Below are 72089 nucleotides of genomic sequence, written 5' to 3'. Positions count from 1 at the left end.
AAAGAAAATTACAAGTAATGAAATATATTCCCGAGGAAGAAGGAAATAATACTGCAACATTCCTTTCCGGTTTTCGTTCACTTTGTAATGATGCGGAAATTTTATGACTTTTTAGTACATATGTATCACATTTTCCTATAATAATTTTTAGATATATTGCGTGGCAGTTTTAATAAATAAGAAAATATACACGTGATGTTTCACTTTGGAGGACCTTTTCATACTTCCCAAGTTTTCCGCAACATTCCCGACACTCAGCTTTTCTAACATATCATTAGTTCCGGATCTTACAAAGATCTTTTATACTGAAGTTTGTTTCTTTGGCGGTTTTTTCTGGATTTTTAATTTTTATTTTATTATAGTATATGACAACAATTATGTTTATGAATTTTTCATAGATACATTTTCACTATAAAGAAATTTTTATTTGATAATATGCCTGATTATAGTCTATTTTTTACTTCTGAGAATGTTGGAACAAATAGAGGAACAGAATCCAATGCATCAAGATTTTGAAAATTACTTACTGGATTCTATTCAACTGATAGCCTTAAATGAAAATCAATAAAAATTTGACTTATGAATTTACCAACTACAAATGAACAATTTCAACTTGTATTGTATTAATATTGGAAATAATTTAAATACTGTATACGACATCTTTGCATTCAAAGATATCAATACAGGAAAAGTTGTTAGAAATGAGAATTATTTAGGGATATTGGCTTTCTTGTTTGGCAACAATACCAAGTACTTCCCCTTATTAGGAGGTTTATTAATTTTTGAGCATCTTGATATCCCTGTCCGGATTTTTTATACCAATAAATTGCTTGATCTATATCTTTTACAATTCCTTCTCCATTTTCATACATAAGAGCAAGATTATATTGAGCTATACTATAATTTTTTCAATCGCGAATGTTTAAATCGCACAATGTTTTTTAAAAAGGTTCAAAATAATTAAGTTTAATATGAGTCATTTACAATTTACAATTTGAATAAATAAAAGCAATATGCAATTATAACCACTTATTGTAATCTTGGCCTTAATGTGAGTCAAATGCATTTTTAAGTTATAATTTAACCAATAAATCCCTTCCACTGTGAATAAACTTGATTTAATATAATTATTCATTTCATTTAAATGACCGAGTCATTTGTACTTTTGTGTCATAGATTTAAATTTAATTCAGGCCAAATTCATGATGCCGGCAGAATTACAAATTTATAACATCACGTGATCTAATTTTACACGAAACAGTCGAAACCATCAATAAAAAAGCGAGATACTGCGGCTACGCCAACTTGTATAAATTGATTATGGGCTTGTTCTCATTCTTTCATAAGATCATCGAGCCATTCAGCACTTAAACGGCTCTCTAGAATACCACGACGCAATAGCTCTTCACAAATCAACCCCCTTTTATTCTCATAATTCGAAAAAGATAAAGGTTCACAAAACTTCGAGAATTGTGGTTTTCACCTGAGATCTATGATCGAAAATTTCTCAGGAACGATACCATGTTCAACGGCATATTGATAAAGACATTTCATTTTATTTAGATTAGTCCTAGGAATTGGTCGACGGGATGGAGGTGAAACTTTTACACATTACTAACAAGGAGATCACATGATATATTCAAATAATTTTGCAATATGTACACCAATCTGTAAAGCTAATCTGTGTATCTTTTTTTATTAAGAATTAATATTAAGCTAAAAATTTAAGAGATGATTAATTAGGATGTTTAGTAATTAATATATAATACAAATTATAATGCATTAAAGATTTTTTCTATTGATATTTCATTGATAAAATTATATGTGCATAGCTTCTCGCACTAAAACTTGAAGCTCCCAGAGGTCCAAATTATATCCAGCAGCAAACCCTACTGGAAGGTTATTTTGTGGAACTCCGTTATATAATTCTGTTCCTGGAATATTCATTATATATGTCGGGATGTTAGCTGCATTGCAAGGAGGAAAGTTAATGTTATTGTTGTTAGGATCAGGACGCCCTACACCAATAAAGCTACCAGGAGGAACACCCATTTGACCTGTAATATAGTTTTCAGTATTTATATCAGGATTTGCCGTCCCAAAAGAAATGACACTAGTTGGAATAAGCGGGGTTGGACTTGTACGAAGGTACAATGCAGCAATAAGTGCAATAGTGCTAGTGTTTGCAAGAGCATTTGTACGAACTCCAAAAATCTTGATGGCTAACACAATCTGGATCGTGGTTAGTGGATTGAAGTAGCGAGCTGCTGTTCTATGAAGATCAGGAAGGTTCTGAGAAAAACCAACCTCAATCATCATTGTTGGAAACGGGTTTCCATAAATATCTGCAGCTAGTGCACCTTGTGGTGGTGGATTACGATGTTTTGGTCGGACGTAAGCATCTGGTTCTTTATTTCTACCCTGACCCAAATTTGTGTTTGCTTCAGTACCGTATCGAAAATCCTGTCTGTTCCATGCGGCCAACATTCCAATGATCTCTCCTGTTACTTCTGCATGAGGAGTGGAAGGTACTTCATATATTATAATTTTCCCATCCCATAAGTACATGCGAACTGAAGCATGCACATTATTTTCACGATAACGGAGATATTCTTCAAGTGATACGTTTTCTTTTATAGTTATCTCCCTTGATCCTGTATATCCCTCTTCTTCCTCTTCTTCAACTTCTTCCCCTTCTTCTCGGGCTTTTTGGAATGTGAGCAATTTTTCTCTTGCTGATTCAATAGCCGCGGAGGATAAGTGAAGCCTTGTAGGCGGACGTGTAGGTTGGCTAGACTGGGAAGAAAGTTGGCCAGAATCACTAGACTGAGAGGTAAGTTGACTAGACTGTTGATTAGACTGGGAACGCGTGACGCGATAAGGAAAATAACGAACTCCTGAGTCTGAAATTACAGTACTAGTTAATAGACTTTATTTAAATGAGAAAACTGTCATCTTACCATCTGTATTGTTACGGTAATTTGAGGCCATAATTTACATATTTTTAGAGCGATTGTTAAGAGATTTCTTTGAATCAGAGGATATTTATAAGAACGATTGTCGCACAGATTTAGTAATAATCACATGACATCAAACATAATGACTATATACTCGAGTTCCTAGCCATGGCGAAAAAAAAGTGACTTACACGTGACTTTTGGCCCGCATTACGGGTTATGCACTAACACGTGAAATAACCGGTGACGAATAAGAGGTGACGAATAAGATTTTACCTACTCGAAAAAAACGTGTCCTTCAGATAAATATAAAAAGTGGAAACGCGGTGGGGTGTGACGGTTGTAATGAATAAAATGCAGACACGTGTCAGTCACTTTTTTTTCGCCATTGCTAGGGTTGTACAAGTTCAAAAAACTACCCAGAAAATTCTTCGATTACATGACAATTTTTGCTGATCATTTCCTACGGGGTGTTTGAAAACTACCCCACCAAAAAATTTTCGGTAATGGGACTTTGTACTACTAATCTAAAAATAGTAGATATATCAATATTCTTACTTCTCAGTTTTCACCCCAACTGTTTTGTATTTGTGTATTTTTCCAGTAATTCACTTTGAAATATATATTATTTTTTTTTATTATAGTTTATTTTATTCTATTTTCTTAAACTTATTGTATTTTATTTTTTGTGAAATAAAAACACGCTTTTTATATTAAATACAAAATTTATAAAATTTATTTACAACCTTGGAAGTATAAAGGTGAACTATCAAGTTTTGAATAAGAATAAATTTCCATTTAATACATTATAAAAATTATCTTTTTATTAATAACATAAAGATTTATTGTTAAATTTCTAAAATAATAAATAATTTATTCACTTATTTTAATTAAAAAAAAACTAACAATAAATTTTATAAAGTAAAAAGAACTATAACTAATAAGAATATTTAAATAAATGTTTCTTTATATTTTTTTTTTATAAAAACTACAAGTATTTTAAGATAAATGTCTCTTCACTATTTTTTTTTCTTGAAAAAAATTGCAAAAATTTTTCTAAGATAATATTGTATATAATAAATCTGGCCAATAAAACTCATCAAGCCACGTTACCAAAAATTTTTAGTGGTGTTTTTGAGATAGTTGTGTTTAAATACGGATTATGTGAAATATAATGACCACTAGTTGAACAATGTCAAATTAGGGACTAATCAGGTGATTGAATTCCATTCAATTGGTCCCTATTTTTTTTCAATTTTAATAATTAATAAATCTGATTGCTATTAAAAAATGGCGTAAAAGGAGAATACTCAGGTTTTAATCAGAATATTCAATAGAGTATAATCGGGTATTAATAGTTACCAATAGGATACAGTCAGACCTCAATGTACTAATATTCTATATACCAATAATTGCCTGTACCAATAAATTTTTGTTGTCCCATTTCACAATTAATAAAAAAATCTCATTATACTAATATCATATATAATTTCGTAATGTAACATGTATTGATACTCACCCTTTGTTTTTTTATAGTAGTCTAGTAAAATACAGTATATTGATTTTTTTTTTTTTTTTTTTATGTTTGAGGAGACATCAGCATAGCCGGCTCACCAAAGCTACGTGGAGAGAGCATTACAACGTCAGTTGCAGTAACATACTCCTACCGTTGAGCAACAGATAACCAAGCAACCTACTCTAATTATTAGAAATATGGGATGTTCGTCCACTCCTATATATAAAAAGCAGGGAAGACGGCCGCCCAAGTTTAAACCCAACATGGATCGTAGTGTAGCAGGGTTTCTGACATGGTTATACTACCCACTAGCACCCGTCAGAAGTGAGCAACCACCCACGTACGGCAGATATAACTAAGCCAGACATCTAGAAGTCCTTCCGCTTGTGATTAGCAGCAAGTACTGCAATACTAAGACTACTAATGGCCTCACTCAAAGCCCACTACAGGTCGCGATTACCATACCAGCCCACCATAGTTGTAAATCCTTCAGTAGTAATAGTAGTGACTACCAGGACAGTAAGCTCGCTGCAAGCTGGGATCACCCCTTTTATTATAAGTAACCAACCCAGCTTACTCAGAGATCACCCACCAGTACGTCAAATTCACTGGAGAATTGAACCTCACCTTAGAACCTTATATACCTGTAAGCCCACGAACGTCTCCAATCAGCCTAAACCTATTAGAAGGTAAACTACTGCTAAGACATTGCACTTGAGACTTTACCATCTATGAGGACCATCTAGCGTCTTAACCCCCTTCAGTAAAGTTACCTGCTTCCCTTAGTGTATTGTGAAGTGACCGCCAAGACAAGAGCTCACCCAGATGGTATGCAAGCAGTGACCATCCAGACAGGACAATAGGCTTCCCAATGGCCTCATAGGGAACGCTAGGAGGACACCATGACCTTTGCTTAAATTAAATACGCCGCCGACCGGTACATACTAATTCACCTATGATGCAGTCCAGCCTACACTAATCCCTGTACCTTTACACTATTGGTAGTAGTGTCCACAGTAAAATTCTTTAATTTCCGTGATCAGTGGAATCGAACCTGTGACCTCACCATACTCAGGCTTCATAAGGGGACTCACGGACTAACCAATGAGCCAAGGGTGATCAACCCTAAAATACAGTATATTGATATTTTAGATTACACTGATTTAATTCAGATCAGCACTATAAACTTAACCTGAATTAACAAGAGGATTTCTATCATTTTATTCAAGTAATTAAATTTTTTAGCTTTTGTTTCAACACAAAATATAAACAACTTTTGTTTCATGAAATGTATGTTAATAAGAAGCTATAATTTAATCTTTAAATTAACTTAGAGTTTGCATAATGCCGACAAAAATTAGACTTTAGCCTGCATTATGATTTATTATGTAATGATAATTTGATGTAACAATATATTTTACCCAAACCAGTAGTATCAGTATATTGAGGTCTGACTGTACAGTCAAACTTCGATATACTGATGCTTCCGGTTTGGGAAAAAAGTATCGGTACATTGAAATATCGGTACATATATGTAATTAGTGGATTATAATGCAGGCCAAAATCTAACTCTGGCTCGCACTATACTTAATTCCAAGTCCAAAATTTCCAAAATTTCTTGAATATATTATGTATAATGTGAATATGATTATAGAAAAAAATCCAATTCCAGACATAATTAAGAATGATGCTCAAATTTTAAAGTTACAATTTTTTAACTCAGGCCAAACTTATAGCACTGGTCAAAAACCAGGCAAACGTGGCATAGTAGCCTTTATCTTTATTAAATTTATTCGAATTTTACAATATACAAAAAATTAAAAGGAAAAATATAAAAATAAAATTAACTAAAAACAAAGCTATATAGTCTCCTAAGAAAAAATAAAGTAAAAAATTAATCTAAAAAAGAAAAATCGCATTACACTAAATTTCCCCAGATCTTCCCCCTTGATATATTCCAACCAAAGTAGAAGCAACTATGCTAACGAAATAACGAATAGCGCACCCACTATAAAAGTCGACACTCCATCCTGCAAAAGCTGTTATTAAGTAGCACCGTTAGACGACCCATAAAACCCGAAAAGTGATTAAACCAAGGCAATCCATATTTCATCGAGTTCTTCAACCAATCAGTTCCGGAGTCACGTGAATCGTGTAGGGTCGGAGGTGGTAAAGATGAGTAAGGTATGTACACTGACAAAGGCAAATTAGATGGCTTCGGAGTAGTTTTCAACTTATAGGTAATGTTCATCGCGTTTTCCCATTTACTTTTCTCATAAGAACGCGGATTCCAAATTCGTTTTCTGAATTTCTGAACAAAATTGTTATGAATAGCAGCGATAACCTTTATCGCAGAAATTCCTGGAATGGATAAATCGACAAATAAGTCGACGAAGAGTTTGGGTAAACAACCACGGGCAAGGGCATAGGAGGACCAATTTGTAGAAGAAAAGGACCAGCAAGAAAGAGAAGTGAGTTTAGCAATAAATGGAGTAGGATCAATATCAGCCAAATTTCCTGCTTCCAGAATTTTGGAAATCAAATGTTTTTGATAAGATCGGAGAATTTGTTGCATAGGTAGACGTCGTCTTTTGCACATAAAAAGGTGCATCAGGTCTTCCATGCAGTCGATACAAGAACGGCAAGTTAATTCGTCCATGTATAAGTCTGGTCGGGTCTGTTTAAGCTTTTCCAATGTAGGCAAATCATCCAAGAAAAGTTTGAATTTAAAGGTTAGGTGTCTTGAAGCGTGTTCAGAAGTAAAAGATGCATCATGAGAGGGCTTAAAATTTAAAGTAAACCAAGTAAGTTCCCAGTCAACAATATAATCTATATTAGATGACAATAAAGAGGTAAAGTGAAATCGCGTTAAATTTAACAAATCACGCATTAATTGCGTTTGATAATATTGTTTGAGAAGGTGTTGCGGATTAGATTCACAGACGACATCATTGTCATAAATTAAGACAAAATCATGGGCAGAAGCAAGGTCCATGCCAGAAATCAAAATACTGGATGACGCAGTATGAGCAATGTTGGTCAAGGAATCAGCAAAATCATTTAAATAGTTGCCAGAGTGAGCTTTGACTTTAACAGGAAAAACTGTCAAATTTTTGGAAAGGATGGTTCATTCAATAATAGCCTAAAGTTCAAAATTTGTTGTTTTGTAGTAAAGGCGGCTATTTGAGTACACATAGGAAGAACAACTTCGAAGGCCGTCAATGGCAGTCTGCGAGTCAGTATAAATAGTAACATCTGAGTCGCGAGGAGAGATGGTTAAAACTGCGTAAATAGCGGCAGCTTCAGCTCGAGAAGAAGAAGGATTATCTCGAATAAGGCCGTGAGTATAAGTGGCAATGGAGTTAGGAAAACCTGCATCAGGAACAATTTGCATCCAGGACCAGCCCATAGAAACATCAGGAGCGCCTAAATTAATAAGAGATCCATCAGTGAAAAAGATGTAATGCGAGTCCGAAGACATGACCAACGGGGATTTTGCAAAAACAGCAGCAGCTGAGGATTCAATAGTGACAGGAGTAGCAGGAGCTACGACGGTATCAGTAGAAGGGGAATCAGAATCAAAATCCAATCTACTATAATAAAGACGGACACCATCTTCTATATCACCCCAAGTAAAGGGGGAAGTCACTTCAGAAGTAGTACGTCTAATTCGCTCATTAGTAGTGGGCAGAATAAGCGAATGGTGTAGAGAGATCGTGAGCGTACAAAGGGTTAAATCAGCATTCCGTTTTTTGGAAGGAGGCAAAGGAGTATGAGCAGCGCAACCGGGGCAAGGAGAAAGTCTAATAAGATCACCAGGCGAAGATTCACATTCAGGAGAAATCCAGTGAACAATAGAACAAGTACCATGACTTGCTTGGACCAAAAGTTGTTTGCCAAAGATGGGAGAACCATAATCGTCCAACGTGACAATCCAATTTTTTGTAGTGAGAGGAGAGGATAGGCAAGGAGCCAATTCATAAAATGAAGAGTCATTCGTATGCATAATAATAAAATGATCCAGCAGACGATTATTGGAGTCAGGAACAGTGGTAACTTGTTGAATATCTTTGTACCAAAAAGGGATACGGCCAGGGCCACGTCGCCCAACCAAATTGTCATAGTAAGCCTTCCAGGAAATTAAATGAGATCCTTGGGGAGTAACAAGCTGAGATAGATAAAACAATTGTCATTTTCGCAAAATAGGGAAATAGGCTTTAAAGGCCTTAGGTGTCATGCATTCAAATAAAGGAACGCGTCCATCTAACAAGGATAGGTTCGGAAACTTCGAAAGTTGAATATGAAGCAAACGAAAAGAAGTAGAAGTTAAGAGAGCAATAGTGCAAGCGATATAATCTTTCTTAAAAGAAAATAAAGAAGACCATATAGACCAATCCTTAATTAAAAGAGGAGAAATAGGGAACAAAAAATTATATTGAATTAAACACAATCTATAAATAAAAAGATATTGAATAAAAGAAGAAGAAGAATTAGCCATTAAAAATAAATTGGTAATATGACGTTGACATTGATGAGCAAACAAATTAATTAAGCCCAAGGCTTGAGACAAAAATAAAATGGGATTGGGTAAAGAACGAGAAAAATTTGCTTTATGCTTCACAACAGATCGTATACTTTTCGTTATTAGGCGGCAGTCAGATTCAGACAAGTGAGTAACTTGCATCCGGTATTCTAGTTTCGGTATAAGAACAGCATTATGTAAATACACAACTTGTTTGGAAGAGAGCTTTGCGGGGCGGATGGTTGCAGCGAACGAGCAGCATTCGCGTTTGAGTTGCTTTTTGACAAAGTCCCGGGAGCTTTTAATATTAAACCAAACACCTAAAAAATGAAAAGAAGTTGTCATGGAAATTGGGGTAATAGTAATGGAAGGAACACTATTTAAGGAGGATAAATCCAAATTAAAAGTAATAGGAGATAAAGTGGAATTCGAAGTCAAAGGCAATGAATTAGTAATTAACACATATTTGTTATGATTGGCAGAAGTGTTATTGATCTGATAAAATTCTTCAGTAATGGATAGCATAAATTCCATGCCAGCTTTCGACGAGGAGATAAGAGTAGAGTCATCTATAAATACTAAGTTATTAATCATCAAATCAGGAGAAAGATTTGGAGAATCAATTAAAGACAGTGTAGAAAGAACATAAGGGTCCATCATTTCATGCTTCAAAACAGTAAGTAAGGGATCAATATAAATAACCCATAAAAGAGGAGAAATAACTTCGCCTTGGTCAATACCGATGCGAACCCTATAAGCAGGCGTAGATCCATGAGCAGTGAAAACGCGATTAGTGCGTTTCGTGAAAAGTGAAAGGATAAACTTAACAGCGGAAGCTGGAAAACGGATACGTTCTAGAGCAAAACGTAACATAGTCAGATCGACCAAGTCAAAAGCTTTAGAAATATCTTGGGAAAGAATCCAAAGTGGATTTTTGTTGATATCAGCATCATGGATAATAGATTTTAGAGTAATGATAGGGTCGTGGCAAGAACCACCAGGAAGACCAGCGAAGTTACCACCTTTAAGAACATCATGTGAAGCCATAATAGTAGAAAGGCGATTATAAAAAAGTTTGACAAGGGATTTTCTAATCACTTCGAGTAAAGTAATAGGACGAGTATTTTTTAATTGACATTTCCATTCGTGAGGTTTGGGGATGGGAAAAACCATTGCTTGTCTCCATAAATCGGGAATATCAGCTTTGGAAAGGCATGTTTGAATTAAAATAAGTAGCAGAGCCGAGGTGCGGGTACCAAGATGTTTGAGCATTTCATAGGTAATCATGGAAGGACCAGAGGCTTTACCGTTAGGAGTGGAAGAAACGGTGGATAACCATTCGTCAAAGGTAGGGGGATTCATTAAAGAATCGTAGATAGAGGAGGACACATCATCCATAGGTTGATAGGCAGAAGACCATCTATCAGGTAATGTGTTGATAGATACAGGGGAAGTGGATTTTATAGGTACAAAGTTTTGGAAATGGTTAACAACAGCATCATCTACGTCCTTAGGATCAGTTAACAACTGGGGTTGAGTAGGATGGTCGATAAAGACACGGTCCAAGGTGATACAGCGACGGGTGCGTGAGAGCGCTGAATCGATAAAGGAAGAAAGGTCAGTTTCAAAATTATTATTTCTATCGTCCAAGTGAGCACAGATGGAGGAGTCTTGGAATTCTTTTTCTTGAAGCAACTGAAATCCTCGTAAGGATTTTGAAATAGTAGATAAATCATCAAGAAGTAATTTGAAGTTATCTTGTCGACATGATAAAAGAGAAGAGGGCAAAATAGGAATGAAAGTGAATACATTCTTATATAATTGTAATATGTTTTGAAGTCTAATCAAATGAATAGACCACTTATGTTCATGGGCAGCAGAATAAGTTGAAGGATGTTTGCGCAATATACGTATCGAATGCATCAGGCGATTTAAAAACCGATAATGTTGAGTTAAAACTTCCAGATCTTTAGGGACCTTAGGAGTATAATTGTTACCAATTATAGAAGAAGGTAAAGTAGCATTGCCAGCTTTGAGGATTCGTGATTGAAGATATTCGCACATTTGGTTGATATGCCAGGAGGAAAAGGTTGAAGGTGAAACATCACATAAAGCATCAGTTTTGACAGCGAATTCCGTCCATTGAATATCAGTTACAGAATCAAATTTGAAGACGCGACGGGTTTGGCGCTTAAGTTGTCGAGTGCGAGCCAATTTGGTAGAGGCAAAAAGTAAAGACATATCATAGTATGTGATAACAGAGTTATGATCAGATGTGCAAATGTCTTGAGCGTCAAAGATGCAGGCAGTAAGAGCGAATCCTTTGAGAAGAGGGCAGGACCATACATAATCAACGCGAGTAATTTGGTCATTGCGATGAAAAGTACCTAAGAAGTTGGAAAGATTAATAGGAGTATAGTTTTCATATCCATGAGAAAGGAGATGAAAAAATAATCGGTGAATATGTTTTGAAGCAATTTGAGGTTGATTAAAGTAAATAGGATAATATTTATCTAAATGCATATTAAAATCGCCACAAACAGCATGGTAAAAACCAGCTTGTTTAGTAAGGGTAAGTTGTTGAATAAGCAAATCAATAGTGTCAGTGCGCAAAACACTTTCAGCAGGGGGAGGGATATAAATAACGAATATACGCAATTTAACATTGCCTTTAAAATATAAATCAACAGAAAGCAAACGTGAAGAATGGGATTGAAAATCTTGTACATGTGAAGCAAAAGAATTTTCTATAAAAAGAGAAACACCACCAGAAGAAAGAATTTGTTTAGAAGTATCCAAATTAGAAGAGAATACAATATAATTAGAAATGCGCTTGGATAAAAACTTCATTTGTTTAGGGTGAAGATGAGTATCAACGATACCACCAAAAGAAATATGTTTCAAGGAAAAGAAAGTAGAAATTTCATCTAATTTAGTTTGACCATGCATTTTAAGGCCATTAACATTAAAGGAGGAAATATTGAATGAGTTGGGAATAGGAGAAGTGTTACTAGAGGAAGAAAATAACGATTCATGTGAAAAAATTTCCGTAACATTATCGGGGTTGGGAGGGTTTCGTACAAAGGTGTCATAATTAAAATTATTGTCTGACATTAAAACACAGTGATAAAAACGGTCGGGGAGTTAAAATTTAAAGAAGAAAATTAAACAGAAGAAGCTGAATCAGCTTGTTCCAGGGGAGCACCACCAAGGGAGCCAATGAATTGTTTGATATGACCAGTAAGTTGGTCCAATTTACTTTCAATAACGACTCTACTATTTTTGAGATCGTTAATTTCTTCTTGCGTGGAGGAGAGAGGGGTAAAAGGAGGAGCATTTGGAGAAAGGTGAGAAGGAGGGAGCGACGTGTGAGGAACAATAGTGATTGTAGGCGAAGGTCACGTTAAAATACTTTTGGGGGGCAAAGAAGATTTAGCGGAAGACTGAATATTAAGCGGAACATGAGTAACAGGGGCATCTTCTTGCATGAGATCCGGGTCAGGCTCATTAGGCGAAGGAAGTGGATCGAGGCCAAGGTGTAATTCAATACGAGACATCCGTTGGTCAGCAAGTTCAAAAGCGGAGATGCGTTTGTGAAAGTTGGCTACTTCACATTGTAATTCACGCAAAAGGTTTAGAATGTTATTAGCATCATCAGGAGATAATGCAGAGTTAGGAGTTTGTCAGGGCGAAAGACGTGCTGTAGAACGAGAGGAGGAAGAAAAGGAGACCGATCGTTCTTTGCTATTATGGCGGGCACGTTGGGAGATATAGGGAGCGGGTTTGTTATGATTTTTATCATTATTAGTGCGATCATGGGGAATGTTGTTATCACGTCCAGAATTGGAAGCAGATCGATCTTTAGATTTGGAGTGAGATCGGGAGCGAGAACGTGCATTAGCAGTCTTTGAATTGGAGCGGCGAGGTTGATTAACATTAAAACGTTCTTTGAGTTTTGCAACAGGGTCGCGAGTGCGACTTCTACCTTTAGTTTGTTTAAGTGGGCAGAAATTCGGGGCGCAACCTAATTTGTCACATCTGTGACAAAGTTTATTAGTATTATTTGGGGAGGACCAGAAAAGTACATGGCCTTGGAAGCTAATAGTTTGTTCTATAGCAGCATCCATGGTTTCTTGGGAGTTGAAGGTGACGTAAAGCCCATCTTTTGGGTTTGTAAGAGTTTAGAGAAAGTGGCACATTAACAGCTTTGGCGCCAAGATTACGAGTAAGAGGAGCCAAGTTGATATCCTTAACATTAGGGGGAAGCTGAATGAGAGTGGCGACGTATTGATGGCGCGCAGCCTTTTGATCTACAGTATAGAAACATGGAGTGATTCTGAGGCAGGTGGAGAAACAGTATACAGCCACTGGTCAAAAACCAGGCAAACGTGGCATAGTAGCCTTTATCTTTATTAAAATTATTCGAACTTTTACAATTTACAAAAATAAAAAGAAAGATATATAAAAATAAAACTAACTAAAAACAAAGCTATATAGTCTCCCAAGAAAAAATAAAGTAAAAAAAATTAATCTAAAAAAGAAAAATCGCATTACACTAAATTTCCCCAGATCTTCCCCCTTGATATATTCCAACCAAAGTAGAAGCAACTATGCTAACAAAATAACGAATAGCGCGCCCACTATAAAAATTAACACTCCATCCTGCAAAAGCTGTTATTAAGTAGCACCGTTAGACGACCCATAAAACCCGAAAAGTGATTAAACCAAGGCAAACCATATTTCATCGAGTTCTTCAACCAATCGGTTCTGGAGTCACGTGAAACGTGTAGGGTCGGAGGTGGTAAAGATGAGTAAGGTATGTACGTCGACAATGGCAGATTAGATGGCTTCGGAGTAGTTTTCAACTTATAGGTAATGTTCATCGCGTTTTCCCATTTACTTTTCTCATAAGAACGCGGATTCCAGATTCGTCTTCTGAATTTCTGGACAAAATTGTTATGAATAGCAGCGATAACTTTAATCGCAGAAGTTCTTGGAATGGATAGATCAACAAATAAGTCGATGAAGAGTTTGGGTAAGCAACCACGGATAAAGGCGAAGGAGGACCAGTTTGTAGAAGAAAAGGACCAGCATGAAAGAGAAGTAAGTTTAGCTATAAATGGAGTAGGATCAATATCAGCCAAATTACTCGCTTCCAGAAGTTTGGAAATCAAATGATTTTGATAAGATTGGAGAATTTGTTGCATAGGCAGACGTCGTTTTTTGCACATAAAAAGGTGCATCAGGTCTTCCATGCAGTCGATACAAGAACGGCAAGTTAATTCGTCCATGTATAAGTCTGGTCGGGTCCGTTTAAGCTTTTCCAATGTAGGCAAATCATCCAAGAAAAGTTTGAATTTAAAGGTAAGGTGTCTTGAAGCGTGCTCAGGAGCAAAGGACGCGTCATGGGAGGGCTTGAAATTTAGAGTGAACCAAGTAAGTTCCCAGTCAACAATATAATCTATATTAGTTGATAATAAAGAAATAAAGTGAAAGCGCGTTAAGTTTAACAAATCGCGCATTAACTGCGTTTGATAGTATTGTTTTAGAAGGTGTCACGGATTAGATTCACAGACAACATCATTGTCATAAATTAAGACAAAATCATGGGCAGAGGCCAGGTCCATTCCAGAGATCAAAATACTGGATGACGCAGTATGAGCAGTATTGGTCAAGGAATCAGCAAAATCGTTTAAATAATTGCCAGAATGAGCTTTAACTTTGACGGGAAGGACAGTCAAATTTTTAGAGAGGATGGTTCGCTCGATAATAGCCCAAAGTTCAAAATTTGTGGTTTTATAGTACAAATGACTATTTGAGTAGATAGAGGAAAAACAACTTCGAAGGCCATCAATGGCAGTTTGCGAGTCAGTATAAATAGTGACTTCAGAATCACGAGGAAAGATAGTTAAAACAGCGTAAATAGCAGCAGCTTCAGCACGAGAAGAAGAAGGATTATCACGAATAAGACCGTGAGCATAAGTGGCGATGGAGTTGGGAAAGCCTGCATCAGGGACTATTTGCATCCAAGACCAGCCCATAGAAACATCGGGAGTGTCTAAATTAATAAGAGACCCATCAGTGAAAAAGATGTAACACGAGTCTGAAGAAATGACCAACGGGGAGTTAGCAAAAACAGCAGCAGCCGATGATTCAATAGTAACAGGAGTAACGGAAGTTACAACGGTATCTGCTGGAGAAGAATTAAAATCAAATTCCAATCTACTACAATAAAGACGGACACCATCTTCTATATCAGCCCAAGTAAAAGAGGAAGTCACTTCAGAAGTAGTACGTTTAATCCGCTCATTGGTAGTGGGCAGAATAAGCGAATGTTGTAGAGAGACCTTAGGTGTACAAAGGGTTAAATCAGCATTCCGTTTTTTGAAAGGAGGCAGAGGAATGTGAGCAGCGCAACCAGGGCAAGGAGAAAGTCTGATGAGATCACCAGGTGAAGATTCACAATCAGGAGAAATCCAGTGAACAATAGAACAAGTACCACGACTAGCTTGGACTAAAAGTTGTTTGCCAAAAATGGGAGAACCATAATCGTCCAACGTGACAATCCAATTTTTTGTAGTAGGAGGAGAAGATAAACAAGGAGTCAAATCATAAAAGGAAGAGTCAATCGTAGGCGTAAAATTAAACTGATCCAGGAAACGATTATTGGAGTCAGGAATAGTGGTAGCTTGTTGAATATCTTTGTACCAATAAGGGATACGGCCAGGGCCACATCGTCATACCAAATTGTCATAGTAAGCCTTCCAGGAAATTAAATGAGTTCCTTGGGGAGTAACGAAGCTGAGATAAATAAAACAGTTGTTGTTTACGCAGGATGGGAAAATAGGCTTTAAAGGCTTTAGGCGTCATGCATTCAAATAAAGGAACGCGTCCATCTAACAAGGACAAATTCGGAAGCTTCGATAGTTGAGTATGAAGCAAACGAAAAGGAGTAGAAGACAAGAGAGCAATAGTGCATGCGATATAATCTTTCTTGAAAGAAAATAGAGAAGACCATATAGACCAATCTTTAATTAAAAGGGGAGAAATAGGAATCAAAAAATTATATTGAATTAAACTCAATCTATAAATAAAAAGAGATTGAATAAAAACAGAAGAAGAATTAGCCATTAAAAATAAATTAGTAATATGACATTGTCGTTGATGAGCAAACAAATTAATCAAGCCCAAGGCATAAGACAAAAATAAAATGGAATTGGGTAAAGAAAGAGAAAAGTTTGCTTTATGCTTTACAACAAATCGTATACTTCTCGTTATTAGGTGACAGTCAGATTCAGATAAGTGAGTAACTTGCATCCGGTATTCAAGTTTCGGTATAAGGATAGCATTATGTAAATACACAACTTGTTTGGAAGAGAGCTTTGCGGGGCGAATAGTCGCTGCGAATAAGCAGCATTCACGTTTGAGTTGCTTTTTGACAAAATCCCGGGAGCTTTTAATGTTGAACCAGACACCTAAAAAACGAAAAGAAGTTGTCATGGAAATTGGGGTAATAGTAATAGAAGGAACACTATTTAAAGAGGATAAATCCAAGTTAAAAGTAATAGGGAGTAAAGTGGAATTCGAAGTCAAAAGCAACGAATTAGTGATTAACACATATTTGTTATGATTGGCAGAAGTGTTATTGATCTGATAAAATTCTTCAGTAATGGATAACATAAATTCCATGCCAGCTTTTGACGAGGAAATAAGAGTAGAGTCATCCATAAATACTAAATTATTAATCTTCAAATCAAGAGAAGGACTTGAAGAATCAATTAAAGACGGTGTAGAAAGAACATAAGGGTCCATCATTTCATTTTTCAAAACAGTAAGTAAGGGATCAATATAAATAACCCATAAAAGAGGAGAGATAACTTCGCCTTGGTCAATACCAATGCGAACCCTATAAGCAGGCGTAGATCCATGAGCGGTGAAAACGCGATTAGTGCGTTTCATGAAAAGCGATAAGATAAACTTAACAGCGGAAGCTGGAAGACGTATACGCTCTAAAGCAAAACGTAACATTGTCAGATCGACCGAGTCAAAAGCTTTAGAGATATCTTGGGAAAGAATCCAAAGTGGGTTTTTGTTGACATCAGCATCATGGATAATAGATTCCAGAGTAATGATAGGGTCGCGACAAGAACCACCAGGAAGACCAGCGAAGTTACCACCTTTTAGAACATCATGTGAAGCCATAATAGTAGACAGGCGATTATAGAAAAGTTTGACAAGAGATTTCCTAATCACTTCAAGTAAGGTGATAGGGCGAGTATTTTTTAATTGACATTTCCATTCGTGAGGTTTAGGGATGGGAAAAACCATTGCTTGTCGCCATAAGTCAGGAATATCAGCTTTGGAGAGGCATGCTTGAATTAATATCAGGAGCAGAGCCGAGGTACGGGTTCCAAGGTGTTTAAGCATTTCATAGGTAATCATGGAAGGACCAGAGGCTTTACCGTTAGGAGTGGAAGAGACGGTGGATAACCATTCGTCAAGGGTGGGGGGATTCATTAAAGAATCATAGATAGAGGAGGACACATCATCCATAGGTTGGTAGGCAGAAGACCATCTATCAGGTAATGTATCGATGGATACAGGAGGAGTGGACTTTATAGGTACAAAGTTTTGGAAATGGTTAACAACAGCATCATTTACATCTTTGGGATCAGTTAATAACTGAGGTTGAGTAGGATGGTCGAGGAAGACACGATCCAAAGTGATGCGGCGACGAGTACGAGAAAGCGCTGAATCGATAAAAGAGGAAAGGTCAGTCTCAAAATTATTATTTCTATCGTCTAAATGAGCACGAATAGAGGAGTCTTGAAATTCTTTTTCTTGAAGTAAGTGAAATCCCCGTAAGGATTTCGAAATATTGGATAAATCGTCAAGAAGTGACTTGAAATTGTCATGGCGACACAATGAAAGAGAAGAGGGCAAAATAGGGATGAAAGTAAAAACTTTCTTATATAATTGGAAAATATTTTGAATTCTATGCAAATGTATAGACCACTTATGTTCATGAGCAGCAGAATAAGTTGAAGGATATTTGCGCAAAAGACGTATCGAATGCATTAGGCGATTTAAAAACTGATAATGTTGTGTTAAAATTTCCAGATCTTTAGGAACTTTAGGAGTATAGTTGTTGCCAACAATAGAAGAGGGTAAAGTAACGTTGGCAGCTTTGAGGATTCGTGATTGAAGATATTCGCACATTTGGTTGATATGCCAGGAGGAAAAGGTTGAAGATGAAACATCACATAAAGCATCAGCTTTGTCAGCGAATTCCGTCCATTGAGTGTCAGTTACAGAATCAAATTTGAAGACGCGACAGGTTTGGCGCTTAAGTTGACGAGCACGAGCCAATTTGGTAGAGGCAAAAAGTAAAGACATATCATAATATGTGATGACAGGGTTATGATCAGATGTGCAGATGTCTTGAGCATTAAAAATACAAGCAGTAAGAGCAAATCCTTTAAGAAGAGGGCAGGACCATACATAATCAACACAAGTAATGTGGTCATTGCGATGAAAGGTACCTAAAGAGTCGGAAAGATTAATAGGTGTAAAATCTTCATAACCATGAGAAAGGAGATGAAAGAGTAATCGGTGTATATGTTTCGAAGCAATTTGGGGTTGATTAAAATAAATAGAATAATATTTATCTAAATGCATATTAAAATCGCCACAAACAGCATGATAAAAACCAGCTTGTTTAGTAAGGATAAGTTGTTAAATAAGCAAATCAATAGTGTCAGTGCGCAAAACACTTTCAGCAGGGGAAGGGATATAAATAACAAATATACGCAATTTAACATTGCCTTTGAAATATAAATCTACAGAAAGCAGTCGTGAAGAATAGGATTTAAAATCTTGTACATGTGAAGCAAGAGAATTTTCTATAAAAAGGGAAACACCACCAGAAGAAAGAATTTGTTTAGAAGTATCCAAATTCGAGAAAAACACAGTATAATTAGAAAGACGTTTGGATAAAAACTTCATTTGTTTAGGGTGGAGATGAGTATCAATGATACCACCAAAGGAAATATGTTTTAAGAAAAAAAAAGAGGAAATTTCTTCTAATTTAGTCTGACCATACATTTTAAGGCCATTAACATTAAAGGAGGAAATATTAAATGAGTTGGGGATAGGAGAAGTGTTACTAGAAGAAGAAAATAAGGATTCATGTGAAAAAATTTCAGTAACATTATCAGGGTTGGGAGGGTTTCGTACAAAGTTGTCATAATTAAAATTATTGTCCGACATTAAAACACAATGATAAAAACAGTCGGGGAGTTAAAATTTGAAGAAGAAAATTAAACAGAAGAAGCTGAATCAGCTTGTTCCAGGGAAGCACCACCAATGGAGCTAATGAATTGTTTAATATGACCAGTGAGTTGATCCAATTTACTTTCAATAACGACTCTACTATTTTTGAGATCGTTAATTTCTTCTTGCGTGGAGGAGATAGGAGTAAAAGAAGGAGCATTTGGGGAAAGGTGAGAAGGAGGAAGCGACGTGTTAGGAACAAGAATAGTAGGAGGCGGAGGTCGCGTTAAAATACTTCTGGGGGGTAAGGGAGATTTAGCAGAAGGCTGAATATTAAGCGGAACATGGGATACAGGAGCATCTTCTTGCATGAGATCCAAGTCAGGTTCATTAGGTGTAAAAAGCGGATCGAGGCCAAGGTGTGATTCAATACGAGTCATTCTTTGGTCAGCAAGTTCAAGAGTGGAAATGCGTTTGTGAAAATTAGCGACTTCGCATTGCAATTCACGTAAGAGATTTAAAATATTATTAGCATCATCAGAAGATAATGCAGAATTAGGAGTTTGTCGGGGCAAGGGACGTGCGGTAGAACGAGAAAAGGAAGAAAAAGAGACCGATCATTCTTTACTATTATGCCGGGCACGTTGAGAGGTATTGGGATTGTGTATGTTATGATTATTAACATTATTATTGCGGTCGTGGGAACTGTTATTAGCACGACCGGAATCATGAGTAGATCGATCTTTGGATTTTGAGTGAGATCGGGAGCAAGAACGTGTATTAGCAGCATTAGAATTGGAGCGGCGAGGTTGATTGATATTAAATCGTTCTTTGAGTTTTGCTACAGGGTCGCAAGTGTGACTTCTACCTCTGGTTTGTTTTAGTGGGCAAAAATTTGGAGCGCAACCTAATTTGCCACATCTGTTACAAAGTTTATTGGTATTATCTGTGACAAAGTTTATTGGTATTATCTGGGGAGAACCAGAAAAGTACCTTTCCTTGGAAGCTGACAGTTTGTTCCATAGCAGCATCCATGGTTTCTTGGGAATTGAAAGTGACATAAGCCCATCTTTTGGGCTTGTAAGAGTTTAGAGAAAGCGGTACATTGACAGCTTTAGCGCCAAGGCTACGAGTAAGGGGAGCCAAATTGATATCCTTAACATTGGGGGGAAGTTGGGTGAGGGTGGCAACGTATTGACGGCGCGCAGCCTTTTGATCCACAGTATAAGAACATGGAGTAATTCTGAGGCAGGTGGAGAAACAATACACAGCCCATTGGTCGGTAAAACGAGCAATCGAATCGGCGTGATCATACACAATGCGGGCTTGCTGAACTTTGGCATTAGGCCTGGAGAAAAGGCGGCAAGACGTGATATTACCAAATTTTTTAAAATAAGCCATGAGGTTGTCTTTTTTAATGAAGAAAGGGATATCGGTAACTTGGATAGCCTGGAGATCTTCATTGGATCGGAGTTGGTGAGGGTCATGTGCATGAAAGATTAAGTCAGGGAACTCAGGATGAGTGGAACCAATGCACAAATCGCGTGCTTCAGCGGTATGGAAGTGGATAACGAGGCGTTTGGCTTCGCCAGAGCCAGTCATACGTGCTTTTCCAGTAAACGACTCGTAAGTTTCTAAAAAAGGTTATTAACAGCCTCAATAAGGGCTTTGTTGGTAGGGAATTTCTTAAGAGATTCAGGGGCAGCATTCGGCGCAGCCGCAGCCTGAAAATCATCTCTGGTTATGGCGAGGGTCACCACTGGATCAGGAGTTTGATCGTCATCTGGAGCACCGTTGGTATCCAAATTTGGCGACGCGTTAGGGGGTTGTTGTAAGTCTTTGTTTGAAGGTGCATGTATGGACGCATCCACATTTCCAGAAGACGTGACGTGACTGGGCGCAGTTGGCGCAGCAGATTTGTTCGGGAAGGAGGTCAAAGTATTTTCGCCAGAGATATTTTGTTGAGGAGAAGAGGAATGTCCATCTACTCCAACGTCAGCCGTCTGGTCATCGGCAACGTAGTCTTCATCCATAGAATTTTCGGTAATCGTACGATTACGTTTCTGCTGGACAGTGTTATCACTATCGGAGCTTGAGTTATCAGAGTTATTATTATTTTTTCGTTCTTGACGGGAAGCTTTCCTACTGTTAGGGTTATGACTTCCACGGCCTCTCTTGGCATAGTTACCAAACATAGTAGAGGGCTTTGAGTTGGGAATATATAAAATATAAAATTTTATTAGTAGCTTGTATTATTTTTTTTAAAAATAATAAAAATTATTTTCGTCGGAAATTTTCGTTTTTGAAAAATTCAGGAGAGAGTTACTACTGGTCACTACTGGTCAAAAACCAAGGTAAACATAGCTTGAGCTTGAATTTTATTAATTAATGCCGAAGTGACTTTAGAGAAAACAAAGTAATCTAAAAAGCACCGCAACAAGTGCAGAACTAATAGAAAAACAAAGAACAAATAATCTTCCAATAATTACAAATAAGAAAAGCTAAGATTATAAACCCCACCCTCTCTATATTAAATAACTACGGCTACTCCCCCCAAATATATCTCAAAATGAGTAAAGTCGACTATGCTATACGTAACCCATCCAGCGCCGTACCCACTCCTAGAATCGGTAAAGAACCTCCGAGCTACCATTAGCACTATCAGAAATACATAAAATTCAATTTCCCCTATTTGACTACATACTATGGATAACAAACCTATTTCACAAAGACCTCCAGAAACTTTTTAGTGTCGTGCAGTCCAGCCGATGGGGAACTTTTTAGTGTCGTGCAATCCCCGAGGGGACACCCACCTCATTGCGAATGATCCCAAACGGAGGACACCCACCTCATTGCGAACGATCCATCGACCTAAGATCTACCTAGATAAGTCAATCCAATGAAAGTCCAACATGTGACCACCATGATCGGCATACTACAAAAACTGCGGTACCCAACCTGTCACCCCCTTATCACCCCAATGATGATCGATTTTAAAATTGTAACACCAAGCCACCATGACGATCAAATTTTCCAGTATCCCCCCACCCCCAAAGAAAATAAGGTTACACCGAAAAAGCGACCAAGTAAAAACAAAAAGCAAAAAATAAAGACATAAACCTCAGGAAAACTCGAAGTGCAATGAGAAAAACCTGAGTAAAATTCACCAAACATACACCTCAACTCCGTCTCCTTATTTTAGAAGACTAACTCCCCAGTTAACAACATCAACTAACAAGAAATACGTTAGTCAGGAGCTCCTTCCAAGAAATACCGGTCCGGCCTGCGAACCACTCGGCCAGTTAGACTTTAAAGGCGTAGGAACCAAGACGCACTACTTTTCAACCTTTCAGAAAGCCCAGAGGAACGTTCGTATGGAACTGCCATCTTACAGTAATATTGGTAACTCCAAGACTCATGATAACGGTCCTAACTCAATATAAGCTGTAAGGAGTTCGGGCGAAACTAAAGACCTCGGTAATAACTTCATATAACATCGAAAAGTCCTTTTACTATCACTCAAGGCAAAAAATCCTCATATTTTTCATCCATAACTTCATGGGAAAAAATGGGCAGAGCCCAACGGGGGAGAAAGTACGATCATCAGTACTGGTCAAAAACCAATATATCGGGTAGCAGATATGTATCAGATATGTACCCGATATGTGTAGTATTAATGCAGAAAATCGGGTACCCGATATGTGTAAGATATATGTAAATATATATATCATATACATATCGGGTACCGATATGTATATGATATGTATATGATATGTAGACGATATATATATTTACACATATCTTACACATATCGGGTACCCGATTTTCTGCATTAATACTACACATATCGGGTACATATCTGATACATGTCTGCTACCCGATATATTGGTTTTTGACTAGTAATTTTGAGCTTTGGGCCATTATTGAACGAACAATCCTTACCAAGAATTTGACAGTTCTTCCTGTTAAAGTTAAAGCTCATTCTGGCAATTATTTGAACGATTTTGCTGACTCCCTGGCCAATACTGCCCATACCGCATCATCCAGTATTTTGATTTCTGGAATGGACCTTGCTTCTGCCCATGATTTCGTCTTGACTTACGACAATGACGTCGTTTGTGAATCTAATTCACAACACCTTCTTAAACAGTATTATCAAACGCAGTTAATGCGTGATTTGTTAAATTTAACGCGATTTCACTTTATTTCTTTATTATTATCTAATATAGAATATATTGTCGACTGGGAACTTACTTGGTTTACTTTGAATTTCAAGCCTTCTCATGATGCATCTTTTTACTCGAAAAGATGCTTCAAGACACTTAACCTTTAAATTCAAACTTTTCTTGGACGACTTACCCACATTGGAAAAGCTTAAGCGGATCGACCAGACTTATACATGGACGAATTAACTTGCCGTTCTTGTATCGATCGCATGGAAGGACCTGATGCACCTTTTTATGTGCAAAAAACGTCGTCTACCTATGCAACAAATTCTCCAATCTTATCAAAATCATTTGATTTCTAAAATTCAGGAAGCTGGAAAATTGGCTAATATTGATCCTACTCCCTTTATTGCTAAACTCACTTCTCTTTCATGCTGGTCCTTTTCTTCTACAAATTGGTCCTCATACGCCCTTGTCCGTGGTTGTTTACCTACACTTTTTATTGACATCTTAGTCGATTTGTCTATTCCAAGAATCTCTGCGATTAAGGTTATCGCTGCTATTCATAATAATTTTGTCCAAAAATTCAGAAAACGAATTTGGAATCCGCGTTCTTATGAGAAAAATAGATGGGAAAACGCGATGAATATTACTTATAAGTTGAAAACTACTCCGAAGCCTTCTAATTTGCCATTGTCAACGTACATACCTTACTCATCTTTACCACCTCCGACCCTACACGATTCACGTGACTCCGGTACCGATTGGTTGAAGAACTCGATGAAATATGGTTTGCCTTAGTTTAATCACTTTTCGGGTTTTATGGGTCGTCTAACGGTGCTACTTAATAACAGCTTTTGCAGGATGGAGTGTCGATTTCTATAGTGGGCGCACTATTCGTTATTTTGTTAGCATAGTTGCTTCTACTTTGGTTGGAATATATCAAGGGGGAAGATCTGGGGAAATTTAGTGTAATGCGATTTTTCTTTTTTTAGATTAATTTTTTACTTTATTTTTTCTTAGGAGACTATATAGCTTTGTTTTTAGTTAGTTTTATTTTTATATTTTCTTTTTATTTTTTTGTAAATTGTAAAGTTCGAATAAATTTAATAAAGATAAAGGCTACTATGCCACGTTTGCCTGGTTTTTGACTAGTAGTAGTAGTGAACTCTTTCCTGAATTTTTCAAAAACGAAAATTTCCGATGAAAATAATTTTTTTATTATTTTTAAAAAAATAATACAAGTTACTAATAAAATTTTATATTTTATATATTCCCAATTCAAAGCCCTCTACTATGTCTGGTAACTATGCCAAGAGAGGCCGTGAAAGTCATAACCCTAACAGTAGGAAAGCTTCCCGTCAAGAACGAAAAAATAATAATAACTCTGATAACTCAAGCTCCGATGGTGAAAATACTGTCCAGCAGAAACGTAATCGTACGATTACCGAAAATTCTATGGAAGAAGACTATGTTGCCGATGACCAGACGGCTGACGTTGGAGTAGATGGACCTTCCTCTTCTCCTCAACAAAATATCTTTGGCGAAAATACTTTGACCTCCTCCCCGAAAAAATCTGCTGCGCCAACTGCGCCCAGTCACGTCGCGTCTTCTGGAAATGTGGACGCGTCCATGCATGCACCTTCGAATAAAGACTTGCAACAACCCCCTAACGCGTCACCCAATTTGGATACCAATGGTGCTCCAGATAACGATCAAACTCCAGATCCAGTGGTGACCCTCGCCATAACCAGAGATGATTTTCAGGCTGCGGCTGCGCCGAATGCTGCCCCTGAATCTCTTAAGAAATTCCCTACCAACAAAGCCCTTATTGAGGCTGTTAATAACCTTTTTTTAGAAACTTACGAGTCCGTTTACTGGAAAAGCACGTACGACTGGCTCTGGTGAAGCCAAACGCCTCGTTATCCACTTCCATACCGCTGAAGCACGCGATTTGTGCGTTGGTTCCACTCATCCTGAATTCCCTGACTTAATCTTTCATGCACATGACCCTCGCCAACTCCGATCTAATGAAGATCTCCGGGCTATCCAAGTTACCAATATCCCTTTCTTCATTAAAAAAGACAACCTCATGGCTTATTTTAAAAAATTTGGTAATATCACGTCTTGCCGCCTCTTCTCCAGGCCTAATGCCAAAGTCCAGCAAGCCCGCATTGTGTATAATCACGCCGATTCAATTGCTCATTTTACCGACCAATGGGCCGTGTACTGTTTCTCCACCTGCCTCAGAATTACTCTGTGTTTCTATACTGTGGATCAAAAGGCTGCGTGCCGTCAATACGTTGCCACCCTCACTCAACTTCCCCCCAATGTTAAGGATATCAACTTGGCTCCTCTTACCCGTGACCTTGGCGCTAAGGCTGTCAATGTTCCACTTTCTTTAAATTCTTACAAACCCAAAAGATGGGCTTACGTCACCTTCAACTCCCAAGAAACCATGGATGCTGCTATGGAACAGACTGTCAGCTTCCAAGGCAAAGTGCTTTTCTGGTTCTCCCCAGATAATACCAATAAACTTTGTCACAGATGTGGCAAATTAGGTTGCGCTCCTAATTTTTGCCCACTAAAATCAACCAGAGGTAGAAGTCGCACTCGCGACCCTGTAGCAAAACTCAAAGAACGATTTAATGTCAATCAACCTCGCCGCTCCAACTCTAATGCTGCTAATACACGTTCTCGCTCCCGATCTCGCTCAAAATCCAAAGATCGATCTACTCATGATTCCGGACGTGCTAATAACAGTTCTTATGACCGCAATAATAATGTTAATAATCATAACATACACAATCCCAATACCTCCCAACGTGCTCGGCATAATAGTAAAGAATGATCGGTCTCTTTTTCTTCCTCTTCTCGTTCTACCGCACGTCCCTTGCCCCGACAAACTCCTAATTCTGCATTATCTTCTGATGATGCTAATAATATTTTAAATCTCTTACGTGAATTGCAATGCGAAGTCGCTAATTTTCACAAACGCATTTCCGCTCTTGAACTTGCTGACCAAAGGATGACTCGTATTGAATCACACCTTGGCCTTGATCCGCTTTCTACACCTAATGAACCTGACTTGGATCTCATGCAAGAAGATGCTCCTGTATCCCATGTTCCGCTTATTATTCAGCCTTCCGCTAAATCTCCTTTACCCCCAGAAGTATTTTAACGTGACCTCCGCCTCCTACTATTCTTGTTCCTAACACGTCGCCCCTCCTTCTCACCTTTCCCCAAATGCTCCTTCTTTTACCCCTATCTCCTCCACGCAAGAAGAAATTAACGATCTCAAAAATAGTAGAGTCGTTATTGAAAGTAAATTGGACCAACTCACTGGTCATATCAAACAATTCATTAGCTCCATTGGTGGTGCTCCCCTGGAACAAGCTGATTCAGCTTCTTCTGTTTAATTTTCTTCTTCAAATTTTAACTCCCCGACTGTTTTTATCATTGTGTTTTAATGTCGGACAATAATTTTAATTATGATACCTTTGTACGAAACCCTCCCAACCCTGATAATGTTACTGAAATTTTTTCACATGAATCTTTATTTTCTTCTTCTAAGTAACACTTCTCCTATCCCTAACTCATTTAATATTTCCTCCTTCAATGTTAATGGCCTTAAAATGTATGGTCAGACTAAATTGGAAGAAATTTCCTCTTTTTTTTCCTTAAAACATATTTCCTTTGGTGGTATCGTTGATACTCATCTCCACCCCAAACAAATGAAGTTTTTATCCAAACGTCTTTCTAATTATACTGTGTTTTCCTCGAATTTGGATACTTCTAAACAAATTCTTTCTTCTGGTGGTGTTTCCCTTTTTATAGAAAATTCTCTTGCTTCACATGTCCAAGATTTTAAATCCTATTCTTCACGACTGCTTTCTGTTGATTTATACTTCAAAGGCAATGTTAAATTGCGTATATTTGTTATTTATATTCCTCCCCCTGCTGAAAGTGTTTTGCGCACTGACACTATTGATTTGCTTATTCAACAACTTATCCTTACTAAACAGGCTGGTTTTTATCATGCTGTTTGTGGCGATTTTAATATGCATTTAGATAAATATTATCCTATTTATTTTAATCAACCCCAAATTGCTTCAAAACATATACACCGATTACTTTTTCATCTCCTTTCTCACGGTTATGAAGATTTTACACCCATTAATCTTTCCGACTCTTTAGGTACCTTTTCATCGCAATGACCACATTACTCGTGTTGATTATGTATGGTCCTGCCCTCTTCTCAAAGGATTTGCTCTTACTGCTTGTATTTTTAATGCTCAAGACATCTGCACATCTGATCACAACCCTGTCATTACATATTATGATATGTCTTTACTTTTTGCCTCTACCAAATTGGCTCGCGCTCGTCAACTTAAGCGCCAAATGCGTCACGTTTTCAAATTTGATTCTGTAACTGATACTCAATGGACGGAATTTGCTGATAAAGCTGATGCTTTATGTGATGTTTCACCATCAACTTTTTCCTCCTGGCATATCAATCAGATGTGCGAATATCTTCAATCACGAATCCTTAAATCCGCCAACGCTACTCTACCTTCTCCTACTGTTGGCAATAATTATACTCCTAAGGTTCCTAAAGATCTGGAAATTTTAACTCAAAATTATCGGTTTTTAAATCGCCTAATGCATTCAATACGTCTATTGCGCAAATATCCTTTAACTTATTCTGCTGCTCATGAACATAAGTGGTCTATACATTTGCATCGACTTTAAAACATTCTTCAATTATATAAGAAAGTTTTTACTTTCATTCCTATTCTGCCCTCTTCTCTTTCATCATGTCGACAAGATAATTTCAAGTCACTTCTTGATGATTTATCCAATCTTTCAAAATCCTTACGGGGATTTCATTTACTTCAAGAAAAAGAATTTCAAGACTCCTCCATCCGTGCTCACTTGGATGATAGGAATAATAATTTTGAAACTGACCTTTCCTCCTTTATTGATTCAGCGCTTTCTCGCACCCGTCGCCGTATCACTTTGGACCGTGTCTTCATCGACCATCCTACTCAACCTCAGTTGTTAACTGATCCTAAGGACATAGATGATGCTGTTATTAACCATTTCCAAAATTTTGTACCTATAAAGTCCACTCCTCCTGTATCTATTGATACACTACCTGATAGATGGTCTTCTGCCTATCAACCTATGGATGATGTGTCTTCCTCCATCTATGATTCTTTAATGAATCCCCCTACCCTTGATGAATGGTTATCCACCGTTTCTTCCACTCCTAACGGTAAAGCCTCTGGTCCTTCCATGATTACCTATGAAATGCTCAAACATCTCGGATCTTGTACCTCGGCTTTACTCCTCATTTTAATTCAAGCATGCCTTTCCAAAGCTGATATTCCTGACTTATGGTTACAAGCAATGGTTTTTCCCATCCCCAAACCTCACGAATGGAAGTGTCAATTAAAAAATACTCGCCCTATTACCCTACTTGAAATGATTAGGAAATCTCTTGTCAAACTTTTTTATAATCGCCTTTCTACCATTATGGCTTCACATGATGTCCTTAAAGGTGGTAACTTCGCTGGTCTTCCTGGAGGTTCTTGCTGCGACCCTATTATTACTTTAGAATCTATTATCCATGATGCTGATATCAACAAAAACCCACTTTGGATTCTTTCCCAAGATATTTCTAAAGCTTTTGATTCAGTGGATCTAACGATGTTACGTTTCGCCTTAGAACGTATACGTCTTCCAGCCTCTGCTGTTAAGTTTATCCTTTCACTTTTTATGAAACGCACTAATCGCATTTTCACTGCTCATGGATCTACGCCTGCCTATAGGGTTCGCATTGGTATTGACCAAGGCGAAGTTATTTCTCCTCTTTTATGGGTCATTTATATTGATCCCTTACTTACTATTCTGAAGAATGAGATGATGGACCCTTATGTTCTTTCTACACCGTCTTTAATTGATTCTTCAAGTCCTTCTCTTGATTTGAAGATTAATAATTTAGTATTTATGGATGACTCTACTCTTATTTCCTCGTCAAAAGCTGGCATGGAATTTATGTTATCCATTACTGAAGAATTTTATCAGATCAATAACACTTCTGCCAATCATAACAAATATGTGTTAATCACTAATTCGTTGCCTTTGACTCCGAATTCCACTTTATCCCCTATCACTTTTAATTTGGATTTATCCTCTTTAAATAGTGTTCCTTCCATTACTATTACCCCAATTTCCATGACAACTTCTTTTCGTTTTTTAGGTGTTTGGTTTAACATTAAGAGCTCCCGTGATTTTGTCAAGAAGCAACTCAAACGTGAATGCTGCTCCTTTGCTGCGACCATCCGACCCGCAAAGCTCTCTTCTAAACAAGTCATGTATTTATATAATGCTGTTCTTGTACCAAAACTTGAATATCGGATGCAAGTTACCCACTTGTCTGAACCTGAATGCCACCTAATAACGAGAAGTATACGATCTGTTGTAAAGCACAAAGCGAACTTTTCTCGTTCTTTACCCAACCCCATTCTATTTTTGTCCCAAGCTTTGGGCTTGATTAATTTGTTCGCTCATCAACGACAATGTCATATTACTAATTTATTTTTAATGGCTAATTCTTCTTCTTCTATTATTCAATCTCTTTTTATTTACAGATTGTGTTTAATTCAATATAATTTTTTGATTCCTATTTCTTCTTTATTAATTAAGGACTGGTCTATATGGTCTTCTTTATTTTCTTTTAAGAAAGATTATATCGCATGCACTATTGCTCTTCTAACTTCTACTCCCTTTCGTTTGCTTCATACTCAACTTTCGAAGCTTCCGAATTTATCTCTGCCAGATGGATGTGTTCCTTTATTCGAATGCATGACGCCTAAAGCCTTTAAAGCTTATTTCCCCATTTTGCGGAAATGACAACTGTTTTATTTATCTCAGCTTGTTACTCCTCAAGGAACTCATTTAATTTCTTGGAAGGCATATTATGACAATTTGGTTGGACGACGTGGCCCTGGCCGTATCCCTTATTGGTACAAAGATATTCAACAAGTTACCACTATTTCTGATTCCAACAATCGTCTGCTGGATCATTTCATTATTACGCCCAAGATTGTCTCTTCATCTTATGAATTGGCTCCCTGTTCATCCTCTCCTCCTACTACAAAAAATTGGATTGTCACGTTGGACGATTATGGTTCTCCCATCTTTGGCAAACAACTCTTGGTCCAAACAAGTCGTGGTACTTGTTCTATTGTTCACTGGATTTCCCCTGATTGTGAATCTTCGCCTGGTGATCTTATTAGACTCTCTCCTTGCCCTGGTTGCGCTGCTCATACTCCTTTGCCTCCTTCCAAAAAACGGAATGCTGATTTAACCCTTTGTACGCCTACGGTCTCTCTACAACATTCGCTTATTTTGCCCACTACCAATGAACGAATTAGACGTACTACTTCTGAAGTGGCTTCACCTTTTACCTGGGCTGATATAGAAGATGGTGTCCGTCTTTATTATAGTAGATTGGATTTTGATTCCGATTCTTCTTCTGCAAATATCGCTATAGTCTCTACTACTCCTGTTACAATTGAATCCTCGGCTGCTGCTGTCTTTGCAAATTCCCCGTTAGTCGTTTCCTCGGATTCGCGCTATACCTTTTTCACTGATGGGTCTCTTATTAATTTAGGCACTCCGGATGTTTCTATGGGCTGGTCTTGGATGCAAATAGTCCCTGATGCAGGTTTTCCTAACTCCATCGCCACTTATGCTCACGGCCTTATACGAGATAATCCCTCTTCTTCTCAAGCTGAGGCTGCTGCTATATATGCAGTTTTAACTATTTCTTCGCGCGACTCAGAAGTTACTATTTATACTGACTCACAAACTGCCATTGATGACCTTCGAAGTTGTTCTTCTTTTGTCTATTCAAACAGTCGTCTGTACTACAAAACTACAAATTTTGAACTTTGGGCGATTATTGAGCGAACCATCCTTTCCAAAAATCTGACAGTTTTTCCTGTTAAAGTTAAAGCTCACTCCTGCAATTATTTAAACGATTTTGCTGATTCCTTGGCCAATACTGCCCATACCGCGTCATCTAGTATTTTGATCTCCGGAATGGACCTGGCCTCTGCTCATGATTTTGTCTTAGTCTATGATAACGATGTTGTTTGTGAATCTAATCCACGACACCTTCTCAAACTATATTATCAAACGCAGTTAATGCGTGATTTGTTAAATTTAACGCGTTTTCACTTCACTTCTTTATTGACATCTAATATAGATTATATTATTGACTGGGAACTTACTTGGTTTACTCTAAATTTCAAGTTCCCTCTCATGACGCATCTTTTACCTATTACGTATCAAGCACACTTAACCTTTAAATTCAAACTTTTCTTGGATGATTTGCCTACTTTGGAAAAGCTGAAACGGACTCGACCAGATTTATACTGGACGAATTAACTTGCCGTTCTTGTATCGACCGCATGGAAGACCTGATGCACCTTTTTATGTGCAAAAATCGTCGTGTCCCTATGCAACAGATTCTTCAATCTTATCAAAATCATTTGCTTTCTAAACTTCTGGAAGCTGGAAACATGGCCTGATATTGACCCTACTCCACTTATCGCTAAACTTACCTCTCTTTCATGCTGGTCCTTTTCTTCTACTAATTGGTCCTCCTATGCCCTTGTCCGTGGTTGTTTGCCTAAACTCTTTATTGACTTATTTGTCGATTTATCCATCCCAAGGAACTCTGCGATTAAGGTTATCGCTGCTATTCACAATAATTTTGTTCAAAAATTCAGACGACGAATTTGGAATCCGCGTTCTTATGATAAAAGTAGATGGAAAAACGCGATGAATATTACTTACAAGATGAAAACTACTCCGATGCCTTCTAATTTGCCTTTGTCAACGTACATACCTTACTCATCTTTACCACCTCCGACCCTACACGATTCACGTGACTCCGGAACCGATTGGTTGAAGAACTCGATAAAATATGGTTTGCCTTAGTTTAATCACTTTTCGGGTTTTATGGGTCGTCTAACGGTGCTACTTAATAACAGCTTTTGCAGGATGGAGTGTCGATTTTTATAGTGGGCGCGCTATTCGTTATTTTGTTAGCATAGTTGCTTCTACTTTGTTTGAAATATATCAAGGGGGAAGATCTGGGGAAATTTAGTGTATTGCGATTTTTCTTTTTTTAGATTAATTTTTTACTTTATTTTTTCTTAGGAGACTATATAGCTTTGTTTTTAGTTAGTTTTATTTTTATATTTTTCTTTTTATTTTTGTAAATTGTAAAGTTCGAATAAATTTAATAAAGATAAAGGCTACTATGCCATGTTTGCCTGGTTTTTGACTAGTGTAGTGCCGGCTGGAATTAACACTAGTGTAACTAAAATTATCAGTACATCTTAATATACATTACTATAAAGGGATCAGGAGGTTGTATCGGTATACGTTACATCGTGAAATTATATATAATATCGGCATAATGAGGTTTTTTTATTAGTGATGAAACGGGATAACAAAAATTTATCAGTAAAAGCAATTATCGGTATATAGAGTATCGGTACATCGAAGTTTGACTGTATTTACTATTTGATAACTTTTTAATAAATTTATAACAATAAGAAATCTTCCAATTGTATACATTTTTATTTAAAATTATTTGATATTTTACAAATTACAATAATTTCATTTAATAGTTTAAATTTATTATTAATTATTAAAAATACAAAATCAGAAATATAGTAACACTTCTATAAGTACACCCTCTATAAGTGCATAAATGCACACCCTCTCTAAGTGTACATTCTACTATTTTTTTACTATGGTCCTAAGGGAGGTGCATTCAGAAAGGTTTCACTGTACTACTAATACTATTATATTTTTCTTATACTTTCAAAACTTTATCTGGGATCTGGTATCCAAGTTGGAGCCAATTCCCTATAAAAGAAATAAAAAAATATTAAATGAATTTTTTTAAAAAAAAGTTTTGAAAGTTAAAACTTACTTATAGAATTCCAGTATATACATCAGAGTTGATTCCCTATAATAAAATAATAAAAAAAATATTTTTTATTAACATTTTTTTATAAGTTTTGAAAAAAATTTCTGAAACTTGTTTATAAAATTTGGTATTTAACTTTAAAACCAATTCCCTATAATAGAATATTAGAAAAAAAATGTTAAAAACATTTTTTTAATAGTTTTGAAAATTTATTTTTCAAAACTTACCTATAGGATTCATTATAACTGATATAATAGAATATTAGGAAAAAAATGTTTTTTTAAAAGTTTTAAAATTTTATTTTTTGAAACTTACCTATGGGATTCATTATAACCAATTCCTTATAATAGTTTCAAAATTTACTTATGAAATTTATTATAATCAATTCCGTATAATAGAATATTAGGAAAAAATATTAAAAAACAATTTTTTAAGAATAAATCTAATTGCAATAGGCTAATAGCCTATTATATGTCTTATTTGTAATAATCCCTAATTTTATCCAATTAAAATTTAAGATTAGCATAATGTAAATAAAAACAAAAAATCAATTGTGTAACTAATTTTTTTAAAAAATTTCAAGAAACTGCTTATAACTTAAAATTTTGTTTATAAAACTGTCTTAAATACATTAAATAAAAGTTTTTCAAATTAAATTTTGCATATAAAAATATATATAACAGGCTGTTACAAATACATTTATTCATATTGGCTAACTATCAAAATTGGGCTTAATTTTATATTGTAATTTTGATTAATATTATACAGCTACAATTAGTAAAAAAAATTTTCATGATAAATTTAACGAACACACCCTTAAAAAAAATAACATATAAAAAACATGTTTAACTGATAAATACAGTCTAAAACTGATAAGTTTGAATAGTGGAAAACCAGTAGAAGGCAATTGGCATCTTATAATTTCAAATATTACCAGTTATTACTAAATTAAAAATTGAAGAAATTAAAGCTGAAAGAAAATGAAAAGAAAAAAATGGAAGAAAATATTTTCAAAATAGTTTATAATTAAGTAAAATATTTAAGAATATATTAGTATAACTTATAAAAGAATATAATGAAGAAGAATGCATCACAGTTTATCAAAGTATAGTATTATTAACCAAAAAAAACTCTAAAAAAAGTAATAGAATATTCATTTTCTAAGAAAAACAAATTAAAGATTACTAAATAGAAAGCTACTTTAGATTATAATTCATAAATTAAGAAGATTAAAAAAAAATAAAAGAATAACGTGTTAATGCAAAAAGTGAAAATATATTACAACTTGTTAAGATATAATGTTATTGATCAGTAAAGATTCTAAAAGGATAAAATATTCATATTCTAAGAAAAATAAAGAAAAATAACAATTTGAAAACATTAGTCAAAAAAGGAATATTCAGTCTTAATACAATTTGGCCTATATTCGACTAAAATTAAAAAAATTCAATCTCAATTAGTAATAATCTATGATTAGATATATATTCAACCTTGTTGAATTATGTTAATTAAATGTTACGATTATTATATGTTATGCGCTACGTGCAGTGTTGTCATAGGGACGGGACATGTCCATGGACGGGACGGGACGGGACAGTTCAGGACACGTCCAAGGATTTTAGCAATGTTCGGGACATTGGGACATTAAAATCACGTGATCTTAATTATAAATTATAGCCCATTAGGTGCTGTCTTGATAAGACAAATTGTAAACTTGGACAATTTTTGGACGGGACATGGACGGGACATGGACGGGATATTAAAATTTTGGCGGGACATGTCCCATGTACAACACTGGCTACGTGTATTAAAAGTTTAAAAATAAAAGGATTATCTTATGCATCCTTTTTTAAACTTTTTTAATTTCTTCCTTTTCCTCCCCTTTCCCTTCCTTCGTTCCATTTTCCCTTCGTTTCTGTTTCTCTTCTTTCCCTTTCCTTTTTTTTGTTCTCCTTTCCCTTCCTTCCCTTTTCCCTTCCTTCTCCTTTCCCCTTTTACTTTCTTTTATCCCTTTTTTTTTAATATGAACGGTTAATATTAACCATTCTTTTTTACTTTTTTTTTTTAGTTTCAGCACTCAAGTGGGCTTCTAAAGTATAGAAATCCCAAAGATTCGTAAGCACAAATTTTTTAGTTTTTTTTTTTTAATAAAATATGAACGGTTAATATTAACTGTTCTTTTTTACTTTTTTTTTAGGTTTAGCACTCAGGTGAGCTTCTGAAGTATAAAAACCCTAAAGATTCGTAAGTATAAATTCTTTGGTTTTTTTTTATTTTTTTTTAATAAAATATGAACAGTTAATATTAACCATTTTTTTTATTTATTTTTTTTTAGGTTTGGCATTCAGGTGGGTTTTTGAAGTATAGAAACCCAAAGATTCGTAAATATGAATTCTTTGAATTTTTTTTTTGTCTTTTTTTAATAAAATATAAATGGTTAATATTAACCGTTCTTTTTTACTTTTTTTTAGGTTCAGCTCTCAGACGACTTCCGAAGAATAGAAAAAACTAAGTTTTGTAAATTCGAAACTTGGTTATTTTTTTTGTTTATTTTTTAATATTATAAACAGTTATTAACTATTCTTTTTCTTTTATTTTTTATAAGTTCAGTAAGGCTTCTGTGTTCTAAAAAATGGGAAAATACCAAAGATTCATAAGAATCTTAGATTTTTTTTTATTTTTTTTAAAAAAATATTATGAACGGTTATTAATAACCGTTTTTTTATTTTTTTTAAAAAAATATTATGAACGGTTATTAATAACCGTTTTTTTCTTTTTTTTAGGATTGGGTGGAGTGTGCTTCTGACCTTCAGGAAAAGAAGAATCAAGATTTGTAAGTATGAATTTTGGTTTATTTTTTATATATATATATTTTTTAATATTACGAACAGTTACTAACACTGGTCAAAAAGAGATTTATCAGTACCTAATATGTATACGATTCATATTTTATAATACTCCACATATTGGATACAATGATACATATTAGATAGTTTTCCAACCTGGTAACATATTATATACTTGATTTTTTCCATAAACGTATACTTCCAAAAATATAAATTTCAAACTTCTGATATCCCTTCTAATAGTCACTAATATACCTGTCAGACCCTGATAAATATTAAAGATTTATCTTATACATCAAATATTCGATGTGTGCAATATTTATTTTTTCTTATATATTATACATATCATCGAATAGACTGCTTTTTGCATTAATATAATTAATTAATTGTAAATAAATATTTGATTTTTTTAATAAATTTTATTAATTTGGTTTTTTTAAAAAAATGGATTAATTTCAATCAAATATTTTAATTAAGAAATTATTAAGTATTTAAAAAAAATATAGCAGAATTTGATTCTGCCGATGCCACATAAATTTCAATTTTTTTTAGTTTAGTGCCCAATCCTATATACTAAAAATTTAACTTTCACCTAATAAAACTTGCAAATCTTTCTTCAACTGAGCTTTATCAATATTCGAACTCTCATTAGATTGCTGCTCTTCAAAAACTTGAAATATCAAATCACGTTTTTTCTTTTAAAATTCAAACATGCGATTTTCAATTGTATTTTCAATAAAAATTCTAAAGACAGAAACTGGTCAAGCTTGACCAATTCTATAAATTTGATCTATAGCTTGATTCTTAATACTTGGATTTTACCAAGGATCTATAAGAAAACATTGATTAGCTGCAGTAAGATTCAATCCCAAAGACCCACATTTCAAACTAATTAAAAGAATCTTTATTTCTGAATTATTGTTAAAATTATTTACTGCCTCCTCTCACTGATTACGTAATATCTTGCCATTAAATCGAACAAATTTGACATTTGCATCTTTAAAAGCAATTTCAATCAAATCAAGAAAAGATGTCTATTGGCTGAAGACTACTGATTTATTATCATTATTATTTTAATTTAAAAATTCCACTAAAGCTTCAATTTTAGAACTTATCTTAAAATTATTTAAATTTCTAATTTCTTTTTTGTTATCAATTCCATTTATTTGATTTATTTGTCTCTTACAAAGAAGTTGTGTGTAATTACAAATTTGTTTTAGTCTAAAAAGCATTTCAAGAAATGTTACATAATTATTTTTTAAATCGCCATTTCTTGATTCTTTCCAACTTTTAAATTGTTCTTTTGTATCACTTTTCATTTTATCATAAATCTTTTTCTCGTTCATCTTAAACTTAATTTTATGAGTATAGAAATTAATGGGAAGAAGACATACTATAGGATGTCCATTGAATTTCATGTCCTTTATTTTACGAAGACAAACGGTTTTTATAAGTTTCTTAAATCATTAAGATGACTGTTATTATTGTTTTTAAATTTCATTGTTTGTTGTTAAATATAGTATTCCATGTTTCAAAATTATCAAATGGGGTGAATCTTAAAAATTTAATTAAAAAATACATATCATTTAACTCGTTTATAATTGGGGTTTCTGTGAGAATCTATCTTCTCTCAGCATTCAAATTACATGCAGCAATACTTTGTTTTAATGATTTTGTACAAATAATATGTCCTTCATCTAAGATAACTTGAAGCCATTTAATAGCGAGTAATCCACTCCTTTCTTTAATATCTGATTGTGCAAAAATAGCATATGTAGTAATTATTATATCGTGATCTTTAAAGAATTCTGGATCATTATTTCGATCAATACCATGAAAAACGTAATAAGAAAGAGACCCTTTCTTAACATGTATGTTGATTTGGTCAATCCAATTTTTAAGCACACTTAAAGGAGTAACAATTAGAGTAGTTTTAGAATATGTGAAATCTAAATTGATTGCAGATTTGGAAGTTATCAAAGCAATCATTTGTATCGTTTTGCCAAGACCCATATCATTAGTGAGTATTTCACCTCTGTTAAGATTAAGGTGTGTTATTATTGCAAATCTTGCTACTGTATTATAGTAGTGTGTTTTTTTGATTGATCCTCCTTTTGAATTCAGAATTAAATTTCTTTATTAATAGTTGGCTCTTTAGGATGTTCATTTGATAACATCCACTCAAGACCTTATTTCTAATATGGAAGTAATTTCATAATTAATGTTTCTGGTTGTAGTGCTTCTAGAAGATTTACTAGAAATTCAGCTTCTGATTGTGGTACTAAATCCAATTTTTTTATACTTCTTTCAAAATCTTTGGAAATTTTAAATTTTGGTAATCCAACAACTGCACTGCTTTTGTTTTTTTTATAAAATTTTTGAAGAGTATTGTTATTTTCATTATTGTTGACTCGTTTAATTTTAAATTTTGGTAATTCTCCTGTATTATTGTTATTATTTTTGGTAAACATTGAGATTTTTATTTAAATAATTTTTATTTTGTTTTAGGGGAGTTACACATATCACGTAATATTCATTTTATTATAAACCTTACCCCCCCCCCCTGTTAGATTTTATAACCATCAAATTATAATATTTATAAATCATATGATTTAAATAAGTGTAACGTAAAATTTTAACTACCCCCCTCCCCCCCTATAATAATTACATAATATGTGTAAGCTCCCTTAGAATATTTATAAAAAAAAAAATTATTTCTAATTAGTATATTATTAAATGGGAAAAGAAATTAAAGTTTCTAATTATTAATAAAAAAAATCTACTTATGTAGGGTATATACTATGGTAAAACTGTGGAAAAAAATGTACTTACATGAGTATATTAAAACTGTGGAAAAAATGTACTTACGTAAGTATATTAAACTTGTGGAAAAAAACCTGTGGAAAAAAATATACTTATCTCTATAAAAAATATGTATATAGATTTTACACTGTATATATATATTTTTGATACAATTCGCATTTTTACATAAGGCATATTAGTATAATATATACTGTTCACAATATGTATTTAGTAAAAAATATAATAAAATATATAGTAAACATACTGTATGATACGGTATATTAAATTTATATGTCTATAACGTATACCATTTCTACTGTATATCAGTATTTTGTATATAGTTCACAAAAATATTGTAAATGAAGGATACGGTATACGTATTATTCTACAGTATATTAAAATTCATACGTTTATAACATATTTTCTACAGATATACACAGGTCAAATAAATAAAAATCAGATTTTTGCTCTTTTTAATATGGCTGTCTGATTTTTTGGCAATTTTAATATAATATTTCTGATTTTTAACATGAAATTGCCAATTTTTGGCTATTTGTAATAGGATTTTTAATTTTAATATAAAATTTCTGATTGTCCGGAGCGAAGCGAAGGACTATATATGTCTACGCACTATGATGATCTATGGAAATAACGTGTAAATTTTCAATCACGTGAGTTTCTCTGTCCAGGAATTCCAAGGCGTTATGCTGCTAATTAGTAGAATATCGCTACATCTTTATTTATTATACCTCGCTCCGGACTTACAACGGTTCCCGTTTCCTAGTTTTAATATATAACATGTGATTATGTATTACGGTTTAATATTTATTTATTAACTTAGATTTTTTTTTTATTTCAGTTATAATTATTTTTTTATAAAAAACTTTACTAAAATATTTTTTAAATACTTTATAAAATAGAATTAAAATATTTTTTTTCTTAAATAGGACCCCGGATATCTAATATAAAGGTCATAATGGACTTTTGGCCAAAAACACCCCTTTTTGCTGAAACTCAAAAAATTGTTTTTTGTAAATATCTCAGCATCCAGTAATTCAATTTTAATGAACTTTTTTTTATTTTGTAGCCCTCATTTAGCTCTACAATTTAAAAAATAGTTCATCAAAATTGGACCACTGGATGCCGAGATATTTACAAAAAACGATTTTTAAAGCCCGAAAAATGGGCCAATCTGCCGAAAGTGTGACTTATGACCTGTTTTGGAGATATCCGGGGTTCTTCTTAAATATAAACACATTTAAATTAAATAACTCATAATTTAAAATATAAACAAATATTATATTTTTTTTACACATATTTCAAAGTATGGTTTGAGCATTTTGGCTAAAGTAAATCTTATTCTTTTAATTAAAAGTAGTTCAGTAAGTTTAAAACTGTTAAGATATTAATCTTCATAAAAGTACACTTAATATTTTTGGAATTATTTACATTTTTTATATAATACAGTAGTATTAAGTTACAAATTTTTTTACCTTCAGAGCGTATTTTGAGATCTTTAGCTAAAGTAAATCAACTTCTTATATTAATTGTAAGTTGTTCAGCAGGTTAAAATCTACTTAAAAATATTAATTTTCATGAAGGTACAGCTAATACATGATGAGTTATTCACAATTTTCACAACAGTACTCATTTATGAATTTTATTTTTTTTTGTTTTGTCACTTCAGAGCGTATTTTGAGCACTTTATCCAAAGTAAAACAACTTCTTATATTAATTGAAAGTTGTTTAGCATGTCAAATTTTACTTGAATATTAATTTTCATAAAAGTACAGTTAATACTTGATGAGTTATTCATAATTTTCACAACGGTACTCATTTACGAATTTTATTTTTTTCTGTTTTGTCACTTCAGAGCGTATTTTGAGCATTTTAGCCAAAGTAAATTGACTTCTTTTATTAATTGAAAATTGTTCAGCAGCTTAGAATCTACTTGAATATTTATTTTAATGAAAGTACAGTTAATATTTGTGGAGTTATTAATTTTTTATAATTGTGCGTATTACATTGAATTACAAGTAAATTTATATTTTTAAATGTATTTTGTTTAAAATTTAATTATTTAAGATTAGTTTTTTATTTAATATTACTTAATAAAATATTTTTTAAAATTTAATTCAATATTACAATATAATTTTTTATAAAAATATATATTTTATAATGTATATACAATTTTTTTGTATAGTAAAAAAACTGAAAAATGTAGTTAAGAATTGGTAATACAGCTGTAAAAAGTCACAAATCAGACAAATATAGCTAAAATCAGCAGTCCGATTTGAATATGCAATTTAAAAATTGGTATATCTAATTTTTGTCAATTCGTGCTAAAAAATCAGCTACAAAAAGCTACAAATTAAACAAATATAGCCAAAAATTGGCTATCTGATTTTTTTGCCAATTTTTATTTATTTGACGTGTGATAGGGTAAGTTTTTCTACACTTTAAAGCATCAAACAATACTAGTAACCACTAATATGTACTACCCAAAAACTTACTGATGTAAAATCACAATTATTAAAAAATTCGCAAGAATTTTTGTTAATACTGTTTAATTTTTAAGTTCAAAGTCTGATTGATAATACTAAATTCAAAACTCAATTATAAATCATTTTTATAAATTAGTATTAAGATTTTAATTTTAATTTAACTAATTTAGTATTAAGGTTTTAATTTAAAAATTAAGCAGTATCAAGAAAAATTCTTGCAAATTTTTCTTAATACTACTTAATTAGGACCCCGGACATCACATATATAACTCACATTTGAGTTTTAGCAAATTCAATCAAAATTAGGTTAAACTCATAATTTTAGATAGAGCAAATTGATTGAAAATTAATTAATAGTCATAATTATGAGTTTTAGCAAATTGTATTGATTTTACAAAGTCATATTTTATATTTGAGCAAATTGGTACTTTTTTTTAAATTTAACTTATCCTTTTTTTTTAACTTTATAAATAATATTTTTAAAAATATTAGTTTCGGGGTCCGGGTTATATTTTAGCTAAAATTAAGTATAATTCTGGCTAAAATTAAGTATAATGCGTGCCAAAAACTGTCCGTTTAGTTTCGCAACATTTTATTTTTTAATAATTATTTATTTGATTTATTATTTTTATTAATTATTATTTTATCTATAATCTACATATTTTAATTATAAAAATTGGCAGTTTAATTTATATTAATCATTTATTTTTTTATTGATAATAAAAAAAACGATTATTAACTCATATTTTGAGTTTTAGCAAATTAGTATAGATTTGAAATGTAATAATTTGATTTTTGGCAAATTAGGTCTATTTTAGCAGAAGCAAAAAGTACTTAAATTCATGCAGATCAGTTATGAGTTATATATGTAATGTCCGGGGTCCTACTTAATTCTAATTTAACTAATTTAGTAGTATTAAGGTTTTAATTTAAAAATTAAGCAGTATCAAGGAAAATTCTTGCGAATTTTTCTTAATACTGCTTATATTTGTCAATTTGTGAAATTAGCTAAAATTAAGATTTTCATAAAGATTTGCACATTTTAACAAAAATTATGTTTCACAAGCTTAAATTATATGTTACATAATCAGATGATCTAAATCTATCAAAAAATAAAAAAAAATTTTTAACATTTATTCAAAAATAACAATAGCAACTACTTTCTTTTTCAATTACTTTTCAATTACTTTTCAATCAGATTTTTGTTAAGTGACTTAGAAAAGTTTATAGGTATATATAGCAGGTTTTTTTTAATCAGTAAGTAAGAAAACAAATATTAATAATTTATATTAATAAGAAAAATCTTTTTTCATTTATTTTTAACCTTAGTTCCTTTCTTTTTTTTAGTAAAAATATATACAAAATAAAAATGTGAGTTATGCTTTAGAGTTTTTAAGATGTTTTTTTTTGTTTTTTACTATACTGATTTTATTCTACTTGTTAATTACTTTTTAAAATTGATTTTATTAATTTATTCAATTTAAAACAGAAATAGCAAATAAAACCTTATTAAGTAAAGTAAAAAGAACTCAATAATACCTGTAAAGATCATCTTTTGTAAGAATTATAATTTTAAAAATTTTTGTATCAGAGTTTTATTCAATTAACAAAATTGTTAATATCTCAGTGTACATGCATACTAAACACATATATTTATATTCATATGAAAGCCCAGAACCTAAATTACCTGAAAGAAAAAAGATCATTCAAATTGAATTACTAAATGTGAAGATATTAACGAACAAAGTCAAAAGTTAAAAATAAATATATTGAACGTAATTATTACGCAATTTGTGATTCAATTCATGCGATATTTGGTTTATAGATAGCTCTTGATTACCTCTTTCTAATGAATATAAATTCATTTGTCTAGCACATATACACGTTAAGTTATTCAATATTTTGTCATGATAATTATATTTAAATTTTTTAATTTTAATGATATTATTAAAAAAAATCAAAAAATAATATAATCAAATCAATTTTATTTATGTCAGCTGGTATGAATCTATCATTTTCATGTAACTTGTATTTGCATTTGCTTAATAAAGTTAGTTTTTGAATATAAAAACTTAATTCCATAAATCAGCCTATATGTTAATTCTAATTTAACTAATTTAGTAGTATTAAGGCTTTAATTTAAAAATTAAGCAGTATTAAGGAAAATTCTTGCAAATTTTTCTTAAATTCTAATTTAACTAATTTAATATTAAGGCTTTAATTTAAAAATTAAGCAGTATTAAAGAAAATTCTCTCAAATTTTTCTTAATTCTAATTTAACTAATTTAGTATTAAGGCTTTAATTTAAAAATTAAGCAGTATTAAGAAAAATTTTTACAAATTTTTTAAGGGTAGGGTCTTTTTGTTGACTCCGTAGTTAACTCAATGATCAACTTGTATAACATTTTAAAAATAGTATTTCATGTGATGATCAACAATAATAGCCAATAAAATCAATCAATTTCACATGACAATTTTTTAAGAAATACTTCGCACGAAAGAAAAATCAAAGAAAAAATTGAAAAAAACTTCATTATTTTATTTTACAATTAAACAGAAATTTTCACAGTTTCACTAATTTGTCGTTTATAATGATTATAATTATTTTATTTTGTAAGATAAATTACAAAAAAAAAAATATTACAATAAAAATTAATATTTAAGCGCTCTCAGTAAATGATTTTTGATTCTTTATCCAAAAAATAAATAGATCACTTTTTAATAACAATAACCCGCTCCTTGATAACTCCAATGCAATATGCTTATTCATAATTACTATCATTTAAATATGTATAATCTATCCATAATGAAAAAAAGTAATAATTAGAAAACTACTAGAAATCTAAAAATAGAACAATATAGAACTATAAATTTAAGGAATAGCTTATAGTAAACTTTCAAAAAATCTATCTTACCATTATATTATTGTATAGGTGAATTTGTAGATAAAGAAGCCAGACTGTTTGGTTTTAAGTTTGGTAAGAAAATAACGCAAACTGACTGAGTTAGCGTAAGTAATGAGCAACTTTAAGGTATAATGAGCAACTTGCAACTGAACTCTTGATAAGTAAAACTTTTTGAAAATAAAGCATATACTAAAAAAACTAATTAAACCAGGTATAACAACTCTTTAAAAATACGGAAATAAAAAATTTAAACAATAATAATATGTTTCTTTAGTGGCTTGGCTTTGTCACACTTTTTTTTAATCGATAAAAGAATCAATTGGCCATGATCGACATTATGTTACATATGTGTAACCATATGATCAAAAGACCCTACCCTTAAATTACTAATTAAACTTTAAAAACAATTTGTATGATTTAAATTTTTCTGCTTTTTAATTTTCGCATTTCTATATTTAACCAATTAAAATTCAGCTGATCGCTGATCATATGTATTAATAACACATTATTGTTTATTTTTTGTTTATTTTATCAAAAATATTCTTTTCTCTTCTTTTTTTTAGAAAAAAAAAGACAATAAAAATGAATACCAAAACTATTTTAACATATAATAATAAAAATTAAATAAAAAACTTATTTTAATAATATACAATATATATATTTGTACCAAACTACTAATTATACAAAAAGTGATATACACGTATATCAATTACTTTCACTAATATCTCTCTGGAATTGTAATGGTAAATTTTAACAATATTAATTAACAACTATATGTACACCTTTTTATATATGCTTTTATTTTTATATTAATATTATATGTTAACATATATTAATTATATTTTTTTTTTACTTTTATGTATTTTATTTAATTTTTTTAATATATTACTAATATTACTACTATCGTTTTATTACTTTTTTATATCTAACTAATATATTAATAATATTACTAACTTTTTATTATTTCTTTTTTATATTTAAAATAATGATAATATTACTAATTAAATTTCTTTTTTTTTACTAATCTTTTATTATTCCTTTTTTATATTTAAAATAATGATAATATTACTAATTAAATTTCTTTTTTTTTGTTTATATTTTGCTAATATTATTTTTTTTACAAATAGTATATTATTTTAGGCAATTTCTATTTGTATACGGGATGTTTAAACACAGGTCATATTAGTAGATTAAAAACGGCATTCAAAACCTCCTTTAATGCCTTAAGTAAACTTGCAAAGCAGGTGAAAATACATATATTTATCTGTAATATAATAAGAATAAAACGTAAAAGAGTATAATGTCGGTAGCATTCAATTTCAAATTAAAAAACAAAAAATTAGTCTATTAAAAATTATATTTATATGACCTGTGTACAAACACCCCATGTAAACTTAGAAATTTTCATTATTTTATACTAGTTTTTATTTATATTATTTATAAAAAATATTTATATATTTAATATTATTTAATAAAAATTTTATTGATTATAAATGCATTTTAAATTCTGTTTGCAAATATAAAATATACGATTTAATTGAATAATATATACTATTTATCAGTACAAAATATGCAGTTTAAACTGGAAAAAAGTACTGTTTATCAGTATAAAATATACGGTTTATCCTAGAAAAGTATACTGTTCACAATATAAAATATAAAACAATATACTGTTTATTAGTATAAAATATACGGGTTTTCTACTATTTACAAGTATAAAATATACGGGTGAAACTGGAAAAATATACTGTATACAAACCGTATATATGATACGGTGTGCAGAATACTAAATATATACAGTATGTGAAAATACTGTAATTATACAGTAATAATACTATAAATATACTATTCACAAAATACGAAAATACAGTATACTAACTGTATGTATATTTTTTATAGAGTATGTGAGTATATTAAAACTGTAGAAAAAATGTACTTACGTGAGTCTTATACACTGTGGTAAAAAATATGAATATTCTTTTTTTTCTACAAGTAAAAAATAATTTATACAGTTTATTTCATTACAGCATTTAAATAGTAAATATTCATATGACTAGGAAACGGAAACTATCATAAGTCAGCAAAAAAAAAGGCATTTAAACAATTTGCATATATAAATAAATGTTGATCCTATTCTATATGTGCTAACACGTGATCATTTTACAATTGTGTTACATTAAAAAGTGTACGCAAATTGTTAATTAAATTTGAATGCAAAAAAAGATTATAAATAAACCTTTATCTTGTTTATCTAATATATCACAAATTTATTTAATCTGATATAGCACGAAATTTCCAAATATCGTCACGTAATACTATTTGATATAACACATATAGTCCTTTGCTTTGCTCCAAACAATAAAATCTGTATCACAATAATTCGTTAAATCAAAATTTGTTATAATGCAAGCTGACTGTATTAGAAACGTAATAATTATTATATATATAGTGGTAGTTTTATTCTTCTCATTTGTCATCCAGAAAATCTGGTGAATTACAGATACAAATATATACTGTATAATAACACACTTTATTAAGCATTTATTTATTATTATTAAAAGTATTAATAGTTTTAACTTATTATTTACGATCGAATCGTATGTATATAAATTTTTAAACCGTTGAGATCCCCCTATTCCCTCTGTCATCAATTTACAGAGTTGCCACATCGAACGGGTATTCTCATGGTCGAACGAATGAATAAACAAACGAACGAACAATTAAACGAATAAACAAGTTAATAAACAACAACATAAAACAACATTCTTGGTTCACGAAATAAATAGCGTTAGTAATATAAAACATCAAGCGACATAAAATTAAATTTAACTTCTCTAAACTTTCCCCAATTTTTATCCACTTTACCTTTAATTTCAAACTTCGATAGCTCTCGCTACGAAGTATTACTTTCCAAAGGTGTATATTTAATTCATCTTAAAATTTTCATTTTATTCAATTAAAATTAATTAAGCAAACATTAATTAAAGTTTAGGGCGAACCTATTACTTTTAATTAACATTAAACTTTACTAACAAATAATTAAATGAAACTTATATTTTTATTGAGTTCTGTGGATGAGAACTGTGGAATTACCTTGAATTCCGCTCTCTATTTATACAAATTTTATAATTCTTTCTATTCTAATATATGCTATCTATATACTATCTTTTATGTTCTTTTTATATATTATCTTTGAACTATCTTTCTAATATGCTATCTATATTTTAAATACACTATCTTTTAATATGCTATTTTTAATATGCATGTATCTTCTATTTTAACATGTTATCTTTTTATATATGTTCTTTTTTAATATGTTATCTTTTATATTCCGTCTTTATACTATCTTTTTATATTATTTTATGTTCTTTAATCTTTCTGACATTATTTTATATGTTCTTTTAATTCGCTATCTTTCCACTTTATGTGTTTTGCTTATAATCCATCTTTTGTGGCTTATAATTATCCCTTCTAATTGTTCCTATTGTTAAAGATTGCTAAGCCGCAATTGATCAACTCTAATTATTCTATTGGTTCTTTGTTAATCATTCAATAAATATTACATCATGTAGATCATTACTTTTCCTAAATGTTTATCCTTTTTGGCTAATTATTTATCCATCTACGCCAATTCATAATTAATTTGTTCGTTCCTAATATTTGGCAATTACATTTGGTGATTGAATTTTATCATCTTTTCATGCTTGATATTTGACCGTTTACACCGTTAGTTACATTTTAAAATCCTATTTAATAAATAAAAAACATTGCTATAATTTATTAAAAAGAATACTGTGAGATACATCAAACTTACGGCTATTTTATAAACTCTTTAATAGTAAATAAAATTTATAACATGTGTTTTGTGAATAGTAAATATGACGATTTATTTATTATATTATATTATATTATTATTTATAGAACTAAAAAATGGAAAATAAAAAATATACATATTTTATTATAATAATAATGAAAGATATTTATTTCCTTAGACTACTTTTTCCTTTCCTTTATCACTACTACTACTAGCTTTATTCCCTTTTTCTCTTCCCATTCCCATTCCTCTTCCTGTTCCCATTTCTCATCCTTTTTCCCTTTCTCGTCCTCTTCCCCTTCCTAGTCCCTATCCCCTTTCACTTTCACTATTATTATTACTACTACTGCTGCTGCTATTACTGTTGCTACTATTACTGTCATCATCAATAATTTTCTTCTCCTCCTTTTGCTGCTTTTGGATATCCTTATACTCCTGATGGGTATAATAGATTCCTTTTTTGATTATTGTAAACTACTGTTTCGCACTTTCTTTACTTGGTAGTCGTTCAAATAAATTAGGTGTGAGAACGGTTATCAAATCAAAAATCGCAAAACTTTTATTGCTTGTATTCCACAACCTATTTATTCTTTCGGCTGAAGTTTTGTAACTTCTCTATTGTTTTTACGTTAGTTTTTCTTCAGCTTTTTTTAGAAACTTTTCTAATTCAGTTTTTTCTTCTGTTTCTTTCTTCTCCCCTCAAGTTTTTTCTTAGCTTTTAATGCATTTATTTCGCCAAATTTTTTTGGCTCTGAAGCGACTGTTTCTAATATCATCTTATATAATTCATAAAAATATGCGTATTTTCTTGCATTTCGCTGTCTTGTTAATTCAGTTATCTCATTTTCTGATTTGATTTCATCTAAAACTACAAGCATGTCTTCTATTAACGAAGACATATTGCTACCATCTATTTTGTCAGAAATGGAATTAATTCTTAAATTAAAATTATTATCATCATCAATATTTCTCACAAAAGGAATAGCTCCATTTATTTTGGAACCATCAAATTCCATTCCTTTATTTAAATAATTGTTAAAGTATTCTTAGAGGTTTTGTATATATTTTTTATTGTTATAATTAGGCTGCATCATTGGGGGATTATAAGGTAAATGATCTTGGACTGTCTTTAAATGATATATTAACTATGCAACGACTAATATATCTTTCTTAAGATTTTCACCAGTTATCTTTTCTTTATATAAAAGTTTGATCCCTATTGTTGTATTATTGTTGCTATTGTCTGAATCAGCAAGTAATCGCTGAAATATATAGGGATTGTCTTCAAATCTCTTCTGTTTCATTTCTATAAAATTTTTCTCAGATATGAAAATGTCAGTTTTATGTTAAGAGATTTTAACAGAAGAACGGCAGCTAATTTTTGCTTATCTATATCTAAAATAAGTTATTTACAATTTTCTGCCATTTATACTTTTTAAAACAACTAATCCGTTTTTCAAAGCATTAGCGGGAATCATTTCTAAGAACTGTTGGACTTCGTAATGATCTTCTAAAAGAATTTCGATTGTGTCTGATAAATAAAAAAAAATTAATAATAAATTTATATAATATGAGATAGTTCTCAACTTTTAAAATGATAATATATATAATAGTATATACTTTTTACCTTTTTCTTTCGGGTTGTCTGCTGGAGTTAATTTGACCTTTTTTTCTTCTTTGCTTTTGGTGGACTCTTTGTCCTTTCTTTTCCTTAACAATATAATTTCAAACAGACTTGCCATCGTAGTTTGTAGTATATCAGTCAGACCTGCTGTTATCGTAATTTGTTTATCTGATAGATCTGCTATCATAATTTGTAGTACATCAGACAGACCTGCCATTCACTGGTCAAAATTAATACTATCGGGTACCTATCGGGTACCTGATATGTGTACAATATATGTGATATATGTGTATGATATTTAACAATGCTACACATATCAGGTACCCGATATGTGTAGTAGAAATGTAGAAAAACGGTGACACATCATGTACATATCACATATATGTTGTGCCTCAGATTGATTCTTGCCTCAGATTAAAACTACCAATAGGATGTGACGAATTATGTATATACACGTGATGATCTACATAGTAAAATTACCATATATGTAATACACGTGATCTGGTGTTGATCTCACGCAGCGTGAGTTTTAATCTGAGGCAAGAATCAATCTGAGGCACAACATATACATCTTACACATATCGGGTAGTTAAATATCGGTCACATATCATAGACTTATTGGGTACCCGATATATTATGATATATATCATATAGATATCATACAGATATCATACAGATATCAGACAGATAGATATAGGATAATGATTTCGTATTAATACTAGTAAATTTATTATAATTTAATTCAGGCAAAAAAATTATAAAATGCAATCATAATTTATATATTTTTTTAATTTTAATTCAAAACTTTATTACAATTTAAATTTATTTACACTTTTTAATTAAAAAAAAAACAATTATACTAATTATACTTGAATACTTGAATAAATATATATAATATATAATTTCTACTAAAAGTAGCATAAAAATAAAATCACTTGTTTGCTTATACCTGTTTGATTATTTAAAAGAAGCATTAATGATAAATATATTAGTAAGAGAAAAGAGAATGTTATTAAAAAATATTAGTATAGATATATAAATATAGAAAATATTAGTAGAAACATTAGCAGAAAGAAAAAGTTAGTAGAATAAAAAATGTTAGTAGAAAGAGAACGTATATCAGTAGTAATATAATATTAATAGAAAATTTTAAATAGTAAAAATGTTAATATAGTAGAAAAAAATAATAAAAAATATATTAGTAGGAGTATTAGTAAAAGAAAAGAAAGAAACGAAAAAAAAATGGTAGAAAAACATTAATAAAGAAAAGAAATATTAGTAATATATACCTTTTTATGCATTTCTAGATATAACAAATAAAAAAAAAATATAAAAATATGTATTTCTGGATATATTAAATATAGTGCTCCTACCGGGTCAAGTCGGGTCGGGTTTTGAGAATATATTCGACCCGATCTGAAGTGAAAAAGGAGGGACTCGTATATGTTCAGGTCACACAATTTTATAACCCAATATCGACTTGACCCGAGTATAGTTTAACCCGTATAACCCGGGTTCAAACTCGAATTTTTGGTTAATCAATAATAAGAAAAATTGATCTACAAGACAATGATAATGATCATCATATAGGTTGCACAACTTTTTTTTTTTTATTATTATTATTAGTAACGCGTTTATTAATTATGATCAGGTTTTTCTCAGAAAAAGAAGAAATATAAATAAATTATATTATCCTCTATAACTAACTGATCTATTCTAAAAAAATTACTAAGACAGATCTAAAAAATAACCTCAAATTGTTGGTTAAAAAAATTCATCTATTGTGTAAAGACGCTACTAATCTAAAAAATTCTATAAATTTTTTTAATTTTGCTATTTTCTTATGTTTTAAATTTTCTAACGATACTGGTGTTATAAATCTTGCGTCTCATAAAAATTTTGTCTAATCTAAAAAGAAAAAGAAAACAATAATAGAAACAAAATAAGAAAACAAAATAAAATTAAAAACATTAATAAACCAAATTCTAGAAACTACACTCTTGAAGAAAATGTATCCAAAAAATTGGACATCTCTACTCGTCCAAAGTGATTTTTCTCAACCAAATCCTAGCGCAATTCCCTGCACAACTTTTATCTATCGTTGCAATACGAATTTAAAGTTATTATTCAATTACATTCAATATAAACTTCATTTAAACTTAAATTTACATTATATATAATTAACTATTTAATTAAGATCAGAATTAAAATTCAAAATTTTATTAAATGTATCAATAGAAACTCAATAATACTTTATTTCTGCCATAATTTCAAGCACATGCATGCTCTAATTGTTTTGACTTTAAGACTACATCTCTTGGTAGCCAATAAATCAGCTCCCCCTGAAAACACTCTCTCTACTGAAACACTTGTTGCTTTATTGATTATTAAAAAAATTTATTAGTTAATACTTAATAATCATAACATTATACATAATAAACTTTTTACCTGTAATGGCAATATAATCTCTAGCCATTTTGGCTAAGTGTGGATACACTGTCTCATTTGCCTAGCAAAATTATATATGTTAATTGAAATGTTAATAAATTTAAATTGTATAGTTTAATAATGATTGTAATTACATACCTTCCACCACAGCAGAATATCCGGTTGTGGCTCAGCTCGGGGGCTTTTAAATACAAATCCACTTCACTTTGCTGAATTTTCTGCTGTTTTCCAAAAATATGATTTAAAAAACCATTATTATCAACATTAACATTACCACCTTCTAAATGTTCAGATGGTCCATATTCAGTATTATAAATATCCAGAACCGTTTCCTTGGCAAAATTAATAAAATTTTGTTTCCATTTGTGATCCTCGTAATAACTTAACTTTAGTCGTGGATCAAGTACTATAAAATTAAATTATTTGATATCATATTACCATTGATTTAATGACAAATAAAATTAATTTTCAGTTAATACTTAACTTACCAGTAGCAACTGTATACATATTTGTGTCATCTGTCTTTGCATAGTATCTTTCTAATTTTTCTATACCTGCTTTAGTAGCAATTACTATATCACTAGAACTATCATGACTTTCACAATAATCTTCAAGTTCATCAATTAGATAATTGTATAGTGGCACAACTGAAGAAAGCATTGGATATTTTGCAGATGACATTACATTGGTAGTATGTATAAATATCTGCATGTAATTATTACAATATAATATAAAAAAATGAAAATTTTAATAAATTAAACCTTACTTAAAATTAAAATGCTAGGAATAATTTGCCTACCATTAAAACTGACACAACCTCATCAATTCTGTTCCATTCATCATCAGAAAGTTCAAAATTTTGAAGTTCTTTGTCTGACCTTGCTATTGCATCTAATGCCTGTGAATAATAATAGTATACAATAAATATCCAAGATTAAAATATAACAAATAATAATGCACTATATAATAACATGTATTTTAACCTCACGCATTTTTAGTGCACGTTCAAGCAAATTATGTGTGGAATTCCATCTTGTTTTCACATCTAAAATAAGTTGGAGTTCCTTAAGCCCAGCTGCTTCAGCATGGCATGCGAATTTTTCTTGGCGTTGTGGCGATGCACGTATCTTGACTATAAGCTTTCTAAGCTAATTAAACAATAATAATTAATTAATACACCTTAATAATAGCAATTGAAGTTTAATAATGCATTATAAAATAGTTACCTTTGGGATTACTTCTCCAGTATTTATAGGCATTTCTAATATAGCATCTTCAGGTTCAGCTTCACCTGCTTTAATTTGTTTTAAAATTTCTTGTACAGCTAAATTCATGATATGAGCAATACAATGACAATGATTATTAATGGCATCAAAAGAAATATTTTTTTTTTGACAAGTATTTTCTAAATATTTCATAAAGGTATCATTGTTTGTAGCATTATTACTTGTAATGGCGAAAATCTATTAAAATAATTAATTTTTGTCATTAGCATGTATTTTCAAAGTTTAAATAAAATATAGAGAAATTTACCTTTTCTAAAATCCCAAAATCATCACAACTTTTTACAAAAGCATTACAGATGTTTTCACCAGAGTGAGGACCAGAAAGCTTTATAAAGTCAAGCAAACTATCACAAAGTTTCCAATTTTTTGTAATCCAATGTGCTGTGATAGCTAAAAATCCATACCCATTTATTGACGTCCATGCATCTAAAGCAAATGAAATTCTACCTGGGATTTTCTATTATATAAAATATAATTAATAACAAGATTGTAGAATTACTTTTACATAAATTTAAATATTTACCTGAAGTAAAATTTTTCTTTTTTTTCGCTCTTCATCAAAACTTTCATTTATATCATTTTTGATTGTATCTGCTTTAGGAACTAGTGCATCTGAATTTAACACCTTTACCACATTTCGAAAATGTATATTTTCTACTGTTGTAAATGGCTGATCATCAGCTATTATCCATTTAGAAAGAAATTTACGAAAGTCTGTCTGTGTAAACTTAAAATAAAATAAAAATATAGTTATATAATCAATAAAGCTTTTTTAATTTTACAATTTATACAAAATTATAAATTATTCATTACACTAACTTTAGATGGAACCTCTGTCTGACCCACAAATTCATCCAATGTATTTTGACCTTCTGCTATTAATTTTTTTGCTTTTTTGTTAGGCCTTGGATCTTTTTCTGGATGATGAACCTCTACATGGCGCCAAAGATTAGTTGTATTAGCATCACCAATTTTACGATACCAGACTTTATTGTTTCTAAAATTTTAAAAGAAATATCTAGTCAATATTTGGCATATATTTCAATATATCATGATAAATTTTTTTACTTACAGACAATTAAGACACTGGACTTCACGATGAGTTTTGGCCTTTTCATGGTCTTGTGGAAGACTTCTTTCTTCAAAGAGATCTTTAGTAAAAAGCTCACTACGTAAAGCCTTTTTTTTTCCAAGGCGTTGAGCTGGTGGAGTTGTTGGTTCAGTCAAGTCAACAGACATTATAGTAGAGTATGAATAAAAATGGTCTAGTAGTTTTAACTTGATAAAGTAAGGTGCGAAAAAAAAGATTTGGATAATCAAAATCAATTAATGATTATTCAGGTTGATTCGGGTTAAAACCCGGGTCAAGGAAATATATGACCCGACCCATCGGGTTGGGTCATGCGGGTCACGAGTCACTCAAAATTACAAGTATCGACCCGATTTAAAAGTCGAATCAGGTCAAATTAACCTGGGTTAACTCGGATCATTCAGAGCACTAATTAAATAGATAAAAAATTGTGTTTTTAAGTAAAAAAAAATTGAGAACGAAGAAAAGGTTTTAATAAGATAAACAAAAATGCGAAATGTAAATATTTAAATCATGTGATCACATGATAACAATATTACGTAACGTAACTTACCACATGTTATTTTATAGCCTAAATACATTTATAATTAAATTTGGTAAAATTACGTCGTAAAACAAAAATTTCTCAATCCAAATGACCCCTTCGATTAAAAAATTATCAAAAAAAATCTTTCCAAATGAACTCTTAGAAAATTTCTCATCAAAAAAATATTTGTAATGACCCCTCTAGTTAAAAAACTTTTTTAAAAAATTTCTTCAAATGAACCCTTAGAAGATTTATTAAAAAAATCTCAAAAAATCTTCCAAATGAATTCTTAGAATTTCTTTATTAAAAATAAAATGTCCTAAATGATCCCTTTAGTTAAAAAAATCCCAAAAAATAATTTCCCCAAATGAACTCCTAAAAATTTTCTGTCAAAAAATGTCCCAAACGATCCCTTTGGTTAAAAAATTCTTAAAAATAATCTACCCAAACGAACTCTTAGAAAATTCTCTATCAAAAATGTTTCAAACGATCCCTTGGTTAAAAAATTCTCAAAATAATCTCCCCAAATGAATCCTTAGAAAATTCTCTATCAAAAAATGCCCTAAATGATCCTTTTAATTAAAAAATTCTTGAAAAACTATTTCCCAAACGAACTCTTAAAAAATTCTCTATCAAAAATGTTCCAAATGTTCCCTTTAGTTAAAAAATTCTCAAAAATAATCTCTCCAAACGAATCCTTAGAAAATTCTCTATCAAAAAATGCCCTAAACGATCTCTTTAATTAAAAAATTCAAAAAATAATTTCCCTAAATGAACTCTTAGAAAATTCTCAATCAAAAAATGCCCTAAATGATTCTTTTAGTTAAAAAATTCTCGAAAAACCATTTCCCAAACAAATTCTTAGAAAATTCTCTATCAAAAATGTTCCAAATATTCCCTTTAATTAAAAAATTCTCAAAAACAATCTCTCTAAACGAATCATTAGAAAATTCTCTATCAAAAATGCCCTAAGTGATTCCCTTAATTAAAAAATACAAAAAATAATTTTCCTAAACGAACTCTTAGAAATTTCTCTATCAAATGATACCTTCAGTTAAAAAATTCTCAAAAAATAATTTTTCAGAACAAACTTTTAGAAAATTCTCTATCAAAAAAATTCTCTATCAAAAAATGTTCCAACAGTTCCTTTGGTTAAAAAATTCTCAAAAATAATCTCTCCAAACGAATCATTAGAAAATTCTCTATCAAAAAATGCCCTAAACGATTCCCTTAATTAAAAAATTCAAAAAATAATTTCCCTAAATACACTCTTAGAAAATTCTCTATCAAAAAATGCCCTAAATGATTCTTTTAATTAAAAAATTCTCGAAAAACCATTTTCCAAACGAACTCTTAGAAAATTCTTTATCAAAAATGTTCCAAATGTTCCCTTTAGTTAAAAAATTCTCAAAAACAATCTCTCCAAACGAATCATTAGAAAATTCTCTATCAAAAATGCCCTAAGCGATCCCCTTAATTAAAAAATACAAAAAATAATTTCCCTAAATGAACTCTTAGAAAATTCTCAATCAAAAATGCTCTAAATAATCCTTTAAGTTAAAAAATTCTCAAAAAACCATTTCCCAAACAAACTCTTAGAAAATTCTCTATCAAAAAATGTTCCAAACGATCTCTTGGAATGATACCTTCAGTTAAAAAATTCTCAAAAAATAATTTTTCCAAACAAACTCTTAGAAAATTCTCTATCAAAAAAATTCTCTATTAAAAAATGTTCCAATGGTCCCTTTGGTTAAAAAATTCTCAAAAATAATCTCCCTAAATGAACTCTTAGAAAATTCTCAATCAAAAAATGCCCTAAACGATCCCCTTAATTAAAAAATTCAAAAAATAATTTCCCTAAACGAACTCAGAAAATTCTCAATCAAAAAATGCCCTAAACGATCCCCTTAATTAAAAAATTCAAAAAATAATTTCCCTAAACGAACTCTTAGAAAATTCTCAATCAAAAAATGCCCTAAACGATCCCCTTAATTAAAAAATTCAAAAAATAATTTCCCTGAACAAACTCTTAGAAAATTCTCAATCAAAAAATGCATTAAATGATCCTTTTAGTTAAAAAATTCTTGAAAACCTATTTCCCAAACAAATTCTTAGAAAATTCTCTATCAAAAATGTTCCAAACGTTCCCTTTAATTAAAAAATTCTCAAAAACAATCTCTCCAAACGAATCATTAGAAAATTCTCTATCAAAAATGTCCTAAGCGATCCCCTTAATTAAAAAATATAAAAAATAATTTTCCTAAACGAACTCTTAGAAATTTCTCTATCAAATGATACCTTCAGTTAAAAAATTCTCAAAAAATAATTTTTCCAAACAAACTCTTAGAAAATTCTCTATCAAAAAAATTCTCTATTAAAAAATGTTCCAACAGTCCCTTTGGTTAAAAAATTCTCAAAAATAATCTCTCTAAACGAACTCTTAGAAAATTCTCAATCAAAAAATGCCCTAAACGATCCCCTTAATTAAAAAATTCAAAAAATAATTTCCCTAAACGAACTCTTAGAAAATTCTTAATCAAAAAATGCCCAAATGATCCTTTTAGTTAAAAAATTCTCAAAAAACCATTTCCCAAACGAATTCTTAGAAAATTCTCTATCAAAAAATGTTCCAAACGGTCCCTTTAGTTAAAAAATTCTCAAAAATAATCTCTCCAAACAAATCTTTAGAAAATTCTCTATCAAAAATGCTCTAAATGATCCTCTTAGTTAAAAAAATAATTTTTCCAAACGGACTCTTAAAAAATTTCTCAAAAAAATCTATCTAAAAGTTTCTTAAATAAAATCCCTATTAAATATTATTCAAATGGACTTTTAAAATTTCTTAGAAAATTATTTATAAAAATTATCTAAAAAATGAATTTAAATAAAAAATTTTAGTTGAAATGGATTATATATAATACAGTATGTTGTACAAAATAAAAATCTTACGTATTAAAATTTACATATCGGGTACCTGATATGTGTAAGATAGATCAATGCCCGATATACAATATCAGTGACTAATAGCTTAGCTATCGGGTACCCGATATGTAAAAATACCCGATATTTATCCGATTAGCTACCGATATATAGGTACCCGATATGTACCCGATAGAATTGATTTTGACCAGTGATTATCGTAATTTGTACATCTGACAAACCTGCCATTATAGTTTGTAGTACGAATATTTATGTTTAGTTCTTTTCTGAGAGACCCTGAAACTAAACCTTTAATCTAATTCAGAAAATGAACTACTTTCACTTTCTGAATTGACCTCATTTTCTGAATTGGATGATTTATATTCTGGCAAAAGTTGAGACATTTTAAAAAAATTCAAATTTCTTGATTATGTAAAATTGTTGTTTTATTACGATGATTTTTCTGATTTTTCTGAAAAGGAATTTTATCTCCTTTTATATATATATTTTTAATTGTATTATTATATATCTTATATATAATATAATAAATACTGTTTGATTAAATAATATGTGCACAGAACCCCGCTTACTTATAATAAAGGTCACCGTAAAAAATTAGTTCTTTACTAATAGTTTTTACCTTACTTTTTTCTTAAATTCTATTGGTTAATTAGCTAAAAAGGAAAAAAATCATAACAATGTAACATAAAATTTCCTTTTATAGTAGGATCTGCAAAGAATTTTATATATAATTTTTACCTTAGACCTGGGAGTGACCTATCTTATAAGTAAGCGGGGTCTTATATATACTCATCGAGAAAAATTAGCCTAAATTATGTAATCCTAGAGTAGAGTAATAATATAATTACACAAGTAATTAAAATAACGAAGATATTTTTAAATAATGTAAATTAATTGGAAAATTTTTTTTATGCATAATAAAATTTGACACATTTAATAATTTAAATTATTAATTGAGTGTATGTATATAGTATGTATAATAAATATATAAGACTCCTCTGAATAATCATGCTTCAAGGTACAGATAGCAATGGGAGAAATTCATTACAATATCAATTAATTATTTAATCTGAAAAATATAAATATTTCAATGATTCTGATGTAATAATGAATAATATATATAAATATCAAAATTGTAATTGGTTAATTTCATTCATTATATTATATTATATATAATATAATAAATACCATTTGATTAAATAATATGTATATTTACCATTGAGTGCCGTCTGCATAGACTAATGTAGCAATTCATATCATTATTTTCTGTTTGTTGTTATTAGCTACATTATTTGGCCATTTCATTTTTATACAGTAACCTAAAATTTCATCTTTCTGTATTCTATGAAGCAGGGGATCATAAAAAATTCTCCATACTAAAGATGAAATCACTTCCCTTGATTTATACCATCGTATGTGATGAATATATCAGTTAAGCCGTACACTGTGATGATCTTGATTTTCTAGTTCTTAAAGATATTTATAATAAAGTTAGTAATAGATAGTGGCAATCTTATTCTCTTTAAGGCTTTTTGCAAAGGAATCATTCCAACACTATCGAAAGCCTTCACCATATCCTGGACTATACATGCCACCCAAATTATTTTGGACTGCCGTAATTATAAGTAAAATCCCAAATTCAATTATGGCATCCCAAATTATTTTGGCACTTTACATAGTAAATTATATATAAACTGAATGAATTACGGCATCCCAAATTATAATTATGACATCCTAAAATAATTTGGGCAGTATGTATATCCTGGACCACTATCTATACAGTCTTATTTTCTTCCATGTGAAACATCTCTTTTTAGGATTTAGTTTTCTATATATATCCGTAAAAAAGGCATTGTCTAGTCATGTAATAATATTTAAAAATCTTTTTCCGAGTTTGGATAGGTCACTATAATCTAATGTTTTATTCATATATAAATTAAGATCTCCTATTAAAACATAATATCTGTTTTTCTTGCTGTGATTAGTGAATTTTTTTTTAATGTAGTTTGTGAGCTCATTTTGTTTTTCGCGTCTAAAGTGGTAAATATATTACACCTATTATGAGCGTGCAATTCTTAAAGAACAACCAAGCTTCTATATAGTATGCACCTAGTCTTCTAATTTTCCAATGTGTTTTTTCCACTTCTTATTAATCATTATATATACTCCAGATCCTTTTATCTTGTTGTCTTTATTAGTTCAAAAAGAGGTGTATACTAAGCTTTATTTGTTTCAATATTCACTGTATTTTCTATTTCTGTTTGTTTCACATGTACCTATTATATCGGCTCTCTTATTTGAGCAATATTTCGTTAGTAAGTTAAGTTTGGAATAATCTGAGCTCAGCCCATTAATGTTGTGTCTAAGGTTGCTTGTCTAAACCTCTTCAAAATCCTACGATTAGTTTCGTCAAAATTTTACTATAGATTTATTATAGTTTCGGCAGAGTTTCGGCAGTTTCGGCATTTATAATAAGTTTCGGCAGTTTCGCCTTTCTCCAAAGTTTCGCCAGTTTTTTAATATAACTTTAATATAGTTTCGGCAGAATTTCGCTTTTTGGCGAAATGCCATCTTGCCTAAACCCCTGGGGTTTCGGCAAGCACCTGTGTGTCCCATAAACATTAAATTGAATGTATTGTTACTCTTCACGTTGTTATTATTATTATATACATTTGCATTTGGTTGTGTATGGTTAGTCTTTGCCTGTTGTGTATACGTCTTATTGTTATTCTAATTGTTATTTGGGAAAGTTTTAGGAAGTTGTTCAAGTTCTCCTTCTTCTAATTCTAATTTACGTGCAGTTTCTGTTTCTTTGTTTATTGTTGTTAGCGCAGTAAGTTTTTATTTAGACCAGCTGAACAAATTCTTTATTGTTTTAAATGGCATTATTTTCCTCGATCATTTTCAAAAATTCGTAATCATTAGTTCATTTTGCCTTTATATTAAAATATTATTTCCTTATAAAAGTTCACTATGACTAATTATTAGTGAAATTATCAAAATGAAAGTACAAACTTTTTTAAATTTTATGGTTATTTTAAAAATACAACTTTTAATTAATGAATAATTTTTGATTTTCTAATATATAATTAACAAATAATAATTTTTGCTACATAATTTATAATTTAAGCTATTATAAAAAAAAATTTTTATTAAATTAACTTAATTTTTCATAAAATTAGATGAGAGTTAAATTTTTAGTAAATTACGGGTAAATTTACCTGCAATTACTTATCATTTAAGAGATAATAATATTATTTTACTAAATAAATTTCTAATAATTTTTAAAAATTTTAGTAAAAATCAATTTATTGTTTTATATAAAGTAAATTAAATTTATTTTATTTTGTAATATTTGCTATTGTATTTAATAAATTTATATCAAAAGTTTTAATATTTATTATATTTTTGTCTGAAGTATGAGGACATACTACTTCTATGCATTTCAAATGCAATATTGTTCTGTACTATAGCCTGATTGATGAATGAAATTTTGTGTTATATATATACAAATTTAGCCATATGTTACAGATCTCGTGATATCAATAAAATTTTAATAAATAAATAAGAAAACTTTAAGCAGAAAGGGCTAAACTTTTATAGAAGAAATAATATTGAAAAAATTATGTTAAGGGTGAAAACTGATTATATTGTGACTTAGAACGAAAGTATTTAGTGAGATATCTTAGACAAATATTACACAAGAATTTGGACATGCACAGCACGCTGACAATTTTTTTTAGTATTAAATGTACAATTATTAATTATACTGAATACTTCGAACGCTCCAACAGGTTTCATTTCCTAGTATTATATAAATAATATTAAAATTTTAATTTTATTATCAAAAAAATTTCTGTAAAATTCAATTTTATTGTTTTATTTAAGATAAACTAATATCCATTTTATATTGTTATAATTTAATATAATAATAATTGTTATGAATTTAACATTTATAATATTATTTTACTATATAAATTCTAATAATTTTTAAAATTTTAATTTCACTATTAAAAAAACAAAAATTATATTCCACAATACCATAGTCATATGGTTTATACATTTTTTTTATTTGTTACTCTAATTTTTTATTCTATATTATTAACAATTTGGTTAAGCTGATGCAATTAATGTAATGATTATATAACACATTGTGGTACTTATTGCTGCAGCTTATACTTTACTTATACTTTTCTAAGTTTTTCAAATTTTTTTATTTTGCAGAATTTGCAGTATAAAAAAAATAAAAATAATACCAATTTAATCTTTTTCTGACCATTTTCAAGGGTGCTGAGCAATTTTAATTAGAGCAGCTTCTTTGGTTTAGAATACAGTTTTTGCAAAATCCCATACTATGATGTTGAGCACCAGTGGTGTGTTTTAGTAAAGTCGTAGAAAAATTTCTGTAAAGTTTAATTTATTACTTCATTTGAAATAAATTGAAATCTATTTTATTTGCAAAAGACCACTTTTATAAATTGCAAATGTATTTTATTTGCAAAAGACCACTTTTATAAATTGCAAAATGTTTTGTTTGAATTAAAATAAATAAATAAATTTTATGATTAGTGTTTGTATTTAATTTTTAGTAATATATAACTGAAAGTTATATTAATATTTATATACTGTATCTTCTATTTTTTTTTTATTATAATAACAATAATTTTATTATTTGAACATAGATATTATAAATTTTAACTAATAATTATATAGATTTCCTAATTTCAATAAAATTATAAATGTTTATTAGGTCACACTAATAACTAGAGGGGGGAAAAGACAAAACCACAAAAACATGGCCAAAATTATCATTAATTTTGGGCGGAATTAAAGTATCATTGAATACTAAAAATTATAGTCTAAATTAGGAAAATTTTTTCTAAATTTGGCCTAAATTATATGTTTCAAAAAACCTTCTAAAAGAGGAGGGGTTATGTTAAACAAAGTACTTTACAATCTTAAACGATATTATTTCAATATCAAAATAATATCATTTTAAATATAATCACAATATAGCTACTATACAATATCAATGATATTGAAATAATATCTTAATAAAATCATATTGATATAGTAGCGACATTGTTAACCGCGATATCGTAAAGATTATCTTAACGAACTTGTTTTTGATATTTTATTATAAGATATCAAAACAATGTCATTAAAATAAGAGATATTGTAATGATATCATTTTGATATTGTTAACGATATTGTTGATATCGTAAAGATTATCTTAAAGAACTTGTTTTGATATTCATTATAAGATATAAAAAACAATGTCCATTGAAATATCGTTAAGATCATCTTAACGATCCCATATTGTAATGATATCATTTTGATATTGTTAACGATATCGTTACAATATCAAAATGGGGTCGTTAAGATGATCTTAACGATATTGTTTGAAATTAGTAAACGGGCTATTGGTATTGGTTTTGCGGAATTTGAAGAATGTATTACATACAGTGTATAATGCGGGTTAAAATATGCTCGTTGATCACTAAACCATCATCGCATCGCTGGCATTCACTGATTTATACAATATTAATCAATGTAAAATTTTAAATTATAATTTATAAAATATTTTGATGAAAAGTAAAGAAAAATGGAATATGTGATTTTACTTGAAATGAGTAATTTGACGATTAAAATATTTGCAATATTTTTCATAAATTCCAAAAATGGACCACATATACTTCTAGAACCATTGAAGTGCTATGATTATGATTTAATTAATTCAAATAGTTATTTTTATTTTTTAAAAATCTAGATATTGTATTTTTTTTTATCTTCATAATAAAACTAAGCAGGTAAATAAAATTCTGAATTGCATTTTTTTGGTAATTTTATCTTTGTAATAAAAATAATAAAAACTAGGCAGGTTAAAAAGATTTCTTGATATATAAGTATATAAGTTATATAAGTATTAAGTTACCCAATGATTTTTGAGGTTGTAACTGACCCTGATGGTGAATCGTTTAGAAAATAAACTAATACTGGAAGAATAAAATAAAGAAATTAATGAAATAGACGAAATAGATGCAAAAATAAACATATTATAAACAAGTTTACAGATACAATAAATAATCGAAAAGTTACCCACCACTCACAATAATTACATTTGGAATATAAAAATTTGATTATTAAGTTTGTTAATGTAAAATAGTAAAATATACATGATCCGCCATGAACAGATGAACATCGTTCTATAATTAAAGAAATGAATTTATTATTACCTTTGCAATCTTTTAAACTTTTAATTATTAAAGAAAAAAAAAGTAACAAGTTCATTGGCTGACGGAGGGTGATTGTATTGAAATTACAAAGTTGATAAGTTGATAAGTGTAACCAAGCAATAGAAAGAAAAAAAAATAATGACACTTTATAGTTATAAGGGTGTACTGTTTCAAGATTAATATAGAAATAGTAAAAGTGAAATTTTATGTTTCTCACTATAATTTGATATGATAAAAATAACAAACATATGATGCAAGATTACTTTTTCTTACGTGTATGCACATCCTTAAAATGGTAAGTAATGCTGGCAAAATTTGCCAGAAATTAACTAATTAAGAAATATTTTGATTGTCTATTTACAAAACGGGACGGCCGAACGGAGTTCAGTTTCTGATTTTCCTATATACAGGTTTGAATCAAGTTTTCTTAACAAAAGAGGCAATTTGTAACTCAATCAATCGGTCTTTTGTACAAAAAATTGTTTGATTTTCAGGAGGTTTGCTAAAAATTATATGATTTTCCATTATCATAACTTTTTTGGACATGGCTATCGTAATGTTTATCATATAGTCGAGTTTTAATTGGAAATAATGTTCAACTGTAATTTTTTAACAATTGACATTAGTTTCCTTTCTCCGTCATTATTTTTTTTTAAAAAAAAAAATAAAAAAATAAATAATAATTCATGTTTCGAATTTCGTGTTCAGTATTATATAATTAATTTTTTTTTTTTTTTTAATATATTTTAATTAATTTATTGATTGAACTTCTAAATATGAAGAATCTTTACGAAGATGAATCACTGTTGTACTGTTTAAGGTAAAATATTACTTATTAAGCTTATTAAGATTAATTAATTTATTATTAGAATGAAAAGACAATATTCTTTGGTTTCACATAATGAAAAGATTGATTTAGGAAATAACATTTTAATCAATATATATATATATTTTTTTTTTATACTATAGAAATTCAATTACACTGTAATACCTTATTTGGCAACCGTAATTAGATATATTATCTAATTGTTAAAACTTTATAACAAAACTAAAATTTCCCCACAACCCCCTGCGTGTTAAACATATTAAACATGAAATATCCGACAATTGAGACGGGGGATAATATTTATTTACATTACACAACAATCTTTTGTTTCACTTACAATGTTGAAAAAAAAAAAAGTTTTATGAAATGCGGAACCAACAACCTAAAAATTCTGTTCGACAAATTTGGTGAATTAAACCAATCCATAATTATAATGTTTCATGAAAAAGAACCGATATACGAAACATGCAAAAAGCGAACGGATATTTCATAATGTAATGTAACGTACCAATTTCGACGTCCACTATCCTGGTAAATAATATAATTTTCCTTGTTTCAACATACTGTATATAGATGATATTGTTAAATTGGATGATTTCGAAAAAGGAAATCCTGATTGTATTATTTTTTAAGAAATCTTTACCATATTATTTTTCTTTTAAAATTAAAAAGAAAACTTTGTAATTCACTCTTTGAAAATTTCTTTGAAAAAATAACTTTATAATTATTATTTCCTTTTTTATTTCATTTATGTTATTATATTTACCATAAAAGAACGAAGTATATTTTCTAATAAATTAAAAAAAAAAAATTATATTATAAAAAAGTTTATTCTAAAATTAAAAAAATTCTACAATATTTTACTAAATATGTTCGGCGCAATCAATTTACATACCAAAAATGGAGAATATTCTAACATGTTTAGGGATATATATCAATTAATTTGTTTCAAACCTTTTTTCTTAAAAATAGATTTTGTAAAAGTAAGATTTGTTTGTTTATTTCCTTGTAAATTTTTTAGGTTCAATAAAATAAAATAAATAAATCAATTAAATTCCGATCATTGTGTTCAAACTTGTGGCAAACCGTACATCCCACGTTAAAAAAATTTTGAATTTATAATGTCAATTTATATTATTGGTCTCTAAAAATAATGAATTTAAGCTTAAAAAATCAACCTAATGTGGTAAGTTCACCCGCTTCCTGGGAAAAAACAAAGGTTGTTTCAAATTACAAGGGTAAATTCTAGGTTATTGTAAATATATCATGCAATGCAATTACGATTGAACGTCAATTTATTTTTATTTTTTTCTTTCGTTTAAATGATTTAAAAATAAATTTCATTTTTTTTTTATTACTTTTAAAAAAAGGTCATATATATTCTTTATAATAAAAAGGTAATAAAGGGAGGAAAACGTTAGAGAAAAATGATTAATCACGTGCAATAATTAAATATGATTGGAAGTTTAAGTATACCCACGCCACATCACGTCACAAAGATCTTTGCAAATCATAACTTGATTTGATAACACAATATGTAGAATTTCAAACCCTTTGTTCAAAAATTTAATTATGTCTAAAGAATCCTACTCAGGGGTCTTTTTAACATCAATACTATTATTAGAATTGTTTCATGTTTTATTTGAATTTATGCGGAAATTTTTTTCCGTCCTAACGGTTTTATATAGTTTTATATCATCATTTTTTCACAAGTGGCGAAGTCCTTTAAACTTTCTTAAACGAGAGATCGCGAAAAAAAAAAAAAAAAAAAATTAAAATTCGGACTTTGTCAAATTCGAAAGTCAATGCAGAAGATTTGGATAGATTGGATGCCATTCAGAACTTAATCTTCATCTGAGCATAATATAATATGAACTTTATATATTATGTTCAAATAATGTATAGTTAATTCCGTAAATTTTTTGGGTTAAATGGAAAAGATAATAAATTTTTTAAGAGAGTTTGCTAATTTTAAATTTCTTAATCTTATGTTTAACAAAAATTTATTACCGGGAATTACGGGAATTATTATTATTGTTTCTTCCTATACCATATTTTATTTTTTGGTTCACATAATTTATGTTTTAATAATGCCTATTGTTTTCAATATTAAAAATAGAATTAATAAATTATAACGTTTCTAAGGGATTTATTATCTATTAATAAACACAATAAAAATTTAACTGGTATGTTCTTGTAAATTTATGGAATTTTGTACCGCATTCAATAAAGATTATTTCCTGTTTTAAATAAAAAACAATGTATATGTTTACTTTCGTATAATCCAATTATTAAAACAAATGATCATCTAAAGTTTTCCTTTTTTAAAAAAATGCGACATGTTTAACAACAAAGTTAAACCTTGTAAGTTTTATGATACATTTTTCGTTTCTCCTCTGATAAACAATAATTGGCCTTTTTACAAAACCCAATCCATGGACTAATTATTGCTCGTACCAATTATTTGCAATATGGCTTATACCGAACCAAAAATTGTTTGAACAATCTTAAAATAATTATTCTAATATTGTTAAAAAAAGTAAATCTTAAATGTTTCCAATTTATTATTTTTCTCTTTTTTTTTTTTTTTTCTTTATTTTAATTTATTTTTATTTTATTATATTATATTATACTATATTATTTTTTTCCTTTTTTTTTTTTCTTCTTTTTCCTTCTTTTTTCCTTCCTTTTTCCTTTTTTTTCCTTTTTTTTCCATCCTTTTCCATTTTTTTTCCTTTTTCTATATACACATTATTCGGATATTATAATTTGAAAAAAAAAAAAAAGATTCAAAAAAAAAAATTATAATGAAACTTTGATTCAACTAAACGAAAGGGACTCTTTTAGTTCATTTAATTCTCAATTTTTTTTTTTTAGAATAATAATAATAATAATAATAATAATAATAATAATAATCTCGGAAATCTATTTCTCTTTCCCAAAAAAAATTTTTTTTTTTTTTTCCATCATTTTTTTCTTTTTTGAAATTAGTTCCGAGAAATTTTTAATTTTTTTTTTTTTTTTAAATAACAAACATAACCTTATCCACAATATCGATTAATAGATTATTTCATTAATGTACAAGATCATCAAAACGAAAAAAAAAAATATTCTTTAAAAAAAAAAATATGAAAAAAACATTTTCCCTGGTCGTACATTTTATTCGGAATTTTACAATTGAAGCTATTTTAGTTGTGAAATTTTTCTTACTGTAAAGTAGAATTTTAATTTTATTCGTTATAAAAAATAGAAAATATTAAACAATCTATTACAAAGAAATAAACTCATTGTCCCTTTTGAGATGTGATACATATAAGAAGAATTTGTATGATCGACGTTACATATTATTTTAAAGTAAGATCATCATCCCCAAATATTTTTAATATTATTTAAAAAAAATCTCTATAAATAATGGAGTTATTTTTCTTCTAAATTTACTCATCAGATCAAATTTTTTTTTTTAAAAAAAATAAATATTTAACCTTTAAAAAAATGCCAAAGTCTTCAAAAAAACATTCTTCACGAAGAAGACAAGTCCATCTCTTTGAGACTCCACAATTTAAGGCTGAATTAAAACGTTCCATTAATGAAAACCTCGATAAAATGGTTCAAGAAGGTTTTACCTTCCCAACTCACATTCCGTTAGAACAATTACTCGCACCTTGTAAAAAAACTAGGGGTAAAAAAGGTAGAATAACTCGACCTCAAAATGCATTTATTTTATATCGAAAAGATTTACAAGATAAAATTAAAGACGAAAACCCTGATGCCGATTTTAAAGAAATTTCAAGAATTGCCGGGAATCGATGGAAACATGAAGTTGATCACGTAAAAAACAATTATACCTTATTAGCAACACTCGGTGGTCTTGTACATCAAGATCTTTTTCCAAATTATAAATATCAGCCACGACAAAGAGATGAACGTAAAAGTTTTGAGGATGGTGATGATTATGATGAATTTACGAGTGACCGTTCGACTAAACCATGGGAATCGATGCCTCAATTATTTAATAATAATAATAATAACAATTATAATACTTCTGAATTTACACAAGATTATTCAAATTCATCCGAAATGAACTTTCAAGATAATATTTTAATATCCCCTCAGATAATACAAATATCTGAGGATGAACAACCTGTAATGAATGTAATGAATTTAGTCGAATCTTATTATGAACCTTCGATACCATTAAATCAATCTCCAAAAATCGAACCACCAGATGATTTAAATTGTTATGAAGAATTTCATATCGATGATAACGTAATAAATAATTTAAATAATGGGTTATTATCTTCGTTGAATAACGAACATACGTATAATAATAATATAAATTCTCCAGAAAATTCCACAAACGATGAAATATCCGATCTTTTGATTTTTCCAACTGTAAATTCCTTTAATATTCAACCGGAAACGACTCAAAGTTCAACGTATGTTCCTCAAGTTAATACAACAATACCTTCATTTTATGCGTCGATCATAGATAATATACCAGTTTATGGTGATCAAATTGCTCCTATTTTAACCGTTAGTTCGGATTCAGAAAATTATACTCCGGTTCAGAATATTCAAAATGTTCAAGATTCACTTGATGAATCATTACAAACCTACGATATGGGTTTTCTTAACGATTGGGCCAATGAAGAATTAATTGGTAATCTTTATCAATCTTAAATCAAATCGAACGTTTACGTTATGAACATTATTTTTCGTTTCCTATTTTTTTTTCTTTTTCTTTCTTTTATATATACATACATATATATAAATATATATATATATATCATATTTTTATCCAGCATTATTTTATAGTATTAATAGTATGTAATTATCGGGTCTTTTTTCTTTTTTTTGTGAAAACGTATTTATTTTTTATTTATTGTTGTTATTATATTTTTTAAGTGAATATTCTCTCTATTCTCTCTGTAAATAAGATATAATAGAATTATATCTATCTTGTCGTGTAAACATAAGGAATAAAAAAAAAAATACAAATAATACTTTTTTTAAAAAAAATTTGATGATCGTACTTTTTTTTTTTTTATTCTTTTTTTTTTTTTTTTTTTTTATGGGTAAGTAAATCGGTAAGTATATTATTTCGGGTTTTTTTCTTTTTGTTCAGACTTACATTCGAAGAAAGAAAGAAAAAAAAAAAAATAAAAGAATCTACAACATAAAATTACCATCAATCATTCCGTGTTTCTAATTCTTTACAAATTTAGATATATTTCGATATTTCGTACATTTTTATTTTTATTTTTTTTTTACATTTTCTTTGTTTTATTTTTGTAAAGTAATTAGTGTATAATCGGAAATAGAGTTTTTTTTTAAGAATTTAAAAAAAAATTTTTGTTTTTTGTTTTAAGAATTTTTGTATAAGAAAAAAAAAAAATAAATAAATAAATAAATAAATAAATAAATAAAATAAAATAAATAAAAATAAAATAAAAATAAATAATAATAATAAAATTAAAAATGTTGTAAAACCTTTAAGCATTTAAAAAAAAAAAAAGTATTAAAAAGTATATAATAATAAGAAAGAAATTTTTTAAACATGGGTGGGTCGATATTTTTTTCTTTGTTAAATATCATTATTAATTGGGACCCAATAAATAGTTTTTATAAATTGATCATATAAATGATGATGCAAATAAATTTAATAAAAATTGACATTCAGGGTCATGTATGATGCAAATTGTATATATTTTTCTTTTTTTACGATACAAAATTGTAGTACATGTTTACAATTACCATGGGAAAACTTATACCAGACAAAAAAAAAATAAAATATAATTATTTTAATTTTCACAAAAAAAAAACATCATGGTGTAATTAAATAACCAATTAATCCTACTATTTAATGATATCATTGGCCCTCATATTCTAAGTTTTAAGCATTTCTGGTACCCTTTTTATGATTACAATAAATAATTTATATTAATTTATATTAATTAAAAAAAAAATAAAATAAACGTTATATGCCAGATTGTTTACTTATAAGTATTATATCTCCATTTTTATTTACTCCGATTAATAAATATTTTTGATTTAATAATTTTTTTGCACCTGATAGAATCTGATTGGTTAAAATATTAATTAAAAATGCATATTTAATAAAAGATCATCGAAACAAAAACAAAGAATGGGTTTGAAATATGGTCACAAAAAATGTAAGTGTAAATTTCAATAATACATTTCTGTAATAAAATGTTCGCTATTTAATTGAATTTTACAATGGGTTGGTTTATGGGTTTATATATTTTAGTACATATAATACTACATAAACATATAATCCATTCTGTATATTTACGTATATATTTACTTATATTTACCTATATTTACCTATATTAAAAGGTAATAACAAAAAAAAAAAAAAGTTTTGTTTATTGATTCATTGTAAAATACCGCAATCGGTTAAGAAATTTAAATTACATTTTAAAAAAGGAAAATTTGATTGATAGAAGTTTTTTTTTAAAAAAAAAAAATTCTTGAAACAGTAAATTTTATTAAGAATATAAATTTAGAATGAAATATTTTAAAAAATTATGTTAATTATAGTTTAAAATAAGGAATTCTGGCATCAAAAATTTCAAATTGAAATTGATTGCTTGATTAAACAAAGAAGGTATTTTGTTTACCTGGCCCATGGTATTCTTATGTTTACAGGAGAAAATAAATTATGTACGACAAAAATCACAAGGAAATTTTAAAGCTTTGTAGATCGGAAATTTTAAATGTGGGAAATTTCAATGTGGAAATTAAATAAACATGCTTAAAATTATAAATA

The 72089-nt window shown here is 30.2% G+C and overlaps 7 protein-coding genes across 8 annotated transcripts; 1 reads left to right on the top strand and 6 right to left on the bottom strand.

Annotated features, from left to right (window-relative positions):
* Positions 1–1670: 1670 nt before the first annotated feature.
* OCT59_024864 (uncharacterized protein) lies at positions 1671–3018 on the bottom strand. Of its 2 annotated transcripts, none has more exons than XM_066134533.1 (2): positions 2961–3018; positions 1671–2859 (listed from the first exon to the last, which is right to left on the bottom strand). In XM_066134533.1, exons 1-2 carry the CDS (start codon positions 2961–2963, stop codon positions 1819–1821), a joined length of 1044 nt encoding a protein of 347 aa, XP_065991717.1. In that variant the 5' UTR covers positions 2964–3018; the 3' UTR covers positions 1671–1818. The 2 variants fall into 2 exon arrangements, with proteins under 2 accessions (XP_065991717.1, XP_065991718.1); XM_066134534.1 differs by having other exon boundaries at positions 1671–2903; positions 2961–3010.
* A 34352-nt stretch (positions 3019–37370) lies between these two features.
* OCT59_024863 (uncharacterized protein) lies at positions 37371–37643 on the bottom strand (the record flags this gene model as incomplete). Its single annotated transcript, XM_066134525.1, has 1 exon — positions 37371–37643. The coding sequence occupies one exon, from the start codon at positions 37641–37643 to the stop codon at positions 37371–37373; it is 273 nt and encodes a 90-aa protein (XP_065991716.1).
* Positions 37644–37917: 274 nt separating this feature from the next.
* Positions 37918–38310, bottom strand: OCT59_024862 (uncharacterized protein; the record flags this gene model as incomplete). The annotated part of the gene is made up of 1 exon (XM_025325076.2): positions 37918–38310. One exon carries the CDS (start codon positions 38308–38310, stop codon positions 37918–37920), a length of 393 nt encoding a protein of 130 aa, XP_025183023.2.
* Positions 38311–38492: 182 nt separating this feature from the next.
* OCT59_024861 (uncharacterized protein) lies at positions 38493–38768 on the bottom strand (the record flags this gene model as incomplete). Its single annotated transcript, XM_066134510.1, has 1 exon — positions 38493–38768. One exon carries the CDS (start codon positions 38766–38768, stop codon positions 38493–38495), a length of 276 nt encoding a protein of 91 aa, XP_065991715.1.
* Positions 38769–48985: 10217 nt separating this feature from the next.
* On the bottom strand, positions 48986–49339 carry OCT59_024860 (uncharacterized protein; the record flags this gene model as incomplete). Its single annotated transcript, XM_066134501.1, has 1 exon — positions 48986–49339. One exon carries the CDS (start codon positions 49337–49339, stop codon positions 48986–48988), a length of 354 nt encoding a protein of 117 aa, XP_065991714.1.
* A 129-nt stretch (positions 49340–49468) lies between these two features.
* Positions 49469–50134, bottom strand: OCT59_024859 (uncharacterized protein; the record flags this gene model as incomplete). The annotated part of the gene is made up of 3 exons (XM_025325077.2): positions 49469–49629; positions 49756–49854; positions 49951–50134. 3 exons carry the CDS (start codon positions 50132–50134, stop codon positions 49469–49471), a joined length of 444 nt encoding a protein of 147 aa, XP_025183024.2.
* An 18657-nt stretch (positions 50135–68791) lies between these two features.
* Positions 68792–69979, top strand: OCT59_024858 (uncharacterized protein; the record flags this gene model as incomplete). Its single annotated transcript, XM_066134479.1, has 1 exon — positions 68792–69979. The coding sequence occupies one exon, from the start codon at positions 68792–68794 to the stop codon at positions 69977–69979; it is 1188 nt and encodes a 395-aa protein (XP_065991713.1).
* Between the last annotated feature and the right edge of the window lie 2110 nt (positions 69980–72089).

Source organism: Rhizophagus irregularis, chromosome 5, assembly GCF_026210795.1.
Source record: "Rhizophagus irregularis chromosome 5, complete sequence".
NCBI classification, from domain to species: Eukaryota; Fungi; Glomeromycota; class Glomeromycetes; order Glomerales; family Glomeraceae; genus Rhizophagus; species Rhizophagus irregularis.
This window is presented reverse-complemented; position numbering and strand designations above follow the sequence as displayed.

Bases quoted from the DNA above. Each gene is read 5' to 3' on its own strand.
- OCT59_024864 (XM_066134534.1), bottom strand. From the start codon at position 2,991: ATGGCCTCAAATTACCGTAACAATACAGATG. The intron at 2,904-2,960 runs GTAAGATGACAG...CTGTAATTTCAG, and splicing joins TTACCGTAACAATACAGATG to ACTCAGGAGTTCGTTATTTT.